This window comes from Triticum aestivum, chromosome 5D, assembly GCF_018294505.1.
Source record: "Triticum aestivum cultivar Chinese Spring chromosome 5D, IWGSC CS RefSeq v2.1, whole genome shotgun sequence".
Classification (NCBI taxonomy): Eukaryota; Viridiplantae; Streptophyta; class Magnoliopsida; order Poales; family Poaceae; genus Triticum; species Triticum aestivum.
In genome coordinates, this window is record NC_057808.1 from 421,834,931 (window position 1) to 421,907,019 (window position 72,089).

The 72,089-nt window shown below is 45.2% G+C and overlaps 1 protein-coding gene and 2 pseudogenes across 1 annotated transcript in view; 1 reads left to right on the forward strand and 2 right to left on the reverse strand.

Annotated features, from left to right (window-relative positions):
- The first annotated feature begins 14,787 nt into the window (after nt 1-14,787).
- On the forward strand, nt 14,788-19,164 carry LOC123125240 (disease resistance protein Pik-2-like; annotated as a pseudogene).
- Nucleotides 19,165-69,558: 50,394 nt separating this feature from the next.
- Nucleotides 69,559-72,089, reverse strand: part of LOC123125241 (squalene synthase 1-like) — a 2,699-nt gene continuing 168 nt past the window's right edge. Inside the window, exons 1-6 of the mRNA XM_044545764.1 lie at nt 71,662-72,089; nt 71,508-71,550; nt 71,262-71,351; nt 71,085-71,160; nt 70,141-70,215; nt 69,559-70,009 (exon numbers count right to left, since the gene is read on the reverse strand). The exon at nt 71,662-72,089 is cut by the window's right edge and continues 168 nt beyond it. Coding sequence (XP_044401699.1) covers nt 70,200-70,215; nt 71,085-71,160; nt 71,262-71,351; nt 71,508-71,550; nt 71,662-71,844 — 408 coding nt within the window. The 5' untranslated portion in view covers nt 71,845-72,089 and the 3' untranslated portion in view covers nt 69,559-70,009; nt 70,141-70,199. The remainder of the gene's footprint in view (nt 70,010-70,140; nt 70,216-71,084; nt 71,161-71,261; nt 71,352-71,507; nt 71,551-71,661) is intronic.
- Nucleotides 70,728-70,803, reverse strand: LOC123126357 (uncharacterized; annotated as a pseudogene).

Sequence of the window (72,089 nt, forward strand, 5' to 3'; positions counted from 1 at the left end):
GCCCCCGTCCCGCCTAACCCTGTAGCGTTTGACCACGGGATCTAGCCCTTTGACTTTGCACGGACGGGCTTTGAGCAGTGGACCTATCCACCCGGTTGTGGTAGGTCAGCCCATAGGAACACTTTGGAGCAACATCCGGGCCAGACCCACGGCAAGATCCCCTCCGTGTAGACCCGACGCGCCCGTTTCCCCCCTCCAGGTGCCGGCGGCGGCGCCGTCCGTGAGGGGGGCACACCCCGGAGACGCGTGCCGCCTCTTGGGACATGCCACCACACCACCCCGCATGTATGAGGGCCCGGTGCGACACTCGGGTGGCATTGCTACCCCCTAGGGCCCCCGTCCCGCCTAACCCTGTAAGTAAGGGAGTCAATCTTTCAACGGGCAAAGTGACCGGCCTGAAGAGTCATGACTACCATGTATGGATTGAGCGGATAATGCCGGTGATGGTTCGAGGCTATGTCCCCGAGCATGTCTGGCGAGTGCTTGCCGAGCTAAGCCATTTCTTCCGCACACTCTGTGCTAAAGAAGTAAGTAAAGACGTGATTGAAAAATTGCATAAGAAGGCACCAGAGTTGATAGTCAAGCTAGAGAAGATCTTTCCGCCAGGCTTCTTTACACCGATGACACATCTCATTCTGCACCTCGCGAACGAGGTATTGTTGGGGGGGCCTGTGCAGAATCGCTGGCAGTACGGCCCTGAGAGACAGAACAAGCATCTCCGACAGAAATGTGGAAACAAAGCTAAGATTGAAGCTTCCATAGCTGAGGCAGTTATCCTAGAGGAGGTGTCAGACCTCAGGACATCATACTATCCAGACCACGTTCCCCATCTGCATAACAAGGTGCCTCGATACAATATAGAAGAGCCGAATTATCAACCCAAGCTCTATCTATTCAACGCGCAAGGTGGGAGGGCTGGGGCCTTGAAACCTTATAACATGCCACGACAAGAGCGCGAGGACCTCATGTTCTATATCTTGCACAACATCAGGGAAGTTGAGGAAGTGTGGATGAGGTAATACCACTACACCATTCCTTTATGTCTTCCACATCATCATGTTTTATGTTCACTTAGTCCCGGTTTAACACCGGTTTTCTTTTTTTAGTGATTTCGTTCAAGAGGAATGGACGGGAATGAATCCTCCTACTGAGGCGGAGGCACTTACTCTTCTCCGTCATGGAAACCCTGGACGTAAAAATTTTGTTGCTTGGTTCATGGAGAAAGTAATTGTCCACACTCCCCTATTAAATACCTAGTTCAACATTTATTAGTTAACTAATGCACGCAACAATTTCAATTATACTTGTAGGGAAAAGATCCGAACATATCTATGGATGATGAATTGAGATGGGTTTCCATGGGTTTTGACCCTGCCGTCATGACATGTAAAAAGTATGATGTGAATGGGTATCGCTTCCATACAGAGGATCACCAGAACAGCCGGCCTGATCCCAAAACTATAAATACCGGAGTGTACACCCCCGGTCAAAATTCAGTAGACTACTACGGAAGGGTACAAAATATATACGAGATTAAATTCCACCAGGGGCGCGAGACCCTAAGTCTGCCTGTATTCAAATGTCGATGGTTCGATCCGCGGGAGGGGGTAAAACATACGCCTTCCATTGGTTTGGTCGAAGTTAAACCATCAACCGTCTATGCCGGAGCCGATATCTTCATTGTGGCTACCCAAGCTACACAAGTATATTATCTGCCTTACCCATGCCAGAAAGAGTACCTAAAGGGTTGGGAAGTTGTGTTCAAGGTGTCGCCACATGGTAAGCTACCGAACCCGAATGAAGACGATTACTACAACATTAACCCCATGACATACGAGGGAGTGTTCTATGAAGAGCAACCTGATGATGATGATGTGGTTAGAAACGATGACGCTAGACCATTGGGTGATGATGATGTGGATCCAAACGACGACGAAGCACGGAATGATGGTTAGACCATTGTCAATGAAAATGACATACTTATGCTAGAAAAGTTAAACTTAGACGCTGACGACGAGGAAGAGCCTCCACCTCCGTCAGACAACGAAGATGATATGATTGATAGTGATGATGAGACGGACCGAGAAAGAGGTTACAACAGTGATGATTCGTATGGTTTCTAGCAGATGTACGTGTCAAGTCTTTTTTTCTATACTTTAGGAATATGCCTTTTATGCCTTTTTATTAATGTGTTTATTATCATGCCTTTTCCTTCATTTCATTAATTTACTAATTGCTTATTCTCTTTTCAATGCAGGTTCGTGGAACATGGGCAAGGGGAAGGCCGACGGCGTGGGTTTCCTACGCAAGGTCGTTGGCCTGCCTAGTCGGAGTGGTCGAGCACGTAATCCTCCCCCCGGCTACTTGACGATGACTCCTCACAGGGAGGTCGAGGGAGAGGTGCCCCTAGAGGAGGAGGGTGCGGGGGGAGAGCCCCTAGAGGGCGAGGTGGGGGGAGAGCCACTACAGGGGGTCGCGGCCAGAAAGAGCGCACCCTCACCGACTTAGGGGTGTTGTCTTCGAGGCCATCCTCTAGTGAGGTACCCTCCTCTGGTGAGGAGGAGGAGGAGGAGGAGGAGGCAGGCGAGGAGGAGGAGGTTCGGGATGGGGCCGAGGAGGAGGTGGAGGAGGAGGACGAGGAGGAGGAGGATGAGGAGGAGGTTGGGGAGGGGAAGGCAGGCGAGGAGGAGGGTGGTGGCGGGGATGATGGTGCTGGCGGGGAGGGGGTTGACAACAAGGGGTGGCTGCGTGGTAACGCAAAGCTACCAAAGCAGGTTCCTGCTACTGAGGAGCAGAAGTGGCTCATTGAGCCCACGGGGAAAGAGTAAGTGCCACTTTATAATAATTTCATTATTTTGCTTGTCACATGCTCATTCCGGTTGTTATTTATTTTGCTTGTCACATGCTAATAGTTCATTCTTTTGCAGCAACTGGATATATTCTAAAGGGGTCCGTATTCCCAACGGCCTCATCACCGTCTTGCTGAAGTTACACTGGCCGGCGTTGTACTGTCCGGATCCAGTCAGGCACCCGGACCATCGGGTCTTGGCCACGAGCTGGGAGCACTGGGAAGCGGCCCTCCACGCGGAGCATGGGACCCATGCCAAGGCCGTGATCACCACTTTCTGGGTGAGTTCTCTTCAGAAGCACAAGTCCATTCTAGTTTCATGAATGATTTAACTCATGGCTTCTTCCATTCTTGTTTCGTGCATGATTGTAGAAATTCTATCGAGTTCTCCCGGAGCACAGGGGCAGAGCGGACCAGATCGTGCTACGCCAATGCAAGAAGAAGGCCCGCCAGATGCAGTACGAGGTGCGCTATGTGGCCATCTCGACATACTACCACGACTATCTTGGTGTGAAGATGACCAAGGAAGAAGCGCGGAGGATGGGCATTACCTTGGAGAGGGACGAGTTCTTGGCGGTAAGTATAACAGATTTTTCATTATGCTTTCATTATGCTTTCATTACCTTGTGGTACATTTCACCGTTTCGTGTTGACATGCCATTATGCTTTATTATGTTGGTGTGTCCAAATTGGTGTTATGGAAAAGACGAGTCCTGGGCGGCATTGGTGGATCTTTGGTGTGATGAGGCTGGAGCCTGGGCGGCTATGAGAGTCAAAAACAAGGCTAACCGAGGGAAGGAGGGAGTACATGCTCAGGGAAACCGAAACCACTATCTCCACAAGGCAGTTAATGTATGACTAGCTAACCCCATTAAACATTCTTCTTCTTCTATTTACCATCACTTTCTTATGTATGACTAACCTCTGTTTGGTGGTGCAGGAGGAGAAACTGAAGCGGCCGCTCTCACACATGCAGGCGTGGGAGATCGCCCATACGCGGAAGGACCCCAAGCCTGGCGAGCCCAAGTACTACGGCAAGAAGACCGCGGGGAGGAAGAAGGCCTACTCCGAAGGGTATCTGGCATTACATCCTGACACACCTGACCCCATTGCGGCGGATCTGGACGAAAGGGTGGTGGTGGGCATGGGGCCGAAGGAGCACGGTCGGGAGGCGGTTCTCAATGCTATGATCACTCCGTCTATCTCCTACACACAGCTCCGTCGGATCGACCCGACCCTGAGCCAGCGCACGAGCACGCGCATGAGCAGTGCACCATCACTGTCCCTCTTTCAGGAGCAGCAAACTGTAAGTATTTTCCCTTTTATCTTCATTGTTCCCTTTATTTTCCGCATTTAGTAGTTTTATGAGTCTCATCATGTCATACTGTAGGCCTACATGGAGTACACACGCCAGGAGACCATGGCGTGGCACGACCGCCTTCATGCATACCATCAGCAGAGGGATCGCGAGATGCAGCACGCTTTTCAGGAAATGGCAGCCGGCAGGTGTCCTCAATGGCCATCAGCAGAGGGTCCTCCAGCACAACCAGTGTTGCTGACCTTTGAGGAGTTTGTGGCACAGAACGCTGGCCCCTCGCCGGTTAGTTCATCCCCAATCAATTCACCCAAAGCATGTCATGCCTTTCAACACAGTCTTATATCCCGTTAATATATCTTTTCAACATCCAGGGAACAAGTGCTTCTGAAGACCTGGGCTTCGGCGGTCTTGGCGGTGACGACCTGGGCTTCGGCGGTCTTGGCGGTGACGACCTCCGCGGTGCTCGACGTCCTGGCGCTTAAGCCTTTCTCAATGCTATGACACTTGTATGCTTGTTCTCGATGCTATGATACTTGTATGCTTGTGATGTTTCTTATCTTATTGTTGTCTGTGAGATTCTTATATGCTTTGTGGTGATGATACTTATATGTGTGATGCTTTGCGATGCTTCTTAGCGATGCCAATTTGTTGTGTGATGCTGTGTATATGCTGTTTGTTATATATGCTGTTTGTTATATATTCAAATGAATTGAGCTGAAAAGAAACAGAAAAAAGAAAAAAAAAACTGGACAGAATCTATGCCGATGGCCTGGCCGTCGGCATAGGCCTGGCGTGAGCTCCCAGTGGCCGACACGTGGCACGTCTATGCCGACGGCCTAGCCGTCGGCTTAGTTTGGCCGTCGGCATAGGCCTGGGGTGAGCTCCCAGTGGCCGACACGTGGCACGTCTATGCCGACGGCCTAGCCGTAGGCTTAGTTTGAAACTATGCCGACGGCTAGGCCATCGGCATAGACCTGCCCCAGGAGCGCCCAGTTTCTGACACGTGGCGTGTCTATGCAGACGGCCTAGCCGTCGGCATAATTTCAAACTAAGCCGACGGCAAGGCCGTCGGCATAGAAACGCCCATGCTGAACGGCGTCTCGCCACGTGGCGAGAAGCCATTGGGCAGCACTTGACGGCGGCCGCCGTTAGGCGATGACGTTGCCGACGGCTAGGGCCGTCGGCATAGATGTACGGCCACCGTCGGGATAGGGTCTATGCCGACGGCTTTTCTATGCCGACGGTCATCCTGGCTACGCCGACGGATATTTTGCCGACGGCCCTATGCCGACGGGGACCGTCGGCATAGGCCTGACCCGACGGCTAGTCATGGCTATGCCGACGGCCCTGGCCGTCGGCATAGGGTGCGATTCCGGTAGTGGAGCAACCTCATAGTTGTTGTAGTTTTACATTTGAGTGTGGTCATGCAACATTGCAACCTTCTTTTATGGACAAAAGTACCAAATTCCTATAGGTTCATGATCGCAAATATTCTAATTCTCATAAAAATTAAACTTGCTCGGTTGTTACAAGAAAAAAAAAGAGGAAGAACTGGTTGACTGTCGACGGTCGTGATGCCTTCTTATTTTTTCCTTCGGAAAGGGTGGATTCTTTGTCAGGACTGACATGTTTTCTTCTTGTTCTATATAAGCCTCTTCTAGTTATTTCAAATACATCTTGTCGTTGCTTAAAATCTTTTATACAGATGGTTGCACTAAAAATGTAACAATGGCAGTGACAGGTGAACAACTTATGAATCCGCCAAACATATTCTCATTTGTTATGATGGACCGCGTAAATTAGTTAAAGACACTAGGCGAGCCGCTAATCCCATTCAGCCTAGTTGGATTGACAGCTCAGTCCAACAATGAATGTAGATAAAAAATAGGTAGCCGCATTATTCTGTACTGCATTTATGTTCGACAATGTTCTCAACTTAAACGTTGTCTCATGTTAACAGTGTTTAGCTTTCTCTGCAAAAAGAAAAACAGTGTTTAGCTTTGATGAAGTTCATAAAAAAACATTGATACGTTGCGAAATCATATTTTTTGCGAAAAATTGTTGACTTAGGACAAAGTTAATAACACTATAAACATTGTGAAGTTTAAAGGAAGCATGATATTTTACCCTGATATTAACATTATTATCGTGGCCTGTAGTTTTGATGGGAAACCTGGACGAAATTCTCATCACCTCATGACTAATGCCATCCTCTGCTTTGGACATTTCCCTCCAGTTAGGCAATATGCTCATGTGGAGCTCTAATTAAAGTAGGTGTTGGTGTATTTGTTTCCTCTAATTTGCACATACTCCCTCCGATCCACGAATAAGTCCGTTGCTATGTTGTGATGCGACGGTGCAGAACTTGCGGGTGGAGAAGGAGAAGAGGGTTGGATATACCAGGTATAGCCGGCCACAGTCCAGCCACAGGTCATACCAAAAAGAGGTGCCGCTTCCATCTCCAGTACTGCATTTAGTTGCTTCCAGAACTAGTTTTAATCCTGACTTGAGGCAGCGCCAAGTTGCAGTGTCTCCACTGTGAACTGTCCAAGAAATTTCTCTCTGACAGTACCTTGCGGCAAACCATCTGTAGCATGGTACCTCCGAATGCTGCAGAACCTTGGCCATGAGCTTGCTTACCATGGCATGTGTGCCCTCAAGTCTCTTATCCCCAAACCCCCAACGTTCTGACAGTGTTACCGTGTCCCAGGCCACCAGGCAGTGTCCACCATTAGCTTTGTTCTTGCCTTGCCAGAGGAAACCCCTAAGAATCTTCTCCAGCTTCTTTTGGGACTCCTCCGGCCATAGGAAGCATCCCATGTAATAGTTCGGTATCGCTGCTAGAACGGAGTTGATCAAAGTTAGTTGCCCTCCCCATGACAAGGTGGTGATCCACCCTGACAGCCTCTTGTCGACCTTACAGATGACATGCACCAGTGATCCATGTGTGATCTTGTGCACCGAAAGTGAGAGGCCTAGGTACGTGCAGGGGAAGGACTCGGTCTTGCATTGCAGGAGGGTGGTGATGGCTTGGCAAGTTTCCTGGTCAAGGCATATAGGGACGAATGTGCTCTTGTGGTAGTTGATTTTGAGCCCGCTGAAGCCGGAGAAATCATCAAGAATCCTCTTGACAACCTGTGCTTGCTGAAGACTCTCTTGTACGAGAAGCAGGGTGTCATCAGCGTACTGCAGGATAGGGGGATGTCCATCGGCCCCAAGAGGGTGGCATAGGTTCCCCATTCTGAACTCTTTGTTGCACAACTGCTGCGGAACGTCAGCTACCAAGAGGAAAATGTAGGGGGATAGGGCATCCCCTTGCCTCAAACCGCTCTTTGGAAATAATCTTTTATCCAAGTCTGTCGTTGATAAGGATCCTGGAGGAGCTGGTAGTGAGGATGTCGTTGATCCACCGCATCCATTTAGCCCCCAATCCTCTAGCAGCCATAACCATCCTGAGGGCATCCCAGCTCACACCGTCGAACGCCTTTTGGAAGTCTAACTTGAGCACAAACACTGGTGTTTTCTGTTTGTGGGCTTGTTGGACCAGCTCGGCCGCTAGCACAAAATTCTCAGTAATGCAATGGCCAGGCAGAAAACCAGACTGAAGAGGGTGGATGAGTTTCGGTATTTGTTTCTGTAACCTGACTGCAAGGACTTTGGAAGACATCTTAGGTAAACTATGCACCAAGGAGATGGGTTGGAAGTCCTTAATATTCGTTGGCAGCTCCTTTTTTGGTACAAGCACAATGTTTGTTGTGTTGATGCCCTGTAGTGAGCCACCGTGCTCATAAAACTCTTGGAAGAACTTCAGAAGATCATCTTTTAACAACCCCTGGAAACATTTGTAAAACTCATTCGTGTATCCGTCAGGTCCTGGGCTTCTGTTATTTGGGTTCTGCCTTATCACTGATAGGATTTCACTCCATGCAAAGGGCTCATCTAAAGCACTCAGGTCTGTCCGATCATATAAGTGCGACAGCTCCAGTGTTGGCAGTGAGGGGAGTGTGCACCAAAGATGATGTTGAAGTAGTTTGTTGCGATGGCCAGCTTGTCCTGGTCACGAAAGAACTCAATGCCGTTGTTGGTGAGCATTCTGATTCTGTTGTTCCTGTGATGGTAGTTGGTTGTCGCATGGAAGAATCTTGTGTTCTCGTCCCCCAGAGTGCAGCCTCTAATTTTTGCTCTTCTTCTCCAGAAACTGGTCTGCCATAGGATTAGCTGATGTGCTTTCATATTGGCGTGTTTCCTCATGGCAAGCTCGAGCTTTGATAGGTGTCTCCTCTCTTCAACTGCATCCAGGTATTGAACAACGTGTTTACAGTTGTCAAGGAGAATCTTCATTGGTGTCCTGGCACGATTCCATTTTCTGATGGCAGCCCTCACTCGCCTAAGCTTGAAGTTGATTTGGGTTGATGTGGCAGCGAAGCTCCTAGTACCTTTGTTCCAACTGGATGTGATCAGCTCCTTAGCTACCGGAATCTGTAGCCAGTGGTTCTCAAACCTGAATAAAGAGCATTTTGGTTTGTCTTGGGAGAACTCAACAACAATGGGCACGTGGTCAGGCGTTGTAGCGGCGAGAGCTGTTGCTATGCTGTGGAGGAAGGCCAGGTTCCACTCGGCATTTGCCAGAACTCTGTCAAGTTTGATCAGGGTCGGCTGTGCTCTCTTGTTCGACCAGGTGAACTGGCGGTTGTCGATATGGATGTGATCCAGTGCATTATCTCCGATCCACGAGTTGAACCTGTCCATGACTGACAAATTGTTCCTCCCTTCGATTTTTCATGTGCATATCGATACATATTGAAGTCCCCGAGGATAATCCAGGGTCCAGAGATTTGCTGAGCGACTTGTTCCATAACCAGAAAGAATTCCGGTCGCTCCTCGTCTTCGCATGGTGCATAGACCGCGGAAATAGCAAAACTGTCATTGCAACTTGTTGACTGAAAGTGCCACATAACGCTGAACTGTGTCTTGCAATCTCGGTGCCACTCACTGCTTGGTTATCCCAGGCGATAAGCAGTCCACCAGATGAGCCGCGGGCCGGCATGTGAAAGAAGGAAGTATGGCTTGGAGGTAGTAGTGTGGCCGCCTTCCTCCCGTCCATCACCTGCAATTTAGTTCCCTGCAGGCAGATGATGCTCGATCAGCAGGACATGAGAGCGTCCTTGACCAAAGAGCATTTGTTAGCATCCCCTAACCCCCTAACATTCCAGCTAACAATCCGCATAACAACAAAAATGTAGCAAAGGAGAGGAAGCTGGGCTGGCAGGCATACAAGAAACAACTGGTACTTGATTGGATGGGTGCTCCTTGGAGCTTACAAAGTTGAAAATGCAACAGACTCGAACGGGATGGTGTACGATGATGCTTACATGATTGTTGGTACAAATAACATAGGAAAAGAAACATGCTCTACGGTGCAGATACATAGCCCAACATGGCCAAAGCCTAGGGCGAACTACATATGCAGATGTGACCAAGGTACGGCAGCTGAGAAAGCTTGAGAGCCTCATAAGCCGTAAAGAGGCAATGATCCCTGCATGGTCGAAGACGGTGGTCCCTAGTCATGGGCAGATCTGGCGTGCTCGGAGGAGGTCAATGCGCCTCCTGAGGTGGCGTCGAAGAGGGTAGCTATGGACGGGCCTGCATCCGCCAGAACCTCGTCGAAGTTTAGGTTGCAGCAACGTGCCAGCTGCTTGGCCTTGCCCCTGGTGAGTGGCCTGGGTGTATCCTGCAGAGGGAGGCCAACGATGGTGGCAGCCTGGGCCACCTTGCCCTTCTTCCTTCCCGTCGCGCGGTGACGGCCAGTCTCACTGGCCGATGGGGTCGCCGAAGCCTTGCGCTTGGACGCGCGCTCCACGGGATCGACGCGTGCCCCGTCGTACAACTGCTGGATACACGGGCTGCGGCAAGGGGAGGCGACGGAGGCGCGTGGGGCCAGATCCGCCGCGTTAGCTGCTCCCCCTCCGAAGCAGGGGAGCGGGCCTGTTGCGGTGGCACAGGCACGTGCGCCGGCGGCGCCGGCTGGTCATCTGAGATGGTGATGGTTGGAGCGTTGAGGAGTTGAAGCGTGGGTGGTGAGGATTTGAGATCTGTGGCGGAGGGCTTTGGCGACGGTTGGCGGCAGTCGCAGAACCTAGCAGCTATCCCTGCAGGCAGGATAGCGCAGGCACCATGCTGCATATCAGTGCAAGCTATTGGAGAGAGGAAGCCCGGTGGCAAAAGCCCAACAAATGGGCCTGGGACCGGGCGGATGGGCCTAGTGCAGATGGATCGTGTAGTCAGCACCTGGTGGGCCTGAATCCTGATTTGGGCGAGGGGTTGCTTCAGTGTTGGGTAAGAGGGTTCACCAGCAAGGGAGAGGAGAGGCCCAACATCGGGATCATGGAGCTAGGGACGAACGATTTTGGTGGGTGTTTGCATTCGATAGAGGGAAGTAGATGTACACTTATTCGCGGATGGAGAAAATACTCCCTCCGTTCGGAAATAAGTGGTGTGCTTATATTAATTATTAGCTCCAAATCGTTAAATAACAGGTGAACAACTACACAAATCAACCACGCACATGATCTCATTTGTTAAATTTAAAGCATAAATTACTTTTTTGGGGGGCGCGCAGGCTTATTCCCTTTTTAGGTAACTCCAATCTGGTTAGCTGGATGGACAGCACAAGTCGACAATACCCAAGACAAAAGGGTTGTTCAAATATGTGCTTTATACTTATGTTAGAGAACAACCCATGTTACTCGAACAATATTTTACTCGGGTGGCAATAATAGGTCATCGTGGGCTCTGAAAAGCTTGGGCGGAATCATAGTTGGTTAGGTGCGGTGGTTAATCTGCATGGAAATATTCTCGTCGTCGTTTTGTACTAGCCATAGTACTTGATCATACCACACTACTCCTTCTAAGGCAAATACACCCCGTACCAAAATTTAAACTATAAAACGTCTTATATTTTGATACGGAGGAAGTATTTAATAATACATAGCTTATGTATAAATGTAAGATGATAAGCTCAAGCATGTTTTCAAGACCTACACTAATTTTTTACTAAATCAGCGATACTTATTTTGGGATGAAGAGACTACCATTTTTTCTTTAGGACATGTACGGACATGTACAGTGGTAGGATTCCATGTCATTTAGGGATTATTACACATTTCTGTACAAACTGGGGGGGTCAAGGATTGCAAACATCAAGTTTAGGCAAAAGTTAGTCGAAAAATATATGTGCAAATATGACATCATTTCTAGGGATAATTTTTACACATTTCAGTCTTCTATATCATTTAGATCTAGTACATTTATCAATCCATTAGTAAGAAAAAGCTCATGTTTCCATCATTCAGCCACCGGTGCTTATAGTTAGATGGCTAGAGGAGAGGAGACCCCAACATCAGGGCATCTTTAATCGATCCACAATAGTTAACTTTTAAAAAGAGTCGCTCAAAGCTTTACTCCTAAAAAATTGCTGGGGGTTTTGAGTGCATTTTAACTGATCCCCAAACCCTTAATGTCTAATACTTGTTAATGATCTTTCTCTTGGAAACTTAAACTTCACTATTTCGTCTAGTTTTCGACACGATTTGAACTGAAACCTTGACGCGATGATGCGAACATTTCAAACTTGTTGTATTGAAGTTTGAAAATATGAATTTGAACACAACAAATGGTCTGAATGAACCAAATAATATAAAAATCGATGGTTTAATGATAATAGATGGAAAGAGTTATTCCTCTTGCCGCCGGTGGTCGATAAGGTCTTCCTTTTGCACATGAGCTTTGCAGATCTTGGGCTTGCCAATGCACTTGAGGAAACCAACATCTTGGGGTCGCTCATGCACTTGAGGAAACCTAGATATTGAGGAGTGACAAGGACTCCAAAAAAACTCAAATTCGTGTTGAGTTGTTGGCCTCTCCCATGCTCTGTGATCATTTGTACAAGATAACACAATGTATCATGATCCTCCGCAGTTTTTGTGTCCTATTATGTAGCAGGTCCACGTACAATGACAAAGCAAGATTGTGACACACCAAAAGCTCTCTCAATATGTTTTCTCGCATATTCTTGAACCGCGACAAAGTGAACTCCCTTCTTACCTTTTGGGTTTGAAATTGTCTTAAAAAATGTGGACCATGAGGAGTAGATGCCATCTGCAAAGTAGTAGTGATGTCCATTAACTTCAAAGTTGCAAGGTGGAGCTTTGCTGGCAGCAAGCCTTACAAAAAGATGAGATCCTTGGATGACATTGAGATCATTCAGATCTCGGCATCCCAAAGTAACAATCCTAAATCCTTAGATCTTTGGAGAAAACAACTTCGAGTGTGATGGTTAGATCATGGCAATGGCCGGTGTACTGCCTAGACCATCCAACAGGACAATTCTTCCACCTCCAGTGCATGGACTCAATGCTCATAAGAATCCCAGGGAACCATCTTGTTGCACCAACCTCCATTGGCCTTGTCGTGTCATTTGCATTTTTTTTAGAACGAAGACGCCAGATGCGTCCGGCTTTAAATTAATAAAGCCCCAACGACAGCGTCACACATCATCAAGTCTTAATACAACACCAAAAGCCATTCCGGCCCACACCCACGAAGTTCAGACGAAACTTAACAAGCCACTAGCAAAGTTCCCATTTGAAATGAATCTCCGGTGGTGTTGACACGAGCGCATCTGCCACCGACATTGCTGGGTCAACAGCAATATCATACAAATCCCGGAATTCAGCCCATAAGGGTTGGGTTCCTATCCAGAGATCTGTCCAGAAGCGAGCCGACCTACCATTCCCAATGGAGAATTTTGCCCCCATGGCAAACGTCGGTTTAACCGCCTGCAGGTCATTCCAGTAAGGTGAGCCCCTTGCCCTCCCCTCAAAGAAATTCCCATTAGGGAAATATTTGGCCCATAGGAGGTCCACCCACAGCCCGGTTGCCCCCTGGGCAATTTTCCAGATCCATTTACACATCATCGCGATGTTTAGGAATCTCGAATTGGTGATCCCAAGGCCCCCCAAGTCCTTGGGTCGACATACCCAGGCCCATTTAACCATATGATCCTTGCGGTTCGGGCTAGTTCCTTCCCAAAAGAACTTGGCGTGGGGCGTGTCAAACTTTGCATGAACCCCCTCTGCGAGCAGAAACAGGCCCATTGCAAACATTAGCAAGGAGGACAGGCTCGAGTTCGTGAGTACGAGCCTAGCCGCTTTTGAAAGGAATTTGCCCCTCCAAGGGCAAACCCTACCCCTCACCTTGGCACAGAGAGGTTCGCAATCCTCTATCGTGGGCCTTTTGGTGTCAACCGGGAGGCCGAGGTACGTCAACGGGAATTTGCCCACTTTGCAGTTGAGCAAATCCGCAATGCGCCTTCCCTCCTCCGGCTCTACCCCCATCGAGAGCACCTCACATTTGTGGAAGTTTATTTTGAGGCCCGACATGAGCTCAAAACTAAGGAGAATCGCCTTGACCGTAGCAATGCTATGCAGGTCTGGGCGAAACAGCAATAGCGTGTCATCCGCATATTGCAAATGCGTCACTCCCCCTGGAATGAGGTGGCCTACCAACCCTTGGATATGGCCAGCCGCGTCCGCTTTCCGGAGCATAGCGGATAGCGCGTCAACAACAAAGTTGAACAAAAGAGGGGACATCGGATCCCCCTGCCTGAGACCATGTTTGTTCCGGAAGAAGTGCCCTACTTCTCCGTTCACCGAGACTGCAGTTTGGCCTCCCGAGACCAATTGCATAACGCGGTGAACCCACACAGCGGAAAAACCACGGCTAATAAGCACCTGACGCAGGAAATCCCAATTTACCTGGTCGTACGCCTTTTTGAAGTCAAGTTTCAACAAAATAGCCGGTTCCTTCGTGCGTTTGAGTTCGTGAACTATCTCCTGGAGGGCCAGCGGACCCTCCAGTATGTTGCGTCCTCGAATGAACGCGGATTGATTACGATGAATCGAGCGGTGAGCGATCGGTCCTAGGCGTGTGGCACACGCTTTAGCACATATCTTAAAAAGCACGTTAATGAGCGCAATAGGACGAAACTGTCTAATGTTGTCGGCCCCTTGGACCTTCGGAATGAGCGTTAAGACTCCAAAATTAAGGCGCGCTATATCTACCGTCCCTCGCATAAACCCATTGCAGATCTCAAAAATTGGGCCTCTAAGAAGAGGCCAAAAACACTTGAACATTGCCACCGGCCGTCTGGGCCCGGTGCCGTGTCCACTTTTATACCCATCAGGGCGGCGTCAATTTCTTCGGGGAGGAACGCGAGCCCCAATTTGCATTGGGTGCTCGTAGATAATCCATTTTGAAGATATCAACCACAGTATACTAATCAACAGTCGCATACCCAGGTTCACCTACCCGGGTGCACAGGACAATGGGTGGAGGACTTTTCCTTGGTAATTTTCATGTATAGTGTAGTTTGTGACACCATATCTCTAGATGGAAACTATGTGTTGTTCAACACCGGGACACCGGGTCATTTTCTCTCTGCGTCCGCCCCTCTTCATCAACCAAGTCACTCGGGATTATATACACAAACACACACATTGTCTTAGTACATTTTTGAACAACACTTATGTGCTACGTTGTCCAGGAGCATCCCTCCTCTGAGTGATCAAAGGATTTGCTTTTCGGCCGCAGTTGCAGTTTGTATAGAACCCCTGCAACATTCTCAAATGTCGCCTTGATAGGATATCAAGATACACTGCATTTGTCGGCGAAGTAATCCCTCATCAACTTGGCATGGCCATGTGTCCTATTGTGCCAAATGTACCTACCGGTTGAGAACCTACCCTGGTTCTTCTTCCTTCTTCTTCCTCCATTATCATCGCCATGGCCCAGGAAAGAAAGTCCAAGTAGACTCCCCAAAACATGTCTAAGTGATCCCCGCGGTCTTCACTCTTCAGTGACAACGCCGGCCGGCCACCAGGAGAAGCGCAGCAGTTCGTCCTCTCTTCACTACCAAAGCTTCCATAGAGGTGCCAAGCAACCCGATCCTTTTCATTTGGTTATTTCAGTTTGGAATTATTAGTGCAGTGCAGAGTCCCCTGCGCCTGCGGGCAAACATAATTGGGGATTGATTTCTGAGCTGAATGCTTCCCATGAAGTTATAATTCACCACTAATTGCATTGTGATTGTGCTACCTTCGTCTTCATCCTGTAGTAGGCACCAGCCATACAAACGAGAGATCCACCATCTCTGCTGAATCTGAACCAAGAGGAGCGACGATGGACCTTGTTGTCGGCGCCTCCAGCAACGCCGTCAAGTCCCTGGTGAGCAAGCTCGGGAGCCTCCTGGCCCAGGAGTACGCCCTGATCCAGGGCGTCCGCGACGACATCCAGTACATCAACGACGAGCTGGCGAGCATGCAGGCCTACCTCAACCGGACCAAGCGGGCCAGCAGCCACAACGAGCAGAGGCAGGACCGCAGGACTGGATGAAGCAGGTGCGCGAGGTGTCCTACGACATCGGCGACTGCTTCGACGACGTCAACCACCGCCTCGGCCGCGAGCCCCGCGGGAGCGGCGCGCTCGTCTACTTCCGCAAGAAGTGGTACCTGCTCACCACGCTCTACGCCCGCCGCTGCATCGCCACCGAGATCCGCAACCTCAAGGTGCGGGCGCAGCACGTGAGCGACCGGCGCACGAGGTACGGCGTCGAGAACCTCACGGATAAAGACGGCGGCGACGGTGGCGCCGACAACGGCGACCCCACCGACCGCCTGACCCCGCCTCTCGAGCTCATTGGCACGAAGAAGCCTGTGGGCGTGGAGCATGCCATCGCGGGGCTCGGGGGGTGGTTTGAAGAGGCAAAGCGGGACACCCAGGCTCACAAGAAGTTTCTTGCCATTTATGGATTCGGCGGCCTCGGCAAGACGACGCTCGCGGAGGAGCTGTACACCAAGTTTGGAGATGACTACGATTGCAGAGCTTCCGTGCAGGCGTCACAGAAGTTCAATCTCGTGATGCTCCTGAGGAGCCTTGTAAATCAGTTCCAGGAACAGCAGGCCGGTGCTTCTCAGCATGTTTCCCATGACAAAATTGAGGAACTGGGACAGAAAGGCCTCAAAGACATGCTCGGTGACCAACTGAAAAATAAGAGGTATAACTTTGGCTTTGCTAACTTATGTTTTCCTTTTAAAGAAATGCTAGTTTCTCTTTTCTTTTATAAAAAAGATAAATCCCGAGCATTCCGGATTTGCCTATGACAATTCAAACATTTTTTATGTCAACTTTAGTTGACGCGATGATGGCAAAGCATGGTAATTTTGTAGCAAAATACTGAAGGCAGAATTGCCATGCTTACAAACTGAACTTGCCATCCCTCACGTATATAAATTGACACAAAAAAATCCCGAACGTTCGGGACCTATCGGCGCCCTTCTTTTAATGAAGTGTTTATTTACTTTTTCGATAATTGGAAGTCTTTATTGATTCTCATTGTTACATCAATCCTGCGAAGTGCTATACATTTTTGTCGGACTTCTTTCACCTTTTGTAATTGACTTTGAGGTTGGTTTCTCATATGTGTGTCTTTTTTAACAGAGCCCTGGAAGAAATAAAATCTCTATTAACGAAAAAAACGGATACATTATTTTCATAGTACTTACTTTTTTTTAGGAAATGGATAGTACTTACTTTTTGCCCTCAAATGATGCTTGTGACAGGTACTTTATCTTCATAGATGATATATGGTCCGTATCAGCATGGGAAGATATCAATGATTCTTTACCAGAAAAAATGCTTCTTCACCAAAAACCAATGGTGCCATAATGGTGACAACAAGGTTCAAATCTGTTGCTGTGGCCTGCTGCCGTCGAAATGGTCGTCTGCATGAGCATAAGAAGCTTCCTGACGAGAACTCCTACAAATTGTTTCGTCAAATCATCTCAGATTTTTCAGATAGTCCAATTAAAGCTGCACCTGATGGTCAAATTACCTTTGCTTCTGTTAATCTCACAGGAGATGAAAGAGCTCTTTTGAAGAAATGTGGTGGTTTGCCTTTGGCCATAATAGTCGTATCAGGTCTTGTGGCTAGTAAACTGAGATCAGGCACAACCTCGAAGACATTAGATGAGCACTTACAAGAAGTAAACAAGGCTTTGAGTGGAGGGTTGGGAACTCATCTTAGCACGGAAGGAGTGAAAACAATACTTAACCAGTGCTACAATGACTTGCCGGCTGATCTCAAGACTTGCTTGTTGTACTTGAGCATGTTTCCCAAGGGCATCTTCATCAGCAGAAAGCGTCTAATCCGAAGGTGGATAGCGGAAGGGTTTATCATTGAGAAGCATGGGAGAACTGTTGAGGAAATAGCTGAAGACTACTTCAGTGAACTCATCAACAGGAACTTGATTCGGGCGGTCAACAACAGCAGCAACGGCAAGGTGAAGAACTATCAAATTCATGACATGGTCCTTGAGTACATAGTTGCCAAGTCTAGCGATGAGAATTTCATCACTGTGGTGGGTGGTCATTGGCAGACACCATTTCCGAGCTACAAGGTACGGAGACTGTCCGTCCACAGAAGCGCCCGAGAAGAAAAAAGGATGGTGGAGAGGATGAAGCTGTCACATGTTCGGTCCCTGATGGTATTTGAGAGCTTTGCAGCAATGCACTCCTGTTTGAGCAAGTTTCAGATACTGCAGGTTCTCGATCTTGAAAGTTGCAGAGATTTGTCATTCCAGCAGCTCAAGAAAATATGCAAAATGCATCAGTTGAAGTATCTGAGCTTGCGCCATACAGATATTGCGGTGATTCCACCCGAAATAGACAGGCTGGAGTATTTAGAGGTGCTTGACATAAGGGATACTGAAGTCGGAGAATTGCCTCCATCGATTGAGAAGCTTAACCGAATGACCCATCTGCTTACTGGAAATAAAAGCAAACGGAAAGCACTGATGTTGAGGAAAGAAATCACAAAGATGACGGCTCTTGAGACACTCTCTGGCGTGGGGATATGTGGAAGCTCAACTTCAGGCATGGTTGAATCCACCAAGGGTGCAGCCGGGGTGCGAACCACGGCTACTAGCCTACTGAAGGTGTCTAGGAGGGGCACGTCTAAAGAAGTTCTTCAAGCCTTGAGAAGCTCACCAACCTGAAGAAACTCGGCATTTATATACTTGGAGATTTGAGGGCAGATTGGGATTTCTTGCTCTCTGCCATTGAGCACCTGAGCAGTTGCTCCCTCAAGTTTCTTGCAATTGATGATGGTTTCACCGGCTTTCTTGACAAATCGTTAAGTTTATCAAAAGCACCACCGGAGCACCTGCACTCCCTCGAGCTTTCTGGCCTGCTATCAAAACTACCCGAGTGGATTAATCGTCTGCATAGCCTAGAGAAGCTAACTCTGTCATTAACTTCACTCAGGGCTGATACTTTGGAGGTTCTTCTTGAGCTCCCTGAGTTGTTCTCTCTTACATTTTCACTCGATCCAACAAAATTGAGTGATGCAGGTGCTCTCAAAATTCTGCAAAAAAATGCACTGGAGTCAGACGGGGAGATATTTGTGCCACCCGGGGGCTTCAAAAGGCTTAAACTACTACGCCTTTTGGCGCCATTGCTGCCATCTTTAAGCTTCATGGAAGGGGCAATGCCAGCGCTCGAGAGGCTTGAGCTCAGGTTCAGGACTGCGACTGGTGTCTACTGCCTGCAAAACCTTGGGAACCTCAAACAAATCCTTCTTACTGTGAGCAATAAGGCTCCTAAAGCTGCTGAGGAGATTAAGCGATTGGTGAACAAAATTGAGAAGAATGCTCCCACTGTGGTCGTGGGCGAGTACAACGAATCGTCAATTGAGAAATAAGTTGTCATAAAAAAGTCACACCAAGTCAAGGGATGATCGTGTAATTGTTGTGTACACGTTCTTAGCTATTATTGCACATTTAATTGCAGTTTATTGTGTGTGTTTTGCGCTATAGATGATTGTATCATATATGTGTTTGTGACTTCTAATCTCCATGTTATTATGTCCATGGAATAAACCATCATTATTTACATTTCACAATAACAAAAGCTTCAGCAAGCGAAGCCTTCCTAGAGCTTCCCCCTTCCCTCACCCGAGAATTGCATTTCCGCTTCAGGTTCCCCGGTTTAGTTGGTTTAGAGGATTAATTGATTGGATACAAAATCCACATAATCTTTCAAAGTCAGTGCTTCTCCGTACGGTTAAGCATTGGGGAGCTGATAGGTCGAACGGAGTGGTGCCAGAGTTCTAAAGTGGCTCTAAATATCCATTTCTTTGATTTTCCTGTGTGCTTTTTAGGCGGCTATCTATATTAGCCAGAAAGCACTTACATTTGAGATCGGGCACTTTGTCATAAGGATGATGGTGTCATTGTTTAGCCGAATGCGGAACATTCCATTGGGTAGGGCTTCCGTAACTAAACCCTCGAAAGTTACTTTTTCTTCGCTCAGGTTTTTTTCTCACCTATTTTTTTGGATTATTATCGAAATGATTTGAACTGTTTCAAAGACCCAACATGTATTTATTTATTTTGCATTAGGCTCTTTCATAAACTTATTACAGTCTATCTCTTTTGTAGGAATCAGATCGCAACGCTCATTCGTGAATATCATTTCATGCTTCCGCTACTTCGAATTGCATGGCTGCATGCAACCTTTATGAACAAACAAACTTTGCAGAGCCCTTTCACCTAATCAATTCCGCCAGCGGATCATCTACATCACGAATTGAATGCCAGGCACAATTCTTACTAGTTCTCCGCCCTACTTTAAGAGTTGAAGACTATCAGGGTGGGAAATGGAAACTTTGGACCCGGTTATAGAAAACTTCCTTATCTAGTTCAAAATGCTTCTTTTTTTTACAACAAGAGCTAGGGTAGTTAGTCGAGAGAGCATATATGCATAGGTGTTTGCTAGAATCGGCAACTAGAATTGCTGGAACCATGGTCCCCGATGCTACCATGGTGACTCTTGGATGCTGCATGCATTCATGCAGCATTGGTCCTGAGATTTTGAGGGCGCAGGGTGAAACTATTACCCGGGGCCCCTTAATCCAACATCAAAATAATAATGAGCATGCTTAAATTTTATTTAACAATTATGTATAGGATAATCAATTTGCCGGAAAACTAAAGTTACTCCTTGCAAGAAATATGTTATCACGATGTTTCATATGAGAAGGAAGGTAAATTTGATTTTTTACACACCTCTTGTGAAAGCAGACACAAGCAAAACTTCATATATTAGGGGGGCAAGCGGTTGATCTATCCACCAATAACCCACATCCTGAAAAAACAGAAAGCATCAAAAGATCCATATAGAGAGGGTAAGCCAAATCATGTATGCAGTGTAGACCAGGAAATATGAAGCCTGAGAGTGCATAAGTAAAAAAAAAAATATCTCGCATGAGTGCAAAGATTGGAATTGCATCCCGTTAAGATGCTTGAAAATGCATGGTGTCGCAGCCATGAACTTGAGATTTCAATAATGAAGATTGTTATAAGCTACTTCTTGGCTACTAAAATATACATGGGCCTCTAAAAATCCCATTGACGTAAATCTCCTATGCAGTGGCCCACAAACGTGGCCACTACAGATCACAATGTGAAAATTTCTGGACTAATTGGGAGAAATGTAAACCATACGCTTATAGTTCATCTGCTTGTGGCCATTATTCAGAATCAAGAGATCCTCTGCAATGTTTGTAGATTGTAAAGTTATGCAATCATGTCCCCAAAGTTGTGTACAGTTAAGAGTCAATCAGTGCCAAAACTGAAACCTAACAATCACAATACTTAAGAAATTCTCCTTTGCCGTTTCAATGTACTCTGTAGTCTGTACCATCCAACTGGATCGCTAATATACATCTCAACACCGAAAAGGTGTGATGGCACCCGGGTGTCCCGACCCCCTTCTATCTTGTCCGTTCATGCTTGCTAAGATTCGTACCGTGGTCAGTCCAGCAACAGATCATTTGCAGCAGTTGCGTGCTTGTCCAGTGTATTTGATGGCGACGAGGCATGCAGCAGGTCCTAGCTGTAGGCTGGCAGGTCTCGATGTAGACTGCAGGTCTGTTTGACATGCATGAACAGTAGTATTATGTCTCCTCACGCCTTCTTCCCTCTCACATACTCTCTCTCGTGACACTTGCATGCACGCCCTTTTTCACTTCTCTAGAAAAGCACTCTCTCTCTCTCTCTTTAGTTTTATCAGGCTAAGTCTGGGTCACATGTCGTTTTGTGTGTGTATGAAGCTGATGTGATGCATGAAGGGCCCCACATCATCTCTCTCAGTGGAGTGAGCGCTGACAGCTGCGGGGGAATCTGCATATGATGAACAGTACCCAACGAGATGACCAGCTCGGTTTTGAATTTTCTACTCCCAATCTTACTGTTCACTAGGCCTGCTAATGCAACCTGCTGTAGAAAACTTGGCACATATCTTGATGACTCGGAATCTACATGGACGGCAGGATAAGTGGGTGCATAGACCCCCGGGTGCTAAAAAGCCACTCTCAAAGTGTGATGGCACCCGGGTGTCCCGACCCCCTTCTATCTTGTCCGTTCATGCTTGCTAAGATTCGTACCGTGGTCAGTCCAGCAACAAATCATTTGCAGCAGTTGCGTGCTTGTCCAGTGTATTTGATGGTGACGAGGCATGCAGCAGGTCCTAGCTGTAGGCTGGCAGGTCTCGATGTAGACTGCATGTCTGTTTGACATGCATGAACAGTAGTATTATGTCTCCTCACGCCTTCTTCCCTCTCACATACTCTCTCTCGTGACACTTGCATGCACGCCCTTTTTCACTTCTCTAGAAAAGCACACTCTCTCTCTCTCTTTAGTTTTATCAGGCTAAGTCTGGGTCACATGTCGTTTTGTGTGTGTATGAAGCTGATGTGATGCATGAAGGGCCCCACATCATCTCTCTCAGTGGAGTGAGCGCAGACAGCTGCGGGGGAATCTGCCTATGATGAACAGTACCCAACGAGATGACCAGCTCGGTTTTGAATTTTCTACTCCCAATCTTACTGTTCACTAGGCCTGCTAATGCAACCTGCTGTAGAAAACTTGGCACAGATCTTGATGACTCGGAATCTACATGGACGGCAGGATAAGTGGGTGCATAGACCCCCGGGTGCTAAAAAGCCACTCTCTATACAACACCATTGTAGTACGAAACAACAGCCTCAAGAGTTGCCACGGAGATGGGTTTCTTTTTTCAGAAAGGGGACATGAGAGTTGGGCATTACCACATGTACTGAATGAGGATGAAGGCAAGGTGCGTGGATGAGGTATGTCTCGGCGGCGGCGTGGCCGACGTCCTCCGGGAACGACCGCGGGGCCTGTCTGACGTTGGCAAAAAATCTTAGAACCAGCCCTGGAGGCTCAGTTTCTCAGTGTGGTCGGAGTGAGGGCAGGGGATGGGCGACCGCGGCCAAGATTTGCAGGAGATCAAACATCGGGCAGGATCTAATCTATTCGTGGCCAAGTTCTTTCTGGCCCCGTCCCCGTGTGGGCGTCATCAGGGTTGGGCGTCTTGCTGCTTTTTTTAGGGGTGGGTGTCTTGCTGCTGCCTGTCCACGGATTGAGATCCCATGCCTTGGCAGAGACGGGTCACGGTGTGCCTTGCGCCCCTACATCCATCGTCCAAATCAATCCTACGGCTGGCAGCAGTTCACACCCAGTCAAAGCGATTCAACACGGGGAAATTATGCGGGCGGCCAGACACATCGCGCGGGTTATCTCCGGCGGGCCGGGGAAAACTGCGCGGGCTTGGGCATCGGCCGCCACCGCCGACCCCGTCGCCGCTCTCCCGCAGCCCCCACCGCCGCAGGAAAGGGAGTGGATCGAGCTCCGACGGCAGCCACTGAAGAAAACGGCGTCAGCAGGTTCCTCCGTCGCCACTCCGGACTCCTCCACCCGGTCCACTCCCTCCGCCCCCTGCAGTGGCCATTAATATCCATGCCGACTCCAACAGGTAGCCATCTTGCTATTTAGCTGATTTCTTTTATGTGCTGTGTGAAATTGAATGATGTGTGCACTGTCACTATTAGGAAAACGCTTATACACAGTAGCATAGTAGTAGCGCTGTAAAGAAGTAAATGCTGCTGCTATTTAGCAGTTGCGCTTTTCCAGAAAAGCGCTACTAGTATCTCCATATTAGTAGCGCTGTGAAGCAGAAAAGCGCTACTATTATGTGGGACCAGATGAGGCCACTGACTGTTTTCGTAGTTGTAGCGGTGTACAGAATCAAGCGCTACTACTAACAGTTTAGTAGCAGCGCTTGGTTTTACTGCGCCGCTACTGCTAATGGGCCCCACTTAGTAGTAGCGCTTTTCCTGGAAAGCGCTACTACTAAGTCCAATAGCAGCAGCGCTTTTTGCAATGCAGCGCTACTGCTAGTTGCGGCTGGTGCCACCTTTTCCACCCCCTTCCCCTTCCTCTCCCGCACTTTGCCCTCTCTCCCCCTCCTTTCCCCTCTCCCCTCTCCACTCTAGCTCCACCATTGTTTCTCTTCTTCTCTCTTCCTCCTACCTCTCTTCTCTCCTCATTAATGGCACCCTCCTCCATAAATGGCCTCTCTCTTTCTCCTACACCTCTCTTCTCTCCCCATTAATGCCCCCATCCACCATAACCCCTCTCCATTAGTTAGCTAGCTAGATTCACCTCTCCTCCCCAACAACTAGATCTAGCTAGCTATTTAGCCAACCACCCTCCTCCACATGATCTAATTAACCGCGTGCTCTCAGTCTCTCTCGGGAGAGATATATAGGTGAGTAAAAAGTTGTTCATTTCAAGAAGAATATGTGTGTGAATGGGAATATGTGTGTTTGGGATATATATATATATATATATATATATATATATATATATATATATATATATATATATATATATATATATGGAGAGATTTGTGCTAGTGACATGCCCTCGAGTTGCTTATGTATTGCCGAAATGTCGATTTATTTCCTTTTCGGTGAATTTCGAGCAAACTCATATGTCCTATTTTTAGGCAAGGTCATGCCAAAAATTTATATATATGACTCTGAAGCATGCATTATTTATTTCATAACACTTTTGCTTGTTATACCGTGCAGTCGGTCATGAGGGTGAGTGGATGGAAGGTGGAGCGGTACATGCAATCTGCGGTGATGGACATGTATGCAAATAATCGGACTAGGATTAGATGTCCGTGTGCAAGATGCAAGGAAGGAGTCCTTTTGGACCCTTTTGATCGTGGCACTTTGAAGGCGCACCTGCTGATGAATGGTTTCATGGATGGCTATACTCAGTGGATAAGTGAAGAAGAAGATAATGATGAGGACGTCCACATGGCAGGGAATAACGACATTGGGCTAGACGAAGAGATGACCGATCGACAAGAAGACGATGGCGCCGGACATGTCGGCGGGGAAGAGTCCGGAAATGACGACGGCGACGGAGAAGATTCCGGACACGGTGAAGAAGAGTCTGGACATGGCGGAGAAGAGGCGGTGGTCACGCCGCAGTCTTCGACGCTACTAAGTGCAGTCGTGCATGACCCTCATGTTCGAGACCTCCTTCGCAAGAGTACGACTAGCGAGAGAGCTTCTTCTAGAGAGGAGGCCAAGCTGGCGCAACTTGAAGTAGACTCGAGGACTCCATTGTATGACGGTTGTGATCCCGAGGTGACCGGCTTGAGTTTCACGCTCGAACTTCTAAATACGAAGGCCAAAAACAAATGGACAGACAAAAGCCTCAATGAGCATTTGAAGTTTCTACGTAATAAAGTTCTTCCTGCGGGGAACCTGTGTCCTACTAGTGTCGAGGAGGCTAAGAAAATCATTTGCCCTTTTGATTTGCCGACATTAGGTACCACACATGCATCAACGATTGCATCATTTATCGGGGGGGGGGGCACGTGGGAAAAACTAGTTGCCTAGTGTGCAGTGCTTCTCGATACAAGAAGGCAGGAAAGAAAGCTCCTCTGAAAGTTGTATGGTACTTTCCGATCACTCCCCGTCTGTAGCGGTATTTCGTAGATCCTAAGGAAGCAAAGCTCATGCGCTGGCACGCGGAGAGGAAGAAGCCCGACGATGGAGATGATCTGAGGTTGAGACACCTCGTAGATGGTAGCCAGTGGAGAGCATTCAACGTCGTATATGGATTTGCTGCAGAAGATCCAAGGAACATCGTGCTTGGTGCGAGTACCGATGGCATGAATCCGTTTGGAAACCAGAACACCAACCACAGCACATGGCCCGTGTTTGTATGGATGTACAACCTCCCCCCATGGAAGTGCATGAAGACAAAGTACATACACATGAGCATGCTGATTCAAGGGCCGAAACAACCGGGAAATAGTATTAACCTGTATATGGGGCTTCTGCAAGAGGAGCTAGGCACGTTATGGAAAACACCGGCATGGACATGGGACGCCAGAAAAGGAGAATATTTCCATATGAGAGCCGCGCTGATGATGACGGTGCACGACTATCTTGGTTATGGGTACACCTCAGGCCAGGTGTGCCACGGATAATGCAGATGCACGAGGTGCATGGATGATACAACATCTCATCAGCTTACGTCAACGAAAGATGGCGGGTCCGGGAAAATCGTGTACATGGGGCATTGTAGATGGCTCGAGAAGGATTACCCATGGAGAAAGCATGGAGATCTATTCAATGGGTTGGCTGAGCTTCGAGGACCTCCACGTAAGAGGAGCGGCGCTGAAATCGACGAGCTGTTGAGAAACTGGGAACAATGCCCCATGCCGGGAACGATCAAAAAGGCGCCGGAGCCGCTGCTGAAGGTATGGAAAACAAGGTCTGTTTTCTGGGACTTGGAGTACTGGCCCAATCACGACACGCCTCATTGCCTTGATCAAATGCATATCATGAAGAATGTCCTCGAGAGCTTGCTTGGCACACTGATGAACATGCCGGAGAAGACCAAGGATGGTCCGAAGGCAAGGAAAGACTTGGAAGATTTGAAGATCAGGAAAGAGCTCCACCGTAAAAAGTCGATGGAGGAGACGGAGACGGAGACAGAGGAGGGGGAAAGGGGCAGAAAAGTCAACAAGAAGGAGGAGAATTATTGCCCCCTTCTTGCTTCACCTTAAGTGCAAAGGAGATCGATCAATTCATCAAGTGCCTTATGGGAATCAAAGTCAGTTCCGGTTACTGTGGGAAGATAAGCAGAATTCTAGACCACAAGAAGAAAAGGTTCAGCGGGATGTAGTCTCATGACTGTCACGTGATGATGACGCAGATACTCCAGGTTGCCATTAGAGGGATAATGGAGAAGCACGTCCGTGACATGCTTACTGGTCTCTGCAACTTCTTCGATGTTATATCTCAAAAGTCCATAAGTGTGAAGCAGCTCCGAAGGCTACAGGAAGAGATCGTTGTCATACTATGTGAGCTTGAGATGTACTTCCCGCCCGCGTTCTTTGACGTCATGGTGCATCTGTGTGTCCACATCGTGGACGACATCATCGACCTCGGGCCAACATTCCTTCACAGCATGATGCCGTTCGAGAGGATGAATGGGGTCATCAAAGGATTCGGTCGTAACATGTCCCGTCTGGAAGGGAGCATCGTCCAGGGGTATCTGACACATGAGTGCGTCTCCTTTTGCGAGTATTATATAAGCGTCGGAGACCCTATTGTTGGTTTGCCCGTCAAGAAGCATGATGGGAAGCTTGAAGGAGATGGTCACAACAACGGCCGGAGGGAATTGCACGTGGACTACTCGGATAGATGGAAAGACTTTGACAAGGCTAACTTAGTAGTGCTACAACACCTAGATGTGGTAGATGATTATGTGGCACAACACAAAGAAACCATCGCAAAGAAGTACCGTGATAAGGGGATGCTCAAGACGAACGACAAAGTTACTGTAGAGCACAATGCTACTTTCCTGCGCTAGTTTAAACAACAAGTTCTTGAAAATCCCCCGGAAGATGGCAGTTCGGACGGATTGCTCGTACACGCCTTAGCACATGGCCCCGCACCCAAGCTCGCGACCTATTAGTCCTACGATATCAATGGGTACACGTTCTACACGGAGGCCAAAGACATGAACAGTGATTACTAGAACTCCAGGGTGACAATTCAATGCGTGACCGATGCCAACGGCACAATTGAGAGATTCTACGGAAGGGTCGAAGAGATCTGGGAGCTTGAATATGCTGGAATGCACGATGCGACGATGTTCCGTGTCAGATGGGCCAAGGACGTCGTAAGAGAAAACAAGTATTTGACCACCATGTCTATACCCGACGCAAAGAGCACTCCCGTGAACGTTAACGTCATCACCAAAAATGAGCCATGGGTGCACGCTAAGCACGTGACACAATGCTTCTTCATAATCGACCCGGCCAATCCCAGCCGTGTTGTCGTGAGGAGATCCAAAAGGAGCATCGTCGGAATGGATGGAGTAACCAACGAGGAAGACTACGACCAATACGGCAACCCGATGAGGGAAGATGACGATGACGATGAAGCATACGTGAAAAGAAGAATCAATACTACATTACCTAAAAAAGATCGTAATCCATGGCTCCGGAAAAGTTACAAGGAGGGGATCAATTACTCGGGAACGAACAAGAAAGGGAAGAAGCTCAATATGAAACGTCGTCGACGCAACTGATCAGAAACCTACGTCTATATATATGTATCTATTTTGTGTACGCACTTAAGTAACCGTTATCGGTCAACTGATATGTTACCACCACATGCATGGTTCCGGTGATATGCGCGCAGTGGGGGAGAGGGAGACACTGTCGTCGGGAAAAAAACAAAAAAACAAAAACAAAAGGGAGAAAGCAATATAAAAGAAAAGTAATCAGAAAAGAAAAAGAAAATAATAAAAGAAAACAAAACTAAAAACTAGAAAAGGAAAATAATAAAAAGAAAAGGATAAAAAGTTTAACTCAAATTAGTAGTAGCGCTGCTATAGCGCTGTGTTCTGAAAAAGCGCTACTACTATGTCCCATTAGCAGTAGCGCTGCATTACAAACCAGCGCTATAGCTAAGTTAGCTATAGTGCTGGCTCACAATCCAGCGCTACTTCTATTTTGAGTTAATCACCGCGCGGGGGCTCAAATTTTGCCAAGTCCCATTCCCCCCTAACCTCTCCCCCTCCTCTCTGCTGTCGTCGCCCGGGCCGCCGTCGTCGCCCCTCGACCTGGACCTCGTCGCCAGACCGAGCCCCTGCCCGCCCTCGGCCTCGACGCCGGCCTCCTCCTCCTCCTCGTCCACGCCGCTCCGACGTCCTCCTCGTCCGCGCTGCCGCCGCTCCGACCTCCTCCTCGTCTGCTCCGGCCTCCTCCTCCTCATCCGCTCCGGCCTCCTCCTCCTCCTCAGGTACTGTGCAGACCCCCTGCCCCCACCTCCCCCCGCCTCTGTTCAATTTAGTGTTCAATTTAGGGTACAATTTAGTAATTTTAGGGTTCATAAGTAGTAGCAAATTAGCTAGGAATGAAAAGGGTTCAATTTAGTAATTTTTATTAGGGTTCATAAGCAGTAGCAAATTTGCTAGGGCATTTTTAGCTATTAAAAACATTAGCAATTTTTTTAGCTAGGGCATTTAGCTAGGAAATAAAAAACAGTAGCATTTAGCTAGGAAACAAAAAATAGTTGCAAAATTCAGTTTTCTTTATATAAGAATTAGATCTACATACACCATATCTAAATAGAATGGAAATCCAAAAGAAAGGGAGTTGGGATTCCATTGGATGAATCTTTAAAGTAGCTATAAAAAATAGTAGCAAACTATTTGAAGCTAGGCAATTTATCAAAAACAGTAGCTCCCTAAAATTGCAAAATCAGTGGACTTTTTTAGCTATAAATAAAACAGTGGAGTTTTTTAACTATAAATAAAAACAGTAGCAAATTGCCTAGCTACAAATATTTTTGTAGTTTTATAAAATAGCTATAATTAAAAGTTAGCTAGGCAATTTTGTAGGTATATAAAATAGCTATAAATAAAAAACAATAGCAAATTGCACTAAGAAACAGTAACAAAATTTTGTTTAGGTCAGTAGCATAGAGAGAGAGAGATCATTTAGGAAAAAAACAGTAACAAATTTTTGTTTAGGTCACAAGCATGCAAAGTAGCCTATACAATGTTGCTGTTTTTTATATGATGTTACATGATACTAAGTCCTGGAAATCTGTTATATGATGTTGCTACGTTCTCTTGATGATATCATCAAATCTGTTATATGAACTTATGCCAATTATCGAAGAATATCCGAGTGGCCTATGTTTTGCCGGAATGTTGATTCATTTCCGTTCCGGCAAATTTCAGGCGCTCCATATGTCCACTTTTTAGCAAAGGTCATGCCAAAAATTTCCGTGATTTTCGGCATGACTTGTGCTAGAAATTAGGACATATGGAGTACCCGGGATATGCCGGAAGGGGAATGAATCAACATTCTGACCAAATATAGCTAGGCCCCTTTTTACTCTTCATTATACCTTTTATTTACAATTGTTGATCAATAGGAAACATGTCTACCGACGCCAATGTCGTGGGTGGTTCTGCTCCCCTCGAAGACCCCATTGAGGCAGCAAATCACTTTTTTGATTACCTGGACGAACACCAGATGGGGTTGCATGGTGGCGGCAGTGGCACCCACCCCGACACCGACGCCGACACCGGCACTGGCATCAGCACCGACACCACCCCCGAGACCGGCAACGATGTTGTCGTAGCCGGTAAAGCACCGAAGAAGAAGAGGACACGAAGACGATACGAGCTTGGCATCGGACAAGTTGTGGTCACGGATATGCACCCCAAGAAGTTAGAGCCAACGGAGTCGGAGGAAGCGCGCTTGTGCTGGGGCAATCAACTTGGATGCATCCTCAGGGAAACCGCCAACATCAACGACGAGAGGTTGAGGCAGATACCACATATGGAGAACATGCTCCTAAAGAAGTTGCACAATAGGTTCTTGTTCCCCGACCGAAATGAAGAAAAATATAAAGATCCATGGGACGATCCTGGCATGACAAAGATAAACGACAAGGCGATGGTGACGTTCACCAACGACTTGTCCTCCTCGAAAGTTCGGGTCAAAAAAGCGATTGCGAAGAATGAACGGTGGTCCAAGATTCATTCTGACAATCCGCCAATAACAGAAGAGGACTTTGCAAAATTCAAGGAGAATTGCGCTAAAGAAAGTGTCAAGGAAAAGTCGGAGAAAATGAAGGCGCTCCAGGCCAGGAACACGCCTCCCCACCACCTCGGAAGACGTGGTTACGAGGGGAAGAGGGTCGTATGGGCCAAGGAGGACGCCGAATGTGAAATTCACAGAATCCCAGACCCCTTGGCGGAGTTCACCAACCCGCTGGAGCATGACTGGATCAGGGCCCGGTACAAGTGGGACAAAGAAAAAAAGCTTTTTTACACAGACCCGATCACGAGGGAGTTCATGAGACTTCTGGTAATTGTTATATTACCACATTATCATATTATAGCTTCCAATCAATTCGACTGCAAGTTTTGTCACATTAGTAAACCATCCACGTTCCTTTTGTAGAAAGAGCAGCACCAAAAGGCAGCCGAAAGCGACGAGTCATCACAGTCGTCGGCGAGGCCCAAGTGGGACACCCCATTCAACCGGGCCCTGAACATACTAAAGAAGGTCCCGGTGGACAAGCCGCCATCCTATGGAAGTGTGCACGGCGTCGGAGATGGCGCCTCGTGGAAGATGTGCTACCCCAAGGAGCTAGAGGAAAGAAGGAAGAGATGCTCGGTTGTCACTCAGCAGAGCATCGATGAAAAGGTCAAGATTGCGGTCGATAAGACCAAAGCTGAGACCAAAGAAGAGTTGCTCGGGGCCATCTCTGCAGCGGTCACCGACGCGGTGGCTAGCTTGCTTCCGGCACTATGGGATTTCACGAAGAACAATCCAAATGCACGTCCGGAGGACTTTCCCCTTCCCAGCTTTGTCGGGAGCAATTCGGTGAACACTAGAGCACCAGCACCTGCTCAAGCAACCGCAAAAGGTCCCGCTCCTGTTCATAGCAGCCCGACCTCCGTCTCTTGCATGGTCGGTGGGCCATCATCGCTGGCTGAGCTCGACGCCCTCACGGTAATTACGCATCATACCCTTTTCACCAGCATGTCTATAGTCTTCCGTTTCAGTTGCCTTTCAGATGTTTAACGTCGCAGACATGTCTCCTTCGTAGGCCGACGACACCCTGTGCACCCTACTCTATGACATCAAGGGCCAGAAGGTAGCCGTGGGAAAGGCAACGATCGTGAAGCCGAAGGACAGCATGTTCCACAACCGAGAGATGCCCGATGGCGTCTTCAAGGTTAACGTGGCCAGTGTCTTAGTGGGCTTCGAGGATTTGCCTCCTCCGGTACCAGCCAATGACGAGGAGACCCCCAGAGGATTGGCGCATGCAAGAGCTGGTTCTTGCCTTGGACGAAGTCTCTTCTTCGTCTCGAGGCGCCAAGTATCACGCCAACGCCACCATCTCAAGAAGGTATGAACACCACCCCACCTACCACATTACCTGCACCTGTCGTGGCGAGTGATAGTGGACGACGCGAGGGAGAGCCTCTATTAGTGCCAAATGATGTAGGCCCTGCTGTTAAAGAAGCAAATGTTGGTGATGACATGGAGGAGGATGATGATGACCCAGACAAGTATATCAATACCGCCTATGATTATGGAGGATTGATGGCTCAGGATGGCGAAGACTCGGGCTATGACCGTGGAGATGATGACTTGATGCTGCCTGATTAGCCGGAGCCAGAAAATCCTAAGGAGGAATACAAAAAGTCTCTCTTCAAGCGATCCTCACAGGAGACGCCTCCAGATGCCACCTGTACCCAGGAACCCCCCCGAGGCCCGTCCACTAATTAGACCGACGACACTGGGGGTGGTGGTTAGGGAAGGTATGGTGGGCTCACTACCGCCACCCATCAAGAAGCAAAGGAGGAGACCGGACAAGAAAGGCCCTAAAGGCGCCAGAGCTGCTTCAAGTAGCCAACCGCCTCTAAAGCCCCGGGTGGTAGACATAATACCTGTCGAAGGTGCGTAGTGCTTCCATGTCGCCGGCGAGCCGATCCTACCTACCAAAGCGCTAGAGCACATAGTGAACAATGATCTAAGGAGACTGCATAGAGATGTGCTGGCCAGAGAGAAAAGCCTTCTGATCTCGGAAAAACCAGGATACCCGCTTTACGCGGCTCAGGTGCCGGGTGGGAAGTTGTACGTCGAGAGATGGCCTGCGAATAAGTTCATCCTGCGATTTGACTACATCTACGACATGTTCCACACGACCAAGCTGGATTTCCAGTTCATCCGCATGTATGCGCTGTATCTGAACTACTTCATCAGGGTCGAGAACATCAAATATATCTGTGTCGCGGACCCATTCTATATGCACGAGAGCTTCCTGGCAGTTTGCAAGGAGCACCGTGACTATGCGAGCAAGTACCTCGGCGAGTTCATGATCGCTAATAAGGACAAGGAAGCAATTCTCGTGCCTTATCATCCCACGTAAGTCATCCGCACATATCCTTTCGTAAGTGTTAATCATTCCTTTGCAAGCATGGAGGCTAATTTGAGGTGTATTTAATTTGCGTAGCGGGGGGGGGGGAGGCGTCCTCATCGTTCTGTACCCGGAATACTCCCATGCTATGTACTTGGACTCATCGAAGAACCTCAGGACAAAGGATTACAAGCACATAAAGAGTGTTCTCGATAGTGCCCTGTTAACCTTCAGCCTGTCTGGTGGATATATCAAGGTGAAAAAGTACAGGGGTCGCGGCGGCCTGGCTCTCGGTCATAAGACCAACTTCTGCTGCATCTAGCAACCGCACACCAGTATGGCTGATGGATTCTACCTCATGCATCACCTGCTCGAGTACAGAAGGGATAATCAACACCTTCACATGTCACCTACTACCAACGATGCCGAGATTGTCAGCTGGGCCAAAAGCATAGGAAGTACACCGGATCATCTGATCAGAGCTGATTTTTATCAGGTACAGTGTGAACTTGCCCAAGTGATCATGAAGCAGGTCCTCAAACCAACAGGGATGTTCTACCATGGGCCAATCACACGGGAAGATGTCCGAGCACTGCTACTCGCTAAGTGTCTGGACCTGAAGCCTTTCAAGAAGCTCAGGTGCTTCCTCCCTGACTATGAAGATTGGACCGTCGACATGGAGGACTGATTGTTGATGACAATGTGTCACTACTGTCTTTCTATGGCAAAACTTTGAATTTATGCACGGCGAAACTATGTGATGTAACTAAACCGTGGTCCTGAACTAGCGTAGATCGCTCTAGTTAATTAGTTTGGGTATGAGGAACTTCGTCATTTATGTTTACTATTGGTTGCTTGTATTTTTCTAATTATGCCCCCTTGTTTTCTTAAGTACATTATGTTGCATATTATCGTTCAATTCATCAACTCACGATGCAGGTACATAGATCAGAGATGGCGAAGGGCTACTATGCTGTGTAGGTTGGGAGGATTCCGGGAGTCTACGACCACTGGTCATCCGCTCAGGCCCAGGTGCACAGGTACCCGGGTGCTAGCCACAGAGGGTTCGACAGCAGAGCTGAAGCGGAAAGTAGTTACTTGAGGTGGACACTCCAGCATGAGCAGGGGCGGGACCGCCGGTACTACATAGTCGCGCTCTTGCTCATGCTGATCGCTCTTCTCTTCTACATCATGGTTTAGATAGAGATGATGAAACTCGTGTGTGTGCCATGACCATGCAGTTGCACTTATTCGAGACATGACATGATCACACTTGTGTATCGCTATTTTCGAGATTTGATGATATTTGTGTTGAATGATGATGATGATGGTATGACGAGACTACTGTATGTCTATGATATGATGAGAATAGTGTATGTTTACTATGATCTGATGAAACTATTGTATAGAGCCTATATAAATACAACACAAATACGTAGAGGGGTGCGAATTGGTGAAAGCAGGAACATTAGTAGTAGCGCTGGAAAGCACCTAGCAGTAGCGCTAGATTAGCTTCAGCGCTTCATGTGAACAAGCGGTACTGACAGGTATCAGTAGCGCTGGTCCAGGAAGCGCTACTGCTAATAATACTTACCGGTAGCTGATAACCCACAAGTATAGGGGATCGCAACAGTTTTCGAGGGTAGAGTATTCAACCCAAATTTATTGATTCGACACAAGGGGAGCCAAAGAATATTCTCAAGTATTAGCAGTTGAGTTGTCAATTCAACAACACCTAGATAGTTTAGTATCTGCAGCAAAGTACTTAGTAGCAAAGTAGTATGGAAGTAACGGTAACGGTAGTAAAAGTAATATTTTTGGGTTTTGTATTGATTGTAACAGTAGCAACGGAAAAGTAAATAAGAGAAGAACAATATGTGAAAAGCTCGTAGGCATTGGATCGGTGATGGAGAATTATGCCGGATGCGGTTCATCATGTAACTGTCATAACATAGGGTGACATAGAACTAGCTCCAATTCATCAATGTAATGTAGGCATGTATTCCGAATATAGTCATACGTGCTTATGGAAAAGAACTTCCATGACATCTTTTGTCCTACCCTCCCGTGGCAGCGGGGTCCTATTGGAAACTAAGGGATATTAAGGCCTCCTTTTAATAGAGTACCGGACCAAAGCATTAACACATAGTGAATACATGAACTCCTCAAACTACTGTCATCACCGGGAGTGGTCCCGATTATTGTCACTTCGGGGTTGCCGGATCATAACACATAGTAGGTGACTATAGACTTGCAAGATAGGATCAAGAACTCACATATATTCATGAAAACATAATAGGTTCAGATATGAAATCATGGCACTCGGGCTCTAGTGACAAGCATTAAGCATAGCAAAGTCATAGCAACATCAATCTCAGAACATAGTGGATACTAGGGATCAAACCCTAACAAATCTAACTCGATTACATGATAAATCTCATCCAACCCATCACTGTCCAGCAAGCCTACGATGGAATTACTCACGCACGGCGGTGAGCATTATGAAATTGGTGATGGAGGATGGTTGATGATGACGATGGCGACGGATTCCCCTCTCCGGAGCCCCGAACGGACTCCAGATCAGCCCTTCCGAGAGAGTTTAGGGCTTGGCGGCGGCTCCGTATCGTGAAACGCGATGAATCTTTCTCTCTGTTTTTTTCTCCCCGTACACGAATATATGGAGTTGGAGTTGAGGTCGGTGGAGCACCAGGGGGCCCACGAGGTAGGGGGCGCGCCCAGGGGCGCAGGCGCACCTCCCATCCTCGTGGACAGGGTGTGGGCCCCCTGGCCTTGATTCTTTCGCCAGTATTTTTCATTATTTCCAAAAATAATCTCCGTGAAGTTTCAGGTCATTCCGAGAACTTTTGTTTCTGCACATAAATAACACCATGGCAATTCGGCTAAAAACAGTGTCAGTCCGGGTTAGTTCCATTCAAATCATGCAAGTTAGAGTCCAAAAGAAGGGCAAAAGTGTTTGGAAAAGTAGATACGATGGAGACGTATCAACTCCCCCAAGCTTAAACCTTTGCTTGTCCTCAAGCAATTCAGTTGATAAACTGAAAGTGATAAAGAAAAACTTTTACAAACTCTGTTTGCTCTTGTTGTTGTTAATATGTAAAGCCAGCATCCAAGTTTTCAGCGAAGATTATGAACTAACCATATTCACAATAACATTTAGGTCTCATGTTTACTCATATCAATGGCATAATCAACTAGCGAGCAATAATAATAAATCTCGAATGACAATGATACGTCTCCAACGTATCTATAATTTTTGATTGCTCCATGCTACTTTATCTACTGTTTTGGACTATATTGGGCTTTATTTTCCACTTTTATATTATTTTTGGGACTAACCTATTAACCGGAGGCCCAACCCAGAATTGCTGTTTTTTTGCCTATTTCAGTGTTTCGAAGAAACAGAATATCAAACGGAGTCCAAACGGAATGAAACCTTCGGAAACGTGATTTTCTCACCGAACGTGATCCAAGAGACTTGGACCCTACTCCAAGAAGTAACAGAGGCGGTCGCGAGGGTGGGGGGCGCCCCTGCCTCGCGGGCCCCCTGTTGCTCCACCGACGTACTCCTTCCTCCTATATATACCTACGTACCCCCAAACGATCAGAACAGGAGCCAAAAACCTAATTCCACCGCCGCAACTTCCTGTATCCACGAGATCCCATCTTGGGGCCTGTTCCGGAGCTCCGCCGGAGGGGGCATCCACCATGGAGGGCTTCTACATCATCACCATAGCCCCTCCGATGAAGTGTGAGTAGTTTACTTCAGACCTTCGGGTCCATAGCTAGTAGCTAGATGGCTTCTTCTCTCTTTTTGGATCTCAATACAATGTTCTCCCCCTCTCTCATGGAGATCTATTCGATGTAATCTTCTTTTTGCGGTGTGTTTGTTGAGACCGATGAATTGTGGGTTTATGATCCAGATTATCTATGAATAATATTTGAATCTTCTCTGAATTCTTTTATGTATGATTGAGTTATCTTGGCAAGTCTCTTTGAATTATCCGTTTCGTTTGGCCAACTAGATTGGTAGTTCTTGCAATGGGAGAAGTGTTTAGCTTTGGGTTCAATCTTGCGGTGTCCTTACCCAGTGACAGAAAGGGTTGCAAGGCACGTATTGTATTGTTGCCATCGAGGATAACAAGATGGGGTATTTATCATATTGCATGAATTTATTCCTCTACATCATGTCATCTTGCTTAAGGCGTTACTCTGTTTTAACTTAATACTCTAGATGCATGCTGGATAGCGGTCGATGAGTGGAGTAATAGTAGTAGATGCAGAATTGTTTCGGTCTACTTGTCTCGGACGTGATGCCTATATACATGATCATACCTAGATATACTCATAACTATGCTCAATTCTGTCAATTGCTCAACAGTAATTTGTTCACCCACCGTAGAATACTTATGCTCTTGAGAGAAGCCACTAGTGAAACCTATGGCCCCCGGGTCTATTCTCATCATATCAATCTCCATCACTTTAATACTTGCTTTGTTTTTACTTTGCCTTTTACTTTTCACTTTGCATCTCTATACCAAAAATATTATTTATCATCTCTATCAGATGTCACTCTCTTAAGTGACCGTGAAGGGATTGACAACCCCTAATCGCGTTGGTTGCGAGGAGCTATCGTTTTGTGCAGGTATGAGGGACTTCTGCATGGCCTCCTACTGGATTGATACCTTGTTTCTCAAAAACTAAGGGAAATACTTACGCTACTTTGCTGCATCATCCTCTCCTCTTCGGGGAAATCCAACGCAGTGCTCAAGAGGTAGCAGACAACACTTTCTCAAAACAATCATGATATGATATAACAAGACGGTATCTCGCTAGCCCTTTCTGAGACCGCAAAACATAAATGTAGAGCACCTTTAATGATCAAAGACTGACTAAACATTGTAAGTCATGGTAAAAGAGATCCAGTCATAGTCATACCCAATATAAATTAATAGTAATGGATGCAAATGACAGCGGTGCTCTCCAGCTGGTGCTTTTTAATAAGAGGGTAATGACTCAACATAAAAGTAAATAGATAGGCCCTTCACAGAGGGAAGCAGGGATTTGTAGAGGTGCCAGAGCTCGATTTTGAAATGGAGATAAATAATATTTTGAGCGGCATACTTTCATTGTCAACATAACAACGAAGAGATGGCGATATCTTCCATGCTACACACATTATAGGCGGTTACCAAACAGAATGGTAAAGGCTATACTCCCCTCCACCAACAAGCATCAATCCATGGCTTGCTCGAAACAACGAGTGCCTCCAACTAACAACAGTCCCGGGGGAGTTTTGTTTGCAATTATTTTGATTTGATTTGCATAAAGCATGGGACTGGGCATCCTGGTGACCAGCCATTTTCTCGTGAGTGAGGAGCGGAGTCCACTCCTCTTGAGAATAACCCGCCTAGCATGGAAGATACAAACAGCCCTAGTTGATACATGAGCTATTCAAGCATACAAAACAAAATTTCATTTGAAGGTTTAGAGTTTGGCACATGCAAATTTACTTGGAACGACAGGTAGATACCGCATATAGGAAGGTATAATGGACTCATATGGAATAACTTTGGGGTTTAAGGGATTGGATGCACAAGCAGTATTCCCGCTTAGTACAGGTGAAGGCTAGCAAAAGACTGGGAAGCGACCAACTAGAGAGCGACAACAGTCATGAACATGCATTAAAATTAATAAACATTGAGTGCAACCATGAGTAGGATATAATCCACCATGAACATAAATATCGTGAAGGCTATGTTGATTTGTTTCAACTCCATGTGTGAACATGTGCCAAGTCGAGTCACTTGAATCATTCAAAGGAGGTTACCACCCCATCATACCACATCACAACCATTTTAATAGCATGTTGGCACGCAAGGTAAACCATTATAAGCTCCTAGCTAATTAAGCATGGCATAAGTAACTGTAATCTCTAATTGTCATTGCAAACATGTTTATTCATAATAGGCTGAATCAGGAACGATGAACTAATCATATATACAAAAACAAGAGAGGTCGAGTTCATACCAGCTTCTCTCATCTCAATCAGTCCATCATATATCGTCATAATTGCCTTTCACTTGCATGACCGAACGATGTGAATAATAATAACAGTGCACGTGCATTGGACTAAGCTGGAATCTGCAGGCATTCAATAAACATGAGAAGACAAGGAAAAACGGGCTCTTTGTTAAATCAACAATAATGCATATAAGAGCCACTTCAACATTTTCATTATGGTCTTCTACTATCGACCCCCAAGAAAATAAAAGAAATAAAATTATTTACACGGGAAAGCTCCCAACAAGCAAAAGAAGAACAGGAAATATTTTTGGGTTTTCTTTTAATTATTACTACTACAGAAAGAAAGTAAACTAACTAAAAGCTACTACTAATTTTTTGGTTTTCTTAAGGTTTTTCAAACACACAAGAAGAAAGCATAAAAAGGGAAATAAACTAGCATGGATAGTACAGTGAAAAAGTATGAGCACCGGCATCTAGTAATGAGTGTGTAAACATAATTGTAATGTCGGTGAGAAATACGTACTCCCCCAAGCTTAGGCTTTTGGCCTAAGTTGGTCTATTGCCACGGCTGGCCTGGCGGATATCCATAGCTGTAGCTGGGGTCATATTGAGAAGAAGCCTCGGATTGCCACTGGTTGGCAATCACCTCCGGATCCCACTGGTAATCAGACTGTCATGGAGGATCAAATTGTGGTTCTGGCTCTGGCTCCGTAGCTGATGTAGGGTTCCGGTAGGCGTGGATGGCCGCGAGCGGAACGAGATACTGGCTGTTCGCGTTGGTCGCAGAGGAAGTCGGTGAGGCCTGCATTCTCAGCCAACTCATAAAAATCATCATAAATCATGGCTGCTCTCAAGAAATCATCGCAAGGCCATTCACATGGCCGAACCTCCGTGGTGCGAGGCAGATTATATTTGGGCCTCTCTTCTTCTTCGCTTTGCTTATCCTTGAGCTTCGGCTCGAAGAGCCCCTCAAAAAATCTCTTCATCATTTTCTGAAAATTTCTGAAATTTTTAGTAACTTCAAATAAAAGTGAACCAAGCTCAGCAAAATTGATAGCAACTACTCCCTCAAGTTCCTAGAGACTATATCATGCATTAGAACTACTTGGGACCAAATAAATTTGACATGCAAGCTCAAGAACATGGTCACCTAGGCAGCACAAATTTGCAATGAATAAAGCACTAGAATAAAAACTAATTGGACCATTGACGAGTCACATACCAAGGAACAATCGCCCAAAGCAGTTTTGTGAGAGGTGCTTTGAGCTAGGAGATCGAAAATCGCAGCAAAATGAGCTAGAACTCGTGCTTGAGCTGGTTGGTGATTTTTTTGGGAGGAAGGAGTGTGTGGTGGCTGCAATAAGTGGAGGGGAGCCACTGTAGGCCCACGAGGCAGGGGGCACGCCCTGGACCCTCATGGCTAGGTGCTTGCTCCCCCTGCTGTGTTCTCAGTGCCAGATATTCTCAAATATTCCAGAAAAAAATCATATTTCAATTTCGGGGCATTTGGAGAACTTTTATTTTCGGGGTATTTTTTAATGCACGGATAATTCAGAAAACTGACAGAAAATACTATTTTTTACTTTATTTCAACTAAATAACAGAAAGTAAAAGGAGGGTATAGAAGGTTGTGCTTTCTAACTTCATCCATCTCATGCTCATCAAAAGGAATCCACTAACAAGGTTGATCAAGTCTTGTTAACAAACTCATTCCGAATAACATGGAACCGGAGAAATTTTGAATAACACTATGTTACTCAACGGGGATATGCACATCCCCAATAATAAGAATATCACATTTCTTCTTGACAGTAGGAAGAGGAAATTCAAAATCTCCAAAAATAATCGATGGAATTTTTCCAATAGAGTTTATACTATGGACTTGAGGTTGTTTCCTGGGAAAGTGTACCGTATGCTCATTACCATTAACTTGAAAAGTGGCATTGCCTTTGTTGCAATCAATAACAGCCCCTGCAATATTCAAAAAGGGTCTTCCAAGAATAATAGACATACTATCGTCCTCGGGAATATCAAGAATAACAAAGTCTATTAAAATAGTAACATTTGCAACCACAACAGGAACATCCTCACAAATACCGACAGGTATAGCAGTTGATTTATCGGCCATTTGCAAAGATATTTTAGTAGGTGTCAACTTATTCATATCAAGTCTACGATATGAAGAGAGAGGCATAACACTAACACCGGCTCCAAGATCACATAAAGCAGTTTTCACATAGTTTCTTTTAATGGAGCATGGTATAGTTGGTACTCCTGGATATCCTAGTTTCTTAGGTATTCCACCCTTGAAAGTATAATTAGCAAGCATGGTGGAAATTTCAGCTTCCGGTATCTTTCTTTATTAGTAACAATTTCTTTCATATACTTAGCATAAGGATTCATTTTGAGCATATCAGTCAAACGCATATGCAAGAAGATAGGTCTAATCATTTCAGCAAAGCGCTCAAAATCCTCATCATCCTTTTTCTTGGATGGTTTGGGAGGAAAAGGCATGGGTTTTTGAACCCATGGTTCCCTTTCTTTACCGTGCTTCCTAGCAACAAAGTCTCTCTTATCATAACGGTGATTCTTTGATTTTGGGTTATCAAGATCAACAGCAGGTTCAATCTCTACATCATTATCATTGCTAGGTTGAGCATCATCATGAACCATCATTAACATTATCATTAGATTCATGTTCATGTTCATTACCAGATTGTGTTTCAGCATCAGAGATAGAAATATCATTAGGATTCTCAGGTGTGTCTACAACAGGTTCACTAGAAGCATGCAAAGTCCTATCATTTTTCTTTTTCTTCTTTTTAGAAGGACTAGGTGCATCAATATTATTTCTCTGAGAATCCTGCTCAATTCTCTTAGGGTGGCCTTCAGGATACAAAGGTTCCTGAGTCATTTTACCAGATCTAGTAGCCACTCTAGCAGCAAAATCATTATTCTTACTATTTAATTCATTGAGCAAATCATTCTAAGCTTTAAGTACTTGTTCTACTTGAGTGGTAACCATAGAAGCATGTTTACTAATGAGTTTAAGTTCACCTTTAACTCTAGACATATAATCACTCAAGTGTTCAATCATATAAGCATTGCATTTTAATTCTCTACCAAAATAAGAATTGAAGTCTTCTTGCTTAACCATAAAATTATCAAACACATCTAAGCATTGGCTAGCAAACTTAGTAGTCGGGATTTCAGCTTTATCATATCTATAGAGAGAATTTACCTTTACTACCTATGTCGGGTTATCAGGACAATGTATTTCTTCAATAGGTGATGAATTAAGACCATGTATTTCTTTAACAGGCGGTAAATTAAGACCATGTATTTCTTCAATCGGGGGTAAATTCTTAACATCTTCAGCTTTAATACCCTTTTCTTTCATAGATTTCTTTGCCTCTTGCATATCTTCAGGACTGAGAAATAGACACCCCTTTTCTTCGGAGTTGGCTTAGGAGTTGGTTCAGGAGGTGTCCAATTATTTTCATTAGTCAACATATTATTCAATAGAATTTCAGCTTCATCTGGTGTTCTTTCCCTGAAAACAGAACCAGCACAACTATCCAGGTGGTCTCTGGAAGCATCGATTAGTCCATTATAAAAGATATCAAGTATTTCATTTTTCTTAAGAGGATGATTAGGCAAAGCATTAAGTAATTGGAGAAGCCTCCCCTAAGCTTGTGGGAGACTATATTCTTCAATTTGCACAAAATTATATATTTCCCTTAAAGCAGCTTATTTCTTATGAGCAGGGAAATATTTAGCAGAGAAGTAATAAATCATATCTTGGGGACTACGCACACAACCAGGATCAAGAGAATTAAACCATATCTTAGCATCACCCTTTAATGAGAACGGAAATATTTTAAGGATATAGTAATAGCGAGTTTTCTCATCATTTGTAAACAGGGTGGCTATATCATTTAATTTAGTAAGATGTGCCACAACAGTTTCAGATTCATTGCCATAGAAGGGATCAGATTCAACCAAAGTAATTATATCAGGATCAACAGAGAATTCATAATCCTTATGAGTAACAAAGATAGGTGAAGTAGCATAAGCAGGATCATATTTCATTCTAGCATTCAGAGTATTTTGTTTCAGCTTTGCCAATAATTTCTTAAGATCACTTCTATGATTGCAAGCAAGAAAGTCTCTAGCAGTTTCTTCATCCATAACATAGCCCTCAGGCACAACAGGCAATTCATATCTAGGGGGAGAATCTTCATCATCACTTTCATCAATATTATCAGTTTCAATAATTTCATTCTCTCTAGCCCTAGCAAGTTGTTCATCAAGAAATTCACCAAGTGGCACAGTAGTATCAAGCATAGAAGTAGGTTCATCATAAGTATCATGCATAGCAGAAGTGGCATCATCAATAACATGTGACATATCAGAATTAATAGCAGAAGCAGGTTTAGGTGTCGCAAGTTTACTCAAAACAGAAGGTGAATCAAGTGCAGAGCTAGATGGCAGTTCCTTACCTCCCCTCGTAGTTGAGGGATAAATTTTTGTTTTCGCGTCTTTCAAGTTCTTCATAGTGACCAGCAGATATAAATCCCAAGTGACTCAAAGAATAGAGCTATGCTCCCCGACAACGGCGCCAGAAAATAGTCTTGATAACCCACAAGTATAGGGGATCGCAACCGTTTTCGAGGGTAGAGTATTCAACCAGAATTTATTGATTCGACACAAGGGGAGCCAAAGAATATTCTCAAGTATTAGCAGTTGAGTTGTCAATTCAACCACACCTGGATAACTTAGTATCTGCAGCAAAGTACTTAGTAGCAAAGTAGTATGGAAGTAACGGTAACGGTAGTAAAAGTAATATTTTTGGGTTTTGTATTGATTGTAACAGTAGCAACAGAAAAGTAAATAAGCGAGGAACAATATGTGAAAAGCTCGTAGGCATTGGATCGGTGATGGAGAATTATGCCGGATGCGGTTCATCATGTAACTGTCATAACATAGGGTGACATAGAACTAGCTCCAATTCATCAATGTAATGTAGGCATGTATTCCGAATATAGTCATACGTGCTTATGGAAAAGAACTTCCATGACATCTTTTGTCCTACCCTCCCGTGGCAGCGGGGTCCTATTGGAAACTACGGGATATTAAGGCCTCCTTTTAATAGAGTACCGGACCAAAGCATTAACACATAGTGAATACATGAACTCCTCAAACTACGGTCATCACCGGGAGTGGTCCCGATTATTGTCACTTCGGGGTTGCCGGATCATAACACATAGCAGGTGACTATAGACTTGCAAGATAGGATCAAGAACTCACATATATTCATGAAAACATAATAGGTTCAGATCTAAAATCATGGCACTCAGGCCCTAGTGACAAGCATTAAGCATAGCAAAATCATAGCAACATCAATATCAGAACATAGTGGATACTAGGGATCAAACCCTAACAAAACTAACTCGATTACATGATAAATCTCATCAAACCCATCACCGTCCAGCAAGCCTATGATGGAATTACTCACGCAGGGCGGTGAGCATCATGAAATTGGTGATGGAGGATGGTTGATGATGACGATGGCGACGGATTCCCCTCTCTAGAGCGCTGAATGGACTCCAGATCAGCCCTCCCGAGAGAGTTTAGGGCTTGGCGGCGGCTCCGTGTCGTAAAACGCGATGAATCTTTCTCTTTGATTTTTTCTCCCCGAACGTGAATATATATTGTTGGAGTTGAAATCGGTGGAGCACCAGGGGGCCCACGAGGCAGGGGGCGCGCGCTGGGGGGGCAGGCGCGCCTCCCACCCTCGTGGACAGGGTGTGGGCCCCCTGGCCTTGATTCCTTCGCTAGTATTTTTCATTATTTCCAAAAATAATCTCCGTGAAGTTTCAGGTCATTCTGAGAACTTTTGTTTCTGCACATAAATAACACCATGGCAATTCTGCTAAAAACAGCGTCAGTCCAGGTTAGTTCCATTCAATTCATGCAAGTTAGAGTCCAAAACAAGGGCAAAAGTTTTTGGAAAAGTAGATACGATGGAGACGTATCAGGAGCGCTGCCCAACCAGCGCTACTGCTACAACTTAGCTGTAGCGTGCTAGCAGTAGCGCTGGACCCAGCGCTACTTCTATGCATATATCAAGTGCTGCTACTAGGGTTTTCCCTAGTAGTGTGTCCTTTTTTTGATAAAGGGAATATATTAATATCGCGAAGTGTGTGTGCACTGTCCTATTTGGCAGAATTCTTGCTGATTGGGTTTCGGTGTTGTGCAGTTTGACAAGATTTGAGTGTTGTGCATTTACAAGTGTTGTGTAATGGGTAAATTTGACAAGGGAATACCTCAAGTTGGTATGAGGTTCAAAAATGCAGATGAAGCTTGGGTGTTTTGGGTTGCATATGTGTTGTTATCATTCATTCCTAAATTACTTATTAGAATTTTTATTGCAGAAACAAAAGAAACATGATGGTGCAGAGCCTCAAGTAGGAGCGGAGAAGGATGGGCGCGATAAAGGAGCAAATATGAAGTTTCAAGGGTGCAACAAGATAATGAGTTACACGCAACTGTTGACAGCTACCCGTTATGATGAAGATATGTTCTAGCATTTAGAAGCTTGTTAGATAGTATTTTGGGAGTGTCGACTAGTATTTTGGCAGTGCTTGACTATAGTATTTTGGACTTTGGGGTAAACTATAGTCTTTTGTGGCCTAAGTGTACAAGTAAGGGCCAACTCTATGTACTTGAATGAATATGTAGAAAACAAATTTCTATGTTAAGTGCTTTAAAAATTAGTTTATTCATGCCTACAAAAGACTCCGTACTATTTTCAACTTTCTGTTGTTGTTTTCTTGAACCTCTTAACTGAATGTCCATGTATTCAGACCTACATAAGTATGGCTCGGGTTTTCCCTTTTGCTTGCTGTTTGCTAAACTGAATTGAAGTGTTGTTCTTTGCCAAACTGAAGTGTATTGTCGTAGTGTTGTTTACAGCCTTGTGTTTTAGAGAAATTTTCTGTCCTGTTTTCGTAAATAACTTGCATCATCGTTTTCTTTTCTAGGCAAAGCTCAGTTCAGTCAAACACTGTAAGTGTTGGGGATATGACTATTGGGTATGGCCCGCCCAGGAGGGGCCGGGTTATCCCAATGGCGGTTCATCAAAACAAAGCCCATGAAGTGTTGAAGATGGCGGTTCATGAAGCAGACTTATTAAGGGCCCAAAGCCCAAAGGCGGCTTAAGGCCCATACGTGTAAACCGCCATATGTGTATGACTTGTATTGTAAGATATGTATAGTTAGTCACCGAACCAGACACGTTTGTGTATGAGCCGGCTCGGGACTCCGTAAGCTGCGGGGCGTCAACCTCTGTATATAAAGGGACGACCCGGCAGTGGCTTAGGGCGAGAGACAACAGATCAAAAGCCAGGTCAAGCGTATTCGCTCCCTGGTAATCGAAACCCTAGCAATACCACCTCAAACTGGATTAGGCTTTTACCTTCACTGCAAGGGGCCGAACCAGTATAAACTCCTTGTGTCATTTGTCCCGTTTAACCCCTTTAAGCTAACCAAGTTGCGATGGCTCCACGACTAACTCCTTTTACTAGGACATCTGCCGTGACAATTCCATGACAGTTGGCGCCCACCGTGGGGCCAGCGCACGGTGGTTTCGAGTTCTTGAAGGGCAGCTTCGAAGGGATCAAGGGATACGCTGTGGGCCGGATGACTAAGAGTCGTCGCGACAAGCTCTACATCGACGACGCAGGCTGGGACCCCGAGGCCGGCTCAATTGAGTACGGGCACCGGGTCCCCTTTGGCGGAATCCACGTCTTCATCGGCAAGATAGGCGAACCAGTCCCTGAGCCGGACATCTGCACCGACATCATCGAGACGGCTCAGCGTGCACGACCTGCCTGGGTTCAACCCTCCGTGAAGTGCGCCTTCGTTGGATTTATCCATGGGGCAGAATTTAAAGGATATATGTCTAGCGGTGAGACGACCGTCTACTGCGATGGTGAATCGTCCACAGGCAAGACTAACTCAATGTATAAGCTGCAAGACGGCCGGCTTGTGGGTTTTTCCAATGGTGACAGTATTCTGGACCCCTATGAGCCACCGAACATGGTGGCGATCTTCATGGCTGGCACACAGCCAGCTCTCGGTTCGACAACCGCCGCGGCTATGACTTCAAGTGCAGTGGTAGCAGCGGCGGCTGGTGCTAGTGGGTCAGCACGCCCGCCGGCTCAAGTTTTAACAGAGCTGTTGGAGGCTCTGGCGACTTTGATGGGGGTGGAGGTAACCCCGTACAACTAGGAACAACATAACGTGAATGTGGCTAAACTGCGTGATGAGATAGCGTAAGCCAAGGGAGATCTAGCGGCTCAGAATGATAGGATGGCTGCAGAGCGGGCTGTTTTGGACGCCCAAGCGCAGCAGATTAAAGCGGATTCCTTCCGGCGCACGTTGGATCAGAACGCTTCAAATGAGGTCATGAGAAGGAGGCACCAGAGTCATCTACCCCTGGTTTATGAGCCCAGAAACCTTTTTAACACGCCTACCGCGGGGACCAGTAACCCGCCGGTGGTGAGCCGGGCAGTGGACGCACCTGGGGCTGGATCGCCGGCTCAGTCGCACACGACGGGTCCGCCTCGTTTGAATACTACCCCGCCTCAATATATACCGATGCCGCTGGGTCATTATTCTAACCCTTTGGATAACATGATCGCTACTGCCACACGATTGGCGGCTCTGCCGGTGGAAGGCGAGTCTCCAACGGCGCTTGAAATGCGGAGGGCCAGGGAGCTTCTTCAGACGGCATTGGAGCAACAAGCGGCTTCACTCAACTCCTCGTCCAAGCCGGAGTTACAGTGATACGTCTCCAACGTATCTATAATTTTTGATTGCTCCATGCTATATTATCTACTGTTTTGGACAATATTGGGCTTTATTATCCACTTTTATATTATTTTTGGGACTAACCTATTAACCGGAGGCCCAGCCCAGAATTGCTGTTTTTTTTTGCCTATTTCAGTGTTTCGAAGAAAAGGAATATCAAACGGAGTCCAATTGACCTGAAACTCCACGGAACTTATTTTTGGACCAGAAGAAGCCCACGGAGTACCGGAGGCTCACCAGGGGAGTCCCGGGCTGCCCACGAGGGTGGGGGGCGCGCCCACCCCCCTAGGGCGCGCCCCCTGCCTCGTGGACAGCCCGGAGGTCCACCGACGTACTTCTTTCACCCATATATACCCACGCACCCTAAAACTTCCGAAGAACGGAATAGATCTGGAGTTCCGCCGCCACAAGCCTCTGTAGCCACCAAAAGTCAATCGGGACCCTGTTCTGGCACCCTGCCGGAGGGGGGAACCCTCACCGGTGACCATCTTCATCATCCCGGCGCTCTCCATGACGAGGAGGGAGTAGTTCACCCTCGGGGCTGAGGGTATGTACCAGTAGCTATGTGTTTGATCTCTCTCTCTCTCTCGATTTTTGGATTTGGCACGATCTTGATGTATCGCGAGCTTTGCTATTATAGTTGGATCTTATGTTGCTTCTCCCCCCTCTACTCTCTTGTAATGGATTGAGTTTTCCCTTTGAAGTAATCTTATCGGATTGAGTCTTTTAATGATTTGAGAACACTTGATGTATGTCTTGCCGTGCGTATCTGTGGTGACAATGGGATATCACGTGATTCACTTGATGTATGTTTTGGTGATCAACTTGCGGGTTCCGCCCATGAACCTATGCATAGGGGTTGGCACACGTTTTCGTCTTGATTCTCCGGTAAAAACTTTGGGGCACTCTTTGAGGTTCTATGTGTTGGTTGAATAGATGAATCCGAGATTGTGTGATGCATATCGTATAATCATACCCACGGATACTTGAGGTGACATTGGAGTATCTAGGTGACATTAGGGTTTTGGTTGATTTGTGTCTTAAGGTGTTATTCTAGTACGAACTCTAGGGCTGTTTGTGGCACTTATAGGAATAGCCGAACAGATTGTTTGGAAAGAATAACTTTGAGGTGGTTTCGTACCCTACCATAATCTCTTCGTTTGTTCTCCGCTATTAGTGACTTTGGAGTGACTCTTTGTTGCATGTTGAGGGATATTTATATGATCCAATTATGTTATTATTGTTGAGAGAACTTGCACTAGTGAAAGTATGAACCCTAGGCCTTGTTTCCTAGCATTGCAATACCGTTTACGCTCACTTTTACCACTTGTTACCGTGCTGTTTTTATATTTTCATATTACCAAAACCTATATTTACCATCCATATTGCACTTGTATCACCATCCCTTCGCCAAACTAGTGCACCTATACAATTTACCATTGTATTGGGTGTGTTGGGGACACAAGAGACTCTTTGTTATTTGGTTGCAGGGTTGCTTGAGAGAGACCATCTTCATCCTACGCCTCCCACGGATTGATAAACCTTAGGTCATCCACTTGAGGGAAATTTGCTACTGTCCTAAAAACCTCAGCACTTGGAGTCCCAACAACGTCTACAAGAAGAAGGTTGTTTAGTAGACATCAAGCTCTTTTCTGGCGCCGTTGCCGGGGAGGTTAGCGCTTGAAGGTATATCTTTGGATCTTGCAATCGAATCTTTTTGTTTGTTGTTTTATCACTAGTTAGTCTATAAAAGAAAACTAGCAAAAAAATGGAATTGAGTTTGTCTGATACGCTTCATCTTTTTAATATCTTTCGTGAGAATGATGGAAAGGAAAATTGTGCCAAAGTGTTAGAAGAAGAATGCATTAAAATGTTTGGCACTAAATCTTTGAATGATGAGCATGATTGCAATGTTGTTAGTATGAACTCCTTGAATATCCATGATGCTAATGATATGCAAAGCCACAAGCTTGGGGAAGCTATGTTTGATGAAGATGATATTTTTTGTCCCCCAAGCTTTGATGAGCAAATTTACTATGATGAAAGCATGCCTCCTATCTATGATGATTATTGTGATGACACGTATTCTTTAAAGAATAATGATAACCATGAAACTTATCATCTTGATCTTAATTTTCAATCATATGATAGTTATTTTATTGAGTTTGCTCCCACTACTATTCTAGAGAAGAATTTTGCTTATGCGGAGAGTAATAAAATTTCTATGCAAGTAGATCATGAAAAGAATGCTTTAGGTGCTGGTTATATTGTTGAATTCATTCATGATGCTACTGAAAATTATTATGAGGGAGGAATATATGCTTGTAGGAATTGCAATAATATCAAGTTTCCTCTCTATGTGCTTAAAGTTTTGAAGTTATGCTTGTTTCACCTTCCTATGCTAGTTGGTTCTTGTTCCCATAAGTTGTTTGATCACAAAATCCCTATGCATAGGAAGTGGGTTAGGCTTAAATGTGCTAGTCATATTCTTTATGATGCTCTCTTTATGTTTCAATTCTATCTTTTAGGTGAGCATCATTGAAATCATCATGCCTAGCTAGGGGCGTTAAACGATAGCGCTTGTTGGGAGGCAACCCAATTTTATTTTAGTTTCTTGCTTTTTGGTTCTGTTTAGTAATAAATAATCCATCTACCTTCTGTTAAGATGGGGTTTTATGTTTTAATTAGTGTTTGTGCCAAGTAGAACCTTTGGGAAGACTTGGGTGAAGTCTTTATGATCATGCTGTAAAAAACAGAAACTTTAGCGCTCACGAGATTAGCTTCAACTTTTTACTAGAGAGTGATATTTAGTTTATTCTTTTTGAAGATGATTACTATACAAATTCCTCAGGTCCAGCAATTTATTTTAGAATTTTTGGAGTTCCATAAGTTTGCGTTAGTTACAGATTACTACAGACTGTTCTGTTTTTGACAGATTCTGTTTTTCGTGTGTTGTTTGCTTATTTTGATGACTCTATGGCTAGTAAAATAGTTTATAAACCATAGAGAAGTTGGAATACATTAAGTTTAACACCAATATAAATAAATAATGAGTTCATTACAGTACCTTGAAGTGGTGTTTTGTTTTCTTTCGCTAACGGAGCTTACGAGTTTTCTGTTGAGTTTTGTGTTGTGAAGCTTTCAAGTTTTGGGTAAAGATTCGATGGACTATGGAATAAGGAGTGGCAAGAGCCTAAGCTTGGGGATTCCCAAGGCACCCCAAGGTAATATTCAAGGATAACCAAGAGCCTAAGCTTGGGGATGCCCCGGAAGGCATCCCCTCTTTCGTCTTCGTTCATCGGTAACTTTACTTGGAGCTATATTTTTATTCACCACATGATATGTGTTTTGCTTGGAGCGTCATTTCCTTTTGTTAGTATTTTCTTGCTGTTATTTAGAATAATGTTTTGCATCTCTTTTTTTTAATAAAAATGTCAAGGATAGCTTTCGCCATGCTTATTTTGCAAGTATACATGTTGCTGTTTGAAAACAGAAAGTTTACCGCTGTTGCAAAAATTCCCTAGAAAATTCAGAATGTGATAAAATGTTGAAACCTTTTGCATAATAAGCTCTGATAAATTTACTACAGTGGGAATTTTATTTCATAATTTTTGGAGCTAGGGAAGTATGGATCTTGCTGCACTCTTTACAGACTGTCCTGTTTACGCAGATTGCTGTTATGTTTGCATTGTTTGCATATGTTTGCTTGTTTAATGGTTCTATTTGAGGATAGGACTATTAAATATGCAGAGGCATTTAGTATGCAATGTTGAATAATAATTTTAGTGATTTGCTACAGTATAGTATGGTAAGGTTTTTGCATTGGTTTATGCTAACTTATCTCACGAGTCCTTGTTGAGTATAGTGTGGATGAAGCTTTTGAGATTTAGGAAACCGTGATATGAGAGGAATTAGGGAGACACAAAAGCTCAAGCTTGGGGATGCCCAAGGCACCCCAAGATAATATTTCAAGAAGTCCCAAGCATCTAAGCTTGGGGATGCCCCGGTAGGCATCCCACCTTTCTTCTTCAACAATTATCGGTTAGTATCGGTTGAACCTAAGTTTTTGCTTCTTCACATGATGTGTGCTATCCTTGAAATGTCATTTTATTTTGCCTTGCTTGCAGTTTGAATAAAGTACTAAGATCTGAACTTATTAAATGGGAGAGTCTTCACATAGTTGTATAATTATTCGACTACTCATTGATCTTCACTTATATCTTTTAGAGCACGGTGGTGGATTTGTTTTATAGAAACTATTGATCTCTCATGCTTCACATAGATTATTTTGAGAGTCTTAAATAGCATGGTAATTTTCTTAAATAATCCTAATATGCTAGGCATACAAGATTTGTAAGAATTCTTATGAGTGTGTTGAATACTATGAGAAGTTTGATGCTTGATAATTGTTTTGAGATATGGAGATGGTGATATTAGAGTCATGCTAGTTGAGTAGTTGTGAATTTGAGAAATACTTGTGTTAAAGTTTGTGATTCCCCTAGCATGCACGTATGGTCAACCGTTATGTGATGAAGTCGGAGCATGATTTATTTATTGATTGTCTTCCTTATGAATGGCGGTCGGGGACGAGCGATGGTCCTTTCCTACCAATCTATCCCCCTAGGAGCATGCGCGTAATACTTTGCTTTGATAACTTGTAGATTTTTGCAATAAGTATATGAGTTCTTTATGACTAATGTTGAGTCCATGGATTATATGCACCCTTCTTCCTTCCACCATTGCTAGCCTCTCTAATACCGCGCACTTTTCGCCGGTATCATACACCCACCATATACCTTCCTCAAAACAGCCACCATACCTACCTATTATGGCATTTCCAAGCCATTCCGAGATATATTGCCATGCAAGTTTCCACCGTTCCATTTATTATGACACGTTCCATCATTGTCATATTGCTTTGCCTGATCATGTAGTTGACATCGTATTTGTGGCAAAGCCACCGTTCATAATTCTTTCATACATGTCACTCTTGATTCATTGCATATCCCGGTACACCGCCGGAGGCATTCATATAGAGTAATATTTTGTTCAAAGTATCGAGTTGTAATTGTTGAGTTGTAAGAAAAGAAAAGTGTGATGATCATCATTTTTTGAGCATTGTCCCAAGTGAGGAAAGGATGATGGAGACTATGATTCCCCCATAAGTCGGGATGAGACTCCAGACGAAAAAAAAGATGCCATAAAAAAAGAGAGAAAAGGCCCAAATAAAAAAATGAGAGAAAAAGAGAGAAGGGACAATGTTACTATCCTTTTACCACACTTGTGCTTCAAAGTAGCACCATGATCTTCATGATAGAGAGTCTCTCATTTTGTCACCTTCATATACTAGTGGGAATTTTTCATTATAGAACTTGGCTTGTATATTCCAATGATGGGCTTCCTCAAATTGCCCTAGGTCTTCATGAGCAAGCGAGTTGGATGCACACCCACTTAGTTTCTTTTGTTGAGCTTTCATATACTTATAGCTCTAGTGCATCCATTGCATGGAAATCCCTACTCCCTCACATTAATATCCATTGATGGGCATCTCCATAGCCCATTGATACGCCTAGTTGATGTGAGACTATCTTCTCCTATTTGTCTTCTCCACAACCACCATTCTATTCCACTTATAGTGCTAGGTCCATGGCTCACGCTCATGTATTGCGTGAAGATTGAAAAAGTTTGAGAATGTCAAAGGTATGAAACAATTGCTTGGCTTGTCATCAGGGTTGTGCATGATTTAAATATTTTGTATGGTGAAGATAGAGCATAGCCAGACTATATGATTTTGTAGGGATAACTTTCTTTGGCCATGTTATTTTGAGAAGACATAATTGCTGAGTTAGTATGCTTGAAGTATTATTATTTTTATGTCAATATGAACATTTATATTGAATCTTTCGGATCTGGATATTCATACCACAATCAAGAAGAATTACATTGAAATTATGCCAAGTAGCATTCCACATCAAAAATTATCTTTTTATCATTTACCTACTCGAGGACGAGCAAGAATTAAGCTTGGGGATGCTTGATACGTTTCCAACGTATCTATAATTTTTGATTGCTCCATGCTATATTATCTTCTGTTTCGGACAATATTGGGCTTTATTATCCACTTTTATATTATTTTTGGGACTAACCTATTAACCGGAGGCCCAGCCCAGAATTGCTGTTTTTTGCCTATTTCAGTGTTTCAAAGAAAAGGTATATCAAACGGAGTCCAATTGACCTGAAACTCCACGGAACTTATTTTTGGACCAGAAGAAGCCCACGGAGTATAGGAAGCTCACCAGGGGAGTCCCGGGCTGCCCACGAGGGTAGGGGGCGCGACCACCCCCCTAGGGCACGCCCCCTGCTTCGTGGACAGCCCGTAGGTCCACCGACGTACTTCTTTCACCCATATATACCCACGCACCCTAAAACTTCCGAAGAACAGAATAGATCTGGAGTTCCGCCGCCGCAAGCCTCTGTAGCCACCAAAAGACAATAGGGACCCTGTTCCGGCACCCTGCCGGAGGGGGGAACCCTCACCGGTGGCCATCTTCATCATCCCGGCGCTCTCCATGACGAGGAGGGAGTAGTTCACCCTCGGGGCTGAGGGTATGTACCAGTAGCTATGTGTTTGATCTCTCTCTCTCTCTCTCGTGTTCTTGATTTGGCACGATCTTGATGTATCGCGAGCTTTGCTATTATAGTTGGATCTTATGTTGCTTCTTCCCCCTCTACTCTCTTGTAATGGATTGAGTTTTCCCTTTGAAGTAATCTTATCGGATTGAGTCCTTTAATGATTTGAGAACACTTGATGTATGTCTTCCCATGCGTATCTGTGGTGACAATGGGATATCACGTGATTCACTTGATGTATGTTTTGGTGATCAACTTGCGGGTTCCGCCCATGAACCTATCCATAGGGGTTGGCACACGTTTTCGTCTTGTTTCTCCGGTAGAAACTTTGGGGCACTCTTTGAGGTTCTATGTGTTGGTTGAATAGATGAATCTGAGATTGTGTGATGCATATCGTATAATCATACCCATGGATACTTGAGGTGACATTGGAGTATCTAGGTGACATTAGGGTTTTGGTTGATTTGTGTCTTAAGGTGTTATTCTAGTACGAACTCTAGGGCTGTTTGTCGCACTTATAGGAATAGCCCAACGGATTGATTGGAAAGAATAACTTTGAGGTGGTTTCGTACCCTACCATAATCTCTTCGTTTGTTCTCCTCTAATAGTGACTTTGGAGTGACTCTTTGTTGCATGTTGAGGGATAGTTATATGATCCAATTTTGTTATTATTGTTGAGAGAACTTGCACTAGTGAAAGTATGAACCCTAGGCCTTGTTTCCTAGCATTGCAATACCGTTTACGCTCTTTTTACCACTTGTTACCTTGCTGTTTTTATATTTTCAGATTACAAAAACCTATATCTACCATCTATATTGCACTTGTATCACCATCTCTTCGCCGAACAAGTGCACCTATACAATTTACCATTGTAATGGGTGTGTTGGGGACACAAGAGACTCTTTGTTATTTGGTTGCAGGGTTGCTTGAGAGAGACCATCTTCATCGTACGCCTCCCACAGATTGATAAACCTTAGGTCATCCACTTGAGGGAAATTTGCTACTGTCCTACAAACCTCTGCACTTGGAGGCCCAACAACGTCTATAAGAAGAAGGTTGTGTAGTAGACATCATACAGCAGGCGCATTGACTCGCCAGCGGTTTCAAGTACTGAACAGCGCCGAAACCAACCCCGTGGACATGATTCAGCGCGCAATGGTGCCAATGCCCAGAATTTTGTGGATCAGGGCAGAGCACGTCGGGAGGTCAAGCTGGTGGCTCAGCTAGCGGCTCATCAACACGCGCCAGCTTACCCGACAACTTCGGTGAAGCAGGCATGACCTCTCAAACCTTGGGAGTACCTTGCCTAGCGCCGGCTCGGCGTAACGAGCGTTTTCCCACGGATTTCAAGGGTCCTCGTAAGGTGCCTAATTACACAGCAGATCAGCCCCCTGAAGCTTGGGTTGAGAGTTATGAGATGGCCATGGAGATGCTGGATGTTAGTGAGGCAGCGTATGCTAAGTATTTCACCATGATGCTAGAAGGGACGGCTCGTACTTGGTTGAAGGGGCTACCCGCTAATTCCATTGGGTCGTGGGCGGAGCTGAAGGCCCGTTTTATTCAAAAATTCAAAGATACGTGCGAACAACCCATGTCAATTGTGGATTTGGTTTCTTGTGTTCAAGGTGAGGGCGAGTCAACCACCAGCTGGGTGCGCAGGGTCTCGACTATCATACACTCATCAGATAATATCAATGTCGGGTCAGCAGTTTTAATGTTGGGGAAAAATTGTCGTTCCCTCCCTCTTAAGCAGAAGCTTGGGCGGCATAAGCGTCATTGCAGTGACATGGGGGAACTCATGGCGGCCCTTGTCAAGTATGCCGACTCTGATAGTACCAAGGACCCCGACTCTGATGATGAAAGATCGGGAAAGGGAAAGAAGAGTAGCGGCGTGAGGGGTCAACAGCACAACCCGGCCAGTCAGGGTGGCAACGGTAAGCGCAAAGCTGATGGGAATTTGGACTTCGTGGCCAACACTGGTGTATGAAACAATTACCAGCATCGTAAAGGGAGGCCGGCTCAGGGGACAAGATTCGACCTCGAGCAATAATGAATCAGCCATGTCCGAAGCATGGGACGCAGGAAAAGCCATCTGCCCATTTGTGGAAGGATTTTTTTTATCATGAAGCAATTCAAGGATTCTCATCTTTTCCAGCACAACCATGGCCCGAATGGCGGTTCAGGGTCCAGCCCTCATGGTCCAGATCATGGAGGCGGCGGTTCAAGTTCCGGTTTTCAAGGTCAAGGTAATCAGGGAGGTTACAACCAACAGAATAATCAGGGGAATCAGCAGCACCAGTCTGGTTATCAGAGTAACCTGAAGCAATTGAATAGTGGGTAGTACCACGTCTTTACCACAATTTTATGTAAGTGGGATCAGAAGCTCCATAAAAGGGCAGTAAACGCCGTTGAACCGGCGTTGCCCCGTTACTTACGATGGTCTGAACACCCAATTCCCTGGAGCCGTGAGGATCACCCGCCCCGGGTTGATAATCCAGGTCACCTGGCCCTGGTGGTGGCCCCTCAGGTTGGAGGATACAAGTTCACAAAGGTGATCATGGATGGAGGTAGCAGTATTAATATCCTGTATTATGAAACTTTCTGTCGTATGGGTTTGACTGATAAGGATCTTAAGCCGTCTAGCACTGTTTTCCATGGAGTGGTGCCTGGCAAGTCAGCATATCCGATTGGTAAGATAACCTTGGAAGTGGCCTTTGGTGATGAGTATGACTCAGAGCAGAGAAGTTAACCTTTCAGTTGGTTAGGATTAAGAGTCCATATCACGCTCTGTTTGGGCGGCCGGCTTATGCTAAGTTCATGGCACGGCCGTGTTATGTCTATCTGCAGCTCAAGATGCCGGGTTACAAGGGCACCATCATGGTGCATGGCAATAGGAAGATAGCCCTGGAATGTGAGGAAGGCGATCCTGCTTACGCTGAGTCTGTTTGTGCAACAGAGGAGTTGAAGTTTTACAAGGATAATGTTGACCCGGCAGATATGACATCTTTGAAGAAACCAACCATAGAGCATGATCCTTTGTTGAAGTTTAAATCAGCAGATGATACTGAGTTAGTTGACTTTGTTCCTGGCAACTCATCCAAGCAGTTCAGCATCATTGCTAATCTGGATCCGAAATAGGAAAGCGCGCTCATCGAGTTCATCCATGAGAACTGGGACATCTTTGCATGGAAGCCTTCAGACATGCCAGGTGTATTGAGGGAACTCGCTGAGCACACTCTCAATATTTATCCAAAGTTTAAACCGGTCAAGCAATTCCTCCGCCGTTTCAATGAGGAGAGGCGCAAGGCCAAAGGTGAAGAAGTACCCCGGCTCTTGGCGGCTGGGTTTATTGTTGAAGTGTTTCATCCTGAGTGGTTGGCTAACCCGGTGCTGGTACTTAAGAAAAACGGCACCTGGCGCATGTGTGTGGATTATACGGACTTAAACAAGGCTTGCCCGGCTGATCCCTTTGCTCTCCCCCGTATTGATCAGATTATTGATGCTACGGCGAGTTGTGAGCGTTTGAGTTTTTTGGATGCTTATTCTGGTTATCATCAGATCAAGATGGCAGTTAAGGACCAGGAGAAGACAGATTTCATCACTCCGTTTGGAGTCTCTGCTATGTGTCTATGCCTTTTGGGCTCAAGAGAGCCGAGGCGACTTACCAGCAGTGTGTGCAAAATTGCCCTCATAATCAAATCGGGTGTCATGTTCATGCTTATGTGGATGACATTGTGGTGAAGTCCAGGAAGAAGGAGACCCTGATTGATGATTTGAAGGAGACCTTTGACAATCTCCTGGTTTATAAGATGATGCTTAACCCGGCCATAAGATGAAGCAGGCAAGCTTTTGGGTTTTCTGGTTTCAGAACGTGGTATTCAAGCTAACCCGGAGAAGATAAAGGCTATCATCTCTCTGGCTAAACCGGCGTGTATCAATGATGTCCAGCGTTTGGCGGGTCGTATTGCGGCCTTGAGCCGGTTCATTAGCCGGTTGGATGAGAAAGTTATCCCTCTTTACCAGATGATGAAGAAGACAGATCATTTTGTTTGGAGTGATGTTGCTAATCAGGCGTTTGAGGCCTTGAAGAAACAGTTGGCTGAGCCGCCAGTTCTTGTGGCTCCCAGATAAAGAGCCTTTGTTGTTATATGTGGCTGCCAATAGCCGAGCTGTCAGTGTAGCCATTGTGGTGGAAAGGAAGGAGTCAGACAAGGAGCATCCGGTTCAACGGCCGGTTTACTACATCAGTGAGGTACTTATTGAGTCCAAGCAGAGGCATCCGCATTGGCAGAAGCTCGTGTATGGGTTATTCATGGCTAGTCGAAAGCTTAAGCAATATTTTCTGGGTCATCCCATTACTGTGGTTAGTTCTGCTCCTCTAGGGGATATCATTCAGGAAAGAGAAGCCACAGGTCGGGTAGCCAAGTGGGCCATTGAGCTTGGACCCCATCGTTTGAAGTATATGCCTCACACGGCCATCAAGTCACAAGCACTTATAAATTTTATCATTGATTGGACAGAGCTGCAGATGCCTGAGGAAAAGCCGGATAACACATAACTATTCACTTTGATGGATCCAGGCAGTTGGAAGGCTTGGGGGCTAGAGTTTCTTGACTTCCCCACGAGGTGATAAATTTTCTTATGTTCTCCGGTTGATGTTCCCTTGTACTAACAATGCAGCTGAGTATGAGGCCTTGCTCCACGGTCTTCGGATGGCTAAGGAGATGAACTTAAGACGGGTGAGGTGCTTCGGTGACTCAGATCTGGTAGCTCAGCAAGTGTCTGGCACTTGGGATTCTAAGGATCCACTTATGGGCTTAACGTCGAGAGGTTGATGCTATTGCGGGTCACTTCAAGGGTTATCAAGTTGAACATATTGATCGTAGGAAAAATGAGGCGGCTGACACTTTAAGCCGATTAGGGTCTCAGCGTAAGCCGGTGCCACCTATCACTTTCCTGGATATTCTGCATAACCCTTCTGTCAAGTTGCCTACAGAGGAGGATCTTGCTATTCCTGACCCAGAAGCACAATTGGTGGCGGTTCTTCATGCTATTCCTGACTGGACAGTTCCGTATTTGGCTTATATGACCTAGGGCGAGTTACCTGAGGACGAAACTTTGGCCAGGCAGATAACCCGGCGGTCTAAGTCAATGACTATTGTCAATGGGGAGTTACATCATCGCAGTGTCACAGGGGCGTTTCAACGTTGTGTTTCTCCTGAGGAAGGCTGTGAGATTCCGCGAGAGATTCATGAAGGAGATTGTGGTCATCATGCCGGTTCTAAGTCTCTCATAGCCAAGGCTTTCTGTCATGGGTTTTATTGGCTGACGGCTCATGCTGACGCTGAGGATTTAGTCAGTAAATGTGATGGTTGTCAGAAGTTTTCACGCCAAGCTCATGTGCCGGCTCAAGAGTAGAGGATGATTCCAATTGCTTGGCCATCTGCGACCAGGGGGATTTATATGGTGGGGCCCTTCAAAAGGTCCAAGGATAAGAAGACCCACCTTTTGGTGGCAGTTGACAAGTTTACAAAGTGGGTTGAAGTAGAACCGGTTAGTAAGTGCGATGCTGCAGCAGTGGTTCAAATCATCAAGAAGGTCATTTTCTGTTTTGGCTTTCCCCACAACATAATAACTGATAATGGCACTAATCTGTCTAAGGGTGCTATGAAAGAATTTTGTCAACGAGAGCATATTAGACTTGATGTTTCCTCAGTGGCTCACCCCTAGTCCAATGGTCAAGCTGAACGAGCTAATCAAGATATTCTACGAGGCATCAAGCCCCGGCTTATGGTTCCTTTGCAAAGAACGCCGGGTTGTTGGGTGGAGGAGTTACCCTCAGTATTATGGAGTATCAATACTACCCCCAACAGGTCTACGGGTTACACACCTTTCTTCATGGTTTATGGAGCGGAGGCGGTTCTTCCTAGTGACATCCTTCACGATTCGCCCCGTGTGGCGGCTTATGTTAAAGCTGATAATGAAAAGGCACGTTAGGATGCACTTGACCTGTTAGATGAAGAGCGTGACCTCGCGGCGGCTCGTTCGGCGATTTACCAGCAAGATCTGCGTTGTTATCATAGCCGCCGGGTTAAAACCAGAACCTTTCAAGAAGGCGACTTGGTGCTTCGACTTATCCAGGATCAGACTGATATGCATAAACTATCCCCACCTTGGGAAGGACCTTTTGTGGTCAGCAAGTCTGCATAATGGGTCATATTATCTTATCGACGTTCGAGACCATAATGACTCACGCACATCGGAGGAGGAGATCCGTCGGCCGTGGAATATTGCCCATCTTCGGCCTTACTATACTTGAGCCAACGACTCTTGTGATGTACATAGTTTGACGATGTATATATTATAACAAGTATAATAAAGCCGGCGCCCTTGATAATTCAGGGCCTCTGTCATTTCAGTTCTTCGGAGCTGAGTCTTTATTATCATCTCACATGATCACTTAAGAGGCTTGACGCCCAAAATACAGGGACCAAAGAGAGTTGGATGCGCAGCACAGCTCAAACATAGGTACCCGTTGAGCACAGCTCAGAAGTATATCACTTGGGGGCTTCCTGTTCAATGAACATAGCTATATTCACCCTTTTGATTGTCATGGATGCCAGGTGTATTCACCAAAAATCCGGGTTATCCTGCCTGCATGCCAGATGCTTTTCTAGCAGGTAATCCTGAATGACCTTCTATGTTCTTAACAGTCAATCTTTTAAATAAGACACTGAACTTGTTAAGGTTAAAGAACATTGATTGAGTCATATGAGAGCCGGCTTACGGAAAGCAAGGATAAAACCCAGGCTATTAAGCCGCCTTCCTTGAAACTTGGTTATACCGGCCTGTTTTGCACGATGCTACTCCAACCCCGCATACTCTTGATAAGTCAATCTTTTTAATAAGACCCTGAACTAATCCAGGTTAAAATGTAGATTGGGTCATGTGAGAGCCAGCTTACAGAAAGCACGGATATTCCAATGGCTATCATGCTAGTTTCATTGAAGAAGAAAATTTTGGCTTGGCAGCCTATAAAAGCCTTGTATTTTTTGGATTTTTTTTCTTAATCTTGGATTTATATCACTCCATTTTCTTACCATATGGTTTTCACAAGTTGGGCCATGCAGCGCTGGCTATGTCTCATATTTGAGCATCTTTGGGTTTTTTATAACCCGCCATGATGGCAGACTCTAAGTCGCCAGAGAATAATAATCTTGTGTTTAGAGTTATGGCTCTAAAGCTTGGGATATTACCCCTTATTAGTGTATGGCATTATAGGCCTTCAAGCATGAGTCCATTGAATAGGATGATGTGTTCTCAACCTTTGGGTTCGAACCCTAACTGCATGGATCTGATAAGCCGGCAGTTTAAGCAAATACCATAGGTATGATATTTTATTAACAATTGTATAAAGATTGTGGTTATATCGGCCCTGGTTATGGACTACTTGTCCCCAGTGGATTAATTTCGGTATTGTGACCCGCCCTGCGGTAAACCGCCAGGGCACTTGAGATCTGTTTGTGTGCAGGGTAATGCTAAATCTGATCTGCATAAATTGACGCTATCATAAGCATAAAGTAGCGGCTTTTAAACTGGTGGATCAGCAGTGTTGCACAAAACAAAACGTGCACGATGGCACAACAGATCAAAGTTTAACTAGCCTATTACATGACTCATTGAGCCCAAATGATCAAGTGTTTCTAGAAGATCAAACATATGAACCGCCCAGCGGATCAACTTTCTTGGCCTTGACGGTTTGAAGCTTCTGGATCATCCTTCGCCGGTTCTTCATCCTCCACCGTCGTCTGGAAGTCGGGTGATGACCAATAAATGCCACACAAGGCTTGGAATTCAGCTTCGTCATCTATAAGTTCAAACAGATCAACTTCAGGGGCGAAAGTATGCTTACGGATTGGAGGCATCAGGTCCATCACTTTGTAAGCCGGTCGTGGTGGTGCGCGCCTATGACTCCAGCTTCGGAGGGTGGGTTGGCATTTGATTGGCTTGGGGTTTGGGCTCGGAGTCTGTGGCAATTGGCGTGACAAACCTACCTGAAATGACGCACAAGCTGTGTCGCAAATCAGGAGTCGCCCAGAGAATCAGTGGCTAAAATATGCGCCATGGGGAATCGATCTCATGCCGCACAAGCCTCTCGCTGCGTGGGCATCATCTGATTCTCCATATCATAAGCCGCCTGGTATTTTGAAAGATCCATTTCATCAGTGATCAGACTGGCCAGGGGACGTATCTCCTTCACGCACACAGCAAAGTCTTTCTTGTTAAAGGGAGTACCATCTTCTTTCAAACTTGGATACTTAGTTGCTAGCTCGGCCGGGTCTAGCTCTGTTTGCCGTCATGGCACCGACTCTTGCAGATGACCGCTTTATCTCTTCAATCCTAGCAGGCAGAACAGAAAGTTTTTTCAAGACGTCACTCAGAAGAGTGGGTGCTTGATTAGTTGGAGAGATAGTGGCCAGTGTGCGCTGAGTCCCAGTATATAGCTGTTCAACAAGCGTATATACGACCTTGAGCTTCACAAGCATTTCTTGACCAAGATTGCTGCTCCTGGGACCTGGGTAATAATTTTGGATTCATCAGAAACGGTTTGTAATATGAAAGATAAGACCCGATTATGATGTTAGTAATATTACTCACCAAAGATAGCAGAAACCATCTGGGATATATGGTGTTTTAAGCCGGTAAGCTCAGTGGTCACCTCTTGAAGAGTAGTTTCCGCCTTTTCAGCCCGCTGTGTCAGAGCAATTCTCTCTTCAGCCCAGGCATTGATACTGGTCTTCAGTTTTTCAGTCTCGTCCAGGCTAAATTTAAATTTAGAATCGGCCTTCCGGGTCTCTGATTCTTGATGCTCCATTCGAGTTTTCATGTCAGTTAATTGCGCTTGAAGTTGAGTCGTGGCATCCTGCATATGACAAAGTTTGATGATATGTTCACAGTCGGGTCACAGGAATAAAGTTTCAAGCCTTTTGCAAGCAACAACGCTTGACACTTGGGGGCTAATGGAGGCAGAATAAATTCTTTAAACAACGGTACATATGAATAAGTCGCAAGTCCTTTGCAAGCAATAGCACTTGGCACTTGGGGGCTAATGCATATTGCTCGCGTTTTATTACTACTTTATGATGACCCGGTTGTGCCGTAAAACGACGACAACCGGCTCATGGGGGCTACACAAGTAAGCTTTGATTTATAAGCAACGGTGAAGAGTACCAGTTCATTCATGCTGATTAAACTGGTCCTTGGGGGCTACGGGTGCAATCTTAATCATTAAAACCCCGATTTAACTCTGACAGTGAAAGCCGGCCTTTGAAGGATTCTACCAAAGATGCTTTTAATACTCATGGATATTCTAAGTCTACAACGTATTCAATTCTATTATACACGGTAGACTTGGGGGCTGATAGGATTGATACGTCTCCAACGTATCTATAATTTTTGATTGTTCCATGCTATTATATTATCCATCTAGGATCTTTTATATGCATTTATATGCTGTTTTATATGATTTTTGGGACTAACCTATTAACCTAGAGCCCAGTGCCAGTTTCTGTTTTTTCCTTGTTTTTGAGTTTTACATTAAAGGAATACCAAACGGAGTCCAATTGACGTGCCAATTTTTGATGATTTTTTATGGACCAAAAGAAGCCGCCGAAGTAAAAGAGTTGGGACAGAAGAGTCCCGAGCCATCCACTAGGGTGGAGGGCGAGCCCTACCCCCCTAGGTGCGCCCCCTGCCTCGTGGATGACTCGGAGACCCCCCTGACGTGAGACTGACGCCAAAAATTCCTATAAATACATAAACCCCCAGAAAGAAACCTAGATCGGGAGTTCCGCCGCCGCAAGCCTCTGTAGCCACCAAAAACCAATCGGGACCCTGTTCCAGCACCCTGCCGGAGGGGGGAATCATCACCGGTGGCCATCTTCATCATCCCGACGCTCTCCATGACGAGGAGGGAGTAGTTCACCTCAGGGCTGAGGGTATGTACCAGTAGCTATGTGTTTGATCTCTCTCTCTCTCATGTTCTTGATTTGACATGATCTTGATGTACCGCGAGCTTTGCTATTACAGTTGGATCTTATGATGTTTCTCCCCCTCTACTCTCTTTTAATGGATTGAGTTTTCCCTTTGAAGTTATCCTATCAGATTGAGGCTTTAAGGATTTGAGAACACTTGATGTATGTCTTGCATGTGCTTATCTGTGGTGATAACGGGATATTCACGTGATCTACTTGATGTATGTTTTGGTGATCAACTTGCGGGTTCAGTGACCTTGTGAACTTATGCATAGGGGTTGGCACACGTTTTCGTCTTGACTCTCCAGTAGAAACTTTGGGGCACTCTTTGAAGTTCTTTGTGTTGGTTGAATAGGTGAATCTGAGATTCTGTGATGCATATCGTATAATCGTACCCACGGATACTTGTGGTGACATTGGAGTATCTAGGTGACATTAGGGTTTTTGTTGATTTGTATCTTAAGGTGTTATTCTAGTATGAAATCTAGGATAGATCGAACGGAAAGAATAGCTTTGTGTTATTTTACTACGGACTCTTGAATATATCGATCAGAAAGGATAACTTTGAGGTGGTTTCGTACCCTACAATAATCTCTTTGTTTGTTCTCCGCTATTAGTGACTTTGGAGTGACTCTTTGTTGCATGTTGAGGGATAGTTATATGATCCAGTTATGTTATTATTATTGAGAGAACTTGCACTAGTGAAAGTATGAACCCTAGGCCTTGTTTCCTAGCATTGCAATACCGTTTACACTCACTTTTACCACTTGCTACCTTGCTGTTTTTATATTTTCAGATTACAAAAACTTATATTTACCATCCATATTGCACTTGTATCTCCATCTCTTCGCCGAACTAGTGCACCTGTACAATTTACCATTGTATTGGGTGTGTTGGGGACACATGAGACTCTTTGTTATTTGGTTGCAGGGTTCCTTGAGAGAGACAATCTTCATCCTACGCCTCCCATGGATTGCTAAACCTTAGGTCATCCACTTGAGGGAAATTTTCTACTGTCCTACAAACCTCTGCACTTGGTGGCCCAACAACGTCTACAAGAAGAAGGTTGTGTAGTAGACATCAAGCTCTTTTCTGGCGTCGTTGCCGGGGAGGATAGGTAAGCGGCACTAACACCCTATCAATCAAGCTCTTTTCTGGCGCCATTGCCAGGGAGGTAAGTTCTTGAAGGTATATATTTAGATCTTCCAATTGAATCTTTTAGTTTTTTGTTTTATCACTAGTTTAGTTTATAAAAGAAAACTAAAAAAATGGAATTGAGGTTGCCTCATATGCTTCATCTTTTTAAATCTTTCGTGAAAATGATGTAAAGGAAAATTGTGCTCAATTGTTAGAAGAAGAATGCATTAAAATGTTTGGCACTAAATATTTGAATGATGAGCATGATTGCAATGTTGTTAGTATGAATTCCTTGAATACCCATGATGCTAATGATATGCAAAGGCCCAAGCATGGGGATGCTATGTTTGATGAAGATGATATTTTTAGTCCCCCATGTTTTGATGAGAAAATATATTATGATGATTGCATGCCTCCTATTTATGATGATTATATTGATGAAAGTGGATTTGCAGAGATCATGACTTTATTTAATGATGAATCCACTATTTCGGAAAAGGTTCCAATTGATTATGAGAACAAAGTTGCTATCTATGATGATTATTGTGATGACATATATGCTATAAAGAATAATGATAACCATGAAACTTGTCATCTTGATTTTAATTTTCAATTGGATTATGCCTCGCATGATAGCTGTTTTGTTGAGTTTGCTCCCACTACTATTCATGAGAAGAAATTTGCTTATGTGGAGAGTAATAAAAATTCTATGCTTGTGCATCATGAAAATAGTGCTGTATGTTATAGTTATGTTGTTGAATTCATTCATGATGCTACTGAAAATTATTATGAGGGAGGAACATATGCTTGTAGGAATTGCAATAATATCAAGTTTCCTCTCTATGTGTTGAAAATCTTGAAGCTATGCTTGTTTTGCTTTCCTATGCTAGTTAATTCTTGTTCCCATAAGTTGTTTGCTCCCAAAATCCCTATGCATAGGAATTGGGTTATACTTAAATGTGCTAGTCCTATTCTTCATGATGCTCCCATTATGTTTCAATTCTTATCTTTTACGTGAGCATCATTGAAATCATCATGCCTAGCTGGAAAGGCATTAAAGAAAAGCGCTTATTGGGCGACAACCCAACATTTACCCCTACTGTTTTTGTGTGTCCACATGATTAAGCTACTGTACTAATCATTTTTATAGATTTTGTTTCAATAAAGTGCCCAGTAGAACCTTCGGGAACACTTGGGTGAAAGTTAATGTGATCTTGCTGTAAAAACAGAAACTTTGTGCTCACGAGATTAGCTGTCATTTTTTACAGAGGAGTGCTTTTAAGTTGATTCTTTTTGAAGAAGATTCACAGACGAATTCCTCACGTCCACCAATTTATTTCAGAATTTTTGGATTTACAGAAGTATTCATGTGTTACAGGTTACAACAGACTGTTCTGTTTTTGGCAGATTCGGTTTTCTATGTGTTGGTTGCTTATTTTGATGAATCTATGAGTAGTATCGGAGGTTATGAACCATAGAGAAGTTGGAATACAGTATATATTACACCAATAAAAATAAAGAATGAGTTCACAACAGTACCTAACTGGTGATTTATTTTCTTATACTAACGGAGCTTATGAGTTTACTGTTGAGTTTTGTGTTGTGAAGTTTTCAAGTTTTGGGTAAAGATTCCATGGACTATGGAATAAGGAGTAGCAAGAGCCTAAGCTTGGGGATGCCCAAGGCACCCCAAGGAAATATTCAAGTACAACCAAGAGCCTAAGCTTGGGGATGCCCCGGATGCCATCCCCTCTTTCGTCTTCGTTCATCGGTAACTTTACTTGGAGCTATATTTTTATTCACCACATGATATGTGTTTTGCTTGGAGCGTCATTTTATTTTTCAATTGATGTTGAATAATATCCCAAGATCTTAAATTCTTAAATGTTAGAGAGTCTTCACATAGTTGCACAATTATTCGACTACTCATTGATCTTCACTTATATCTTTTGGAGTAGTTTGTCATTTGCTCTAGTGCTTCACTTATATCTTTTTAGAGCACGGCGGTGGTTTTATTTTGAAGAAATTGATGAACTCTCATGCTTCACTTATATTATTTTGAGAGTCTTAAACAGCATGGTAATTTGCTTAGGTTATGAATTTAGTCCTAATATGATAGGCATCCAAGAGGGATATAATAAATACTTTCATATAAAGTGCATTGAATACTATGAGAAGTTTGATTCCTTATGATTGTTTTGAGATATGAAGATGGTGATATTATAGTCATGCTAGTGGAGTAGTTGTGAATTTGAGAGATACTTGTGTTAAAGTTTGTGATTCCCATAGCATGCACGTATGGTGAACCGTTATGTGATGAAGTCGGAGCATGATTTTTTTTGATTGTCTTCCTTATGAGTGGCGGTCGGGGATGAGCGATGGTCTTTTCCTACCAATCTATCCCCCAAGGAGCATGCGTGTAGTACTTCATTTTGATCACTAATATATTTTTGCAATAAGTATATGAGTTCTTTATGACTAATGTTGAGTCCATGGATTATACGCACTCTCACCCTTCCACCATTGCTAGCCTCTCACTACAAGAAATATGTCAACTTGTGACCACCACTATTGGTCACTGAATGGTCATAGTTTTCCATTTGTGACCTTTTTGTGACCAAAACCAGAAGGTCAAAAGCTGACCATCGTAAACTGACATTTTTGACCTTCTCTATGAGAAGGTCGTAGACGTTTACGACCAAAATATGCCTACTGTTTTGTTTTGGTCACTAGCTGTCTGCCCAGGCCACGTCGGATCTGACGTGGCAAGCTGACGTGGCAAAATTGCGACCAATTCAAAAGGTCACTGACAAGATTCAGCCCGGTCCGATTAGGTGTTTTACATGGGCCGAGCCCAATAATTGAACCTATTGTGTTTTTTCTGTCAATTTTTGGTCAGGTTCATGGGCCAAGCCCTACATTCGGCCTTTTTATTTTCTGGGCCCAGGCCATTTTGCATTCCGTTTCATTCAGCCTTTTGTTTTTGTTTTTCATAAATGTACAATATTCCAGTCCACTATTGTTTGGGCCATAGCCTTTTTAGAGCCCAAATATTATTCGATCCAATAAACGAACATTCAGCCTTTTTCATTCACAGATTTCAATTTTACGCATTTCAACAGCAACAATCAATAATTCTCACAATTAAATGATCAAATCCAAAATTCACTCTATGAAACTCACAACAGCACATCTGCACGATCCATCAAGTGTACATACAATCAGAAACAAATACAGAGGCACCAAAACATGGTGGCAACATCAACTAAAACTATTGTGCAGCAGCAGCCACCTCGATCACAGCAGCAGCCACCTCTATCGCTTGCCTCGCGCTGGCGGAACTTGTTGGTTGTGTTCGCTGTTATAGTCAAGCAACAGCCTCTTGTACTCGAAGGCCTATAAAATAAAATGGATAAGTTAGATTGATTACTGTAGGTGCAGCACATTTTCTGGAAGAGGCATAAACATGAAATGAAATAGATGTAGTATCATCACTACATGAAAGGAGCATTATAATTGGAAGGAAAAAATAGCATCCTGTCACCAAGGAAACACTACTTGACAGGAAACACTAGTAGCAGGATAACAGCAATGATTCACATGGCACGAATAATTCATTAGTTGCTAGGTATGAAACAAATTATTTACAGAGGTAAAATGGACACGTGTACAATACATAGCTTGCTATAAGCAGGAAACACTAGTTTATCATTACATAGTGTTTCCCAATTACCATGCTCACTAATGGAGAATGAGAGAGCTAAGTCAGACTCTCCGGCCATGTACCCAAAAATAACCTATCTAGTGCACATGTACGCAGACTGAGGATCTGGCGCAGATCGAGCGGAGAGGACAGGGGAGCTCACCTCACAGCGGAGCGTGTGGTCGAAGGAGCAGTGGGCAAGGTCGGGGGCAAGGCTGAAGGGGCCGAAGACGGAGGCTAGCCGTGGCTGGTCGAAGGAGCGTGTGATCTCCGTCATTGCAGCTTATGGGATAATAATAGAACAAATTAACTAGTTGAAGCTGGTAAACAGGAGAACAAGAGCATTAGATAAAGTTCCACCAATGTCCAAGCATCTTTTATTTAGGATCAAATTAAGCTCCACGAAGATGTATAAATACAATATATATGAGACTATAAACATGCTTGAGACTGAGACCAGATTTAGAAATGAACAGTAACACAGAAGATAGAAAGTGTGCAAGATACTCTTGTCAAGTGTAACTTATGCCAGGTTTGAATTGCCATATATGTAGTAGTAATTAGAATGAGTCAAATGGAACAGGCTGCTAGCAGAGAGTAAGAGCATGCCAACTAGATCGACTTAGCCTAGTCGGAGAAATATTAGCTAGGACTAGCCCCTTGCAAGCATATTTGAATTAATGGCAGATTAGAAGTGACAGGTGCAATGCAACTGTATCATATACATTGGCTTAAACATGGTCTCATCGCCCAGAGATCGCCTTCCACAAGCAATGCATACAGCTTAGGTATTGCCATTATTTATCTCACTGGCACATGCGCAAGAAAAACATCACGGAGGATTGATTTGGACCGACTTCCCTATCAGTGGCAAACTTGCGGTGTTCGAGTCTCAGTGCTAAACTCTGAACGTATCGAGGGCATGCCGACAGGTATTCCAGTGTACCTGCATCAAAGGAAACAATAGAGCACATGTAAGGCAACACTGGAAACAAGCAAAGGAGGTAGTATCTGCATATATAATATAACTGGAAAGCAGCTTCATGCCCAAGAAAAATGGATGGGTCGGTCACTTGCCTTGACGATGTTCTCCATTCCTTTGGTGATGAACTAGTTGAAGGAGTCATTGTGCTCCTTCACGAGACCTCTGACCTATGGATGCAATCAGCCAGACATACACATGTGTAAAAGCAAAGGAATCGATGTGAATTGAGGCATAAATCAAATGACACATGTGTCAGACCAAATGAATTGAGGCATAGATCAAATGGCAGGCATTTATATGATGGCAGTACATAACGTGCAGCTTGGTTCACAAGCATGACTAACCACATGTCAGGGTCCTTTCAATGGCATGCACCACACTAATTAAAATAGGATACTGATTTCTACTCTTTGTAATTAGCTACTGCCGATCACGTCTGCAACTTCCTAGCTCAGCGGTCAGAAGACCATACAGCGTTGCATGTAGCCGGCCGGCACACACTGATTCGTAGCAAATCAGATTGAACTTTCATAGAATGATTACACTAGTAACTAGTGAGCACTGAAGACTAATCTTAACCCACTGGTAGCAGTCTAACACTAGCAACTAGTGAGCACTGAAGAAACAACAAGAAACAGCACAATGAAATAGCTCAACCTTATGGTGTGAGCGTAGTTCCATCCATCAGAAGTAGCTGGTTACACTAATCATGAAATATCAGTGGGAATCCGAACAATTTTCTTCATCACCCGGAATCATGCAGTTCAACCCAACAGAACACAATGATCAATAAGGGTCATAACCAATGAAGGAATGCATGTACAGTCAGTCTAAAGCAGTAAAAATGTGCAAATGTACTTCAGCAGATGGCGTGACCCGTCGATTTTTTTCATCACCCAGGTGGATCTGGGCGTCAAGTGCTGACTAAATGATTGATGTGTCCCCCAAGGACTTTGACAAAACAACAATTCGTACGAAGGCACAAGTTTTCAACCGCACACTGGGAACTAGGAAGCTGAGGAACAGGAATCATTACCCTTCGCCTAGCTCCAAGAAAGCCGTGGAGACTTGCCTAAAATTGTCCATGAGCACTCTGTAGTCGTTTGCTCCACCTGAAGGCCAAAGTACATACATGGTTAGAAGAGCACAATTGAGTTGAGCACAAGGACAGCTTGTTCTTAAAGAAAGAGAGAGAGAGAGATCGGATGCATACATGAAAAGAGCCAGTCTGGGTTGTAGATGTGGCGGTAGAAGTCCCGAAGGATGGGCAGCTTGACCTCGTTAGGGATGGCAGTGTCGTCCTCTGCAGTTATACTGATCGGAGTAAGCAAAGAGTGGTTGGTACGAGTACTAAAAAGGAAGGCAGCGATGAACTTGACCCAAAAGATTCCATCAAACGCGGCAAAAGGAATTCAAACAAAACACAGTGAGCAGTAGCAGGGGTAATAAGGGTGCTGACCGACGGTGTCCAGGGCCCGGAGCACGAGGTAGAAGACGCAGACCTGCAGGGTGAGAACCAGAGCAACACCAGCGGCCGTAAATGTTCAAAGATTTCAGAGATTCGGATCGGAGGGGATCCGGAGAAGGGGGAGGGGTGGGAAGCCCATGCTTACGGCATTGCGAAGGTCTGGTCCGAGCTGCTGGATGACGAGCGCGAAGCTGCGGGAGACGCGCTGGAGCATGTGGTAGGCGAAGGCCCAGTGCTCCTGGGGCGGGATCTGGCGCCTGATCCGCCCCGCCGCCAGCTTGAGCCTGAGCAACGCCGGCACCTCCTCCGGCCGCGACAACACCCCCATCGCTGCCGCACGAACCGAAATCACAAATCAAATCAAATCACCACAGCCGGACGGATGCTGCGGGCCGCTGGGGGTGGGGGCGGCGGCTGTGGACAAGCACAGTGGATCCGGGGGGGCTGGGGATGGGACCGGGGGAGGGGGAGGAGGATGAGGTGTGGCTATGGGGGAACGGAGAGATGGCCGGGAGAGCGGCGACGCGGAGCAGGATGGGATCTACACGAGGCCGTCGCCGGGGTTTGTGGCGT